Source organism: Bidens hawaiensis, unplaced genomic scaffold, assembly GCF_021521415.1.
Source record: "Bidens hawaiensis isolate Kalapana, Puna unplaced genomic scaffold, B.hawaiensis_p1.1 tig00007413_1, whole genome shotgun sequence".
NCBI lineage: Eukaryota > Viridiplantae > Streptophyta > Magnoliopsida > Asterales > Asteraceae > Bidens > Bidens hawaiensis.
In genome coordinates, this window is record NW_027491517.1 from 264432 (window position 1) to 335833 (window position 71402).

At 37.1% G+C, this 71402-nt stretch overlaps 5 protein-coding genes and 1 pseudogene across 7 annotated transcripts; 1 reads left to right on the forward strand and 5 right to left on the reverse strand.

Annotated features, from left to right (window-relative positions):
• The first annotated feature begins 9321 nt into the window (after positions 1–9321).
• On the forward strand, positions 9322–16961 carry LOC143635188 (protein BREVIS RADIX-like). The gene is made up of 6 exons (XM_077103073.1): positions 9322–9638; positions 12480–12680; positions 15205–15554; positions 15866–15995; positions 16078–16403; positions 16478–16961. The coding sequence occupies exons 2-6, from the start codon at positions 12570–12572 to the stop codon at positions 16554–16556; spliced, it is 996 nt and encodes a 331-aa protein (XP_076959188.1). The 5' UTR covers positions 9322–9638; positions 12480–12569; the 3' UTR covers positions 16557–16961.
• Positions 16962–17738: 777 nt separating this feature from the next.
• LOC143635228 (cyclin-dependent kinase F-4-like) lies at positions 17739–20982 on the reverse strand. 2 transcript variants are annotated; one of them, XM_077103105.1, is made up of 14 exons: positions 20918–20982; positions 20764–20832; positions 20461–20689; positions 20269–20371; positions 20117–20169; positions 19958–20024; positions 19369–19477; positions 19206–19271; positions 19052–19120; positions 18870–18936; positions 18672–18794; positions 18433–18464; positions 18253–18328; positions 17739–18179 (listed from the first exon to the last, which is right to left on the reverse strand). In XM_077103105.1, the coding sequence occupies exons 2-14, from the start codon at positions 20815–20817 to the stop codon at positions 17980–17982; spliced, it is 1248 nt and encodes a 415-aa protein (XP_076959220.1). In that variant the 5' UTR covers positions 20818–20832; positions 20918–20982; the 3' UTR covers positions 17739–17979. The 2 variants fall into 2 exon arrangements, with proteins under 2 accessions (XP_076959220.1, XP_076959219.1); XM_077103104.1 differs by having other exon boundaries at positions 18672–18797.
• LOC143635207 (cyclin-dependent kinase F-4-like) lies at positions 20970–23337 on the reverse strand. Its single transcript, XM_077103090.1, has 6 exons — positions 23218–23337; positions 21950–22193; positions 21457–21860; positions 21300–21378; positions 21146–21214; positions 20970–21071 (listed from the first exon to the last, which is right to left on the reverse strand). Exons 3-6 carry the CDS (start codon positions 21462–21464, stop codon positions 20970–20972), a joined length of 258 nt encoding a protein of 85 aa, XP_076959205.1. The 5' UTR covers positions 21465–21860; positions 21950–22193; positions 23218–23337.
• Positions 23338–26458: 3121 nt separating this feature from the next.
• On the reverse strand, positions 26459–29891 carry LOC143635229 (protein GAMETE CELL DEFECTIVE 1, mitochondrial-like). Its single transcript, XM_077103106.1, has 4 exons — positions 29830–29891; positions 28341–29021; positions 27136–27325; positions 26459–27049 (listed from the first exon to the last, which is right to left on the reverse strand). Exons 2-4 carry the CDS (start codon positions 28961–28963, stop codon positions 26825–26827), a joined length of 1038 nt encoding a protein of 345 aa, XP_076959221.1. The 5' UTR covers positions 28964–29021; positions 29830–29891; the 3' UTR covers positions 26459–26824.
• A 6270-nt stretch (positions 29892–36161) lies between these two features.
• On the reverse strand, positions 36162–41011 carry LOC143635231 (putative methyltransferase PMT21; annotated as a pseudogene). Its single transcript, XR_013154014.1, has 8 exons — positions 40878–41011; positions 39058–39351; positions 38347–38496; positions 38062–38257; positions 37609–37819; positions 36847–37522; positions 36685–36762; positions 36162–36584 (listed from the first exon to the last, which is right to left on the reverse strand). The product of XR_013154014.1 is annotated as a putative methyltransferase PMT21 (transcript).
• Positions 41012–56034: 15023 nt separating this feature from the next.
• On the reverse strand, positions 56035–63562 carry LOC143635208 (putative methyltransferase PMT21). The gene is made up of 10 exons (XM_077103091.1): positions 63530–63562; positions 62555–62613; positions 61389–61629; positions 60928–61076; positions 60635–60830; positions 60241–60451; positions 59900–60156; positions 57575–58014; positions 56888–56965; positions 56035–56655 (listed from the first exon to the last, which is right to left on the reverse strand). The coding sequence occupies exons 1-10, from the start codon at positions 63560–63562 to the stop codon at positions 56439–56441; spliced, it is 1881 nt and encodes a 626-aa protein (XP_076959206.1). The 3' UTR covers positions 56035–56438.
• Between the last annotated feature and the right edge of the window lie 7840 nt (positions 63563–71402).

The following is a 71402-nucleotide window of genomic DNA, read 5'->3' on the forward strand; positions in this document are numbered from 1 at the left end:
GGTTCATCCAGTGCATAGAATGGACACATGGAGACAGGTTTATTCTTTTAAGATCAATCCAATCAATGGCAGACACATATGGCCAAAGTCTCAAGTTCCTACAGCTCTTACTCCTCCCAAACATAACAAACAAGTTGGTAGACCAAATAGGAAGAGATCAGCATTTGAGTTAGAGGACACGACTCAAGGTGGTAAGTTGTCAAAGAAAGAAATCAAAGGAGCTTGTTCAAAGTGTGGCTCCACAGGACACAACATAAGGACATGCAAGCAGGCAAGATGATTGGTCTACTGGAGATTGGGCAGGATGTCAGAATGAATTGTCTTTTGGAATGTGTTTAGTTTATGTATGTTTGGATGTTGGTAATATGGTGTTTTGAACTTGGTTTAATGACTTTAGGATGCTATTTTGGTGTTGGTGTTTTACGAATTTGGTTATGTAATGACTGTGGTTGAATGGTTGATGTAATGACTTTGGTTGATGTTTTTGACTTCGTGTTAGTGAATATTTTGACTAATGCAGTCAACATATGCCAGTGCAGTCGCATTTTGGTTATTGCAGTCAACATATGCCTAGTGCAGTCGCATTTTGGTTATTGCAGTCAACATATGTCTAGTGCAGTCACAAATTGATTATTGCAGTCAACATATGTCCAGTGCAGTCACAAATTAGTAATTGCAGTCAACATATGCCTAGTGCAGTCACATTTGGTTTCTGCATACACAAACTGGTTGTCAAATGCAAATGTATAGTCAAAATGAACAATTGGTTTCTTTGCATTGTCTAATGCACATTAGTGCAATCAAATGAACCGTGAAAACATCCAATATACATCTTTTCACTACCAATAAGGGCAATCAAAATACACAAACTAACATGCATAATGGATTTGAAACATGATTTGAAAACATATTACATCAACATTGAAAACTTACATTAGGAATGTGTCATAAGTCAACAACTACAACAATCAACACTATAAGACAACATAAACACCTTATTAACCTAAACAAAAGCTACATTCATCTAAAAAAAATACATAGATTATGAAACATATCCAATTAGGAATCAACATCCTTTTCATTTTGCTTGCTTTATATCCAAGATTCTTGTTTGTTTTCTGAAGCTTGTTCTTAGTTTCTTCAAGACTATTATTAGCTTCATCAAGACCGTTCTTAGCTCTGAGCAGACCAGGTATGATGTCCATGCACCTTTTACACTTTTTATGATCAAACCATCCAATAAATTTGCAATTTGAACCCTAATTTCAAGCAAAAACATATAGTTACTTGTGTTAAGCACATTCACAGAACCCTAATTTAAAAAGAGAAGTCGAAATTTGTACATGGACAGGGCATGAATAGAACCGACGACCTGGGTTTTTATCCGTCCAAGAGGTTTTAATCACGGCTTCTTTACCACATTCACAGAACACCATCCTTCCCAAATTGATTATGGCTTCCCAATTTCCCCAATTTGATAACGACTCGTAACCCTAATTTCTAATTGAAGGAGGGAAATGACGGGGAGGGTTATAATAGGGGGGAAATGAGCTGGACAATGAAGTCACGGATTTACCCTCACGTGCAGGTCATGTGATCAGAGTTAACGAAAAAATTTAACTGATTTAGTGTAAAAGGACGTAACGTGATACATTTTGGAAACACAGAATATGAGTTCAGTCATTAAGTTTGTCAAAGGACGTCCGTTGAAATACCGTGCAAACATAAAGGATGTCTTTTGCCATTTTGTCTTTTTTAATTTAAATTTGTTAAATATAATTCTTTAAAGTTATTACAACTAAAGTGAGTTTTCAAAGTATCTAACCCATATACATATATATGGGTAGGCTAAAGTATAAATACATAGTTTTCTAGGGAAAGTAAAAAAATAGATCTAGACCTAGAGCTGACACTTTTATCTAAAACCTAATCTGAAAATATCTGTACCCGAACCCGAACTAACCCGAACCCGAGAAAAGACTAACCTAAACCCGAACTAAAGTAATTCGGGTTGGTTTTTGGGTTTGATTTATAAACTTCGGGTAGACCCGAATAAACTTTCAGTTTTGAAATTAGATATATTTTTAGGTATAATAGGCTTAGTCTTAGCCACTAAAGTTATCAGTTGTTGACCCTAATCAGTTGTTGTCATTCCAACTATTATGAATCGATTGTTTATTGTTAATTTATGTTTTCCGTTTATTACTAATAGAGACCGTAATTTGACAACCAAATCACGTCCGATTGAAGAAGATTACGGTTCGATTTAGTTACTTAGTTTTATTCTCTTTTGAATTGTTTTATTAAGTTATGTTGGTTTATTATTTGATTATTTGCGTTACGAGTAAAAAAGTATATGTTGATTTAATTTTAGCATTGAAGTTTTTTATTTTATTTTATTTTTTTGTTTTATAGGATACTCGAAACCCGATTAACCCAACCCGAAAAAACCAAAACCCGAACAACCCATGAAAGATTTGGGTTGGGTTTCGGGTTAAGATTTAAAACTTTGAAACCCGAAAAATCCGACCTGAAAAACCCGAAACCCGAAGAACACCATATCTAGACCCTTGGATTTTGGATCTAGTGGTTAAGTGTGACAAAACAACGAAGAAAGGTAAAAACAGTGACAACAAGAGGCATTAGATTGAGGCTATGGTGATAGGAGGTACGGCTACAATGACAAGAGCAATAAGAGCATTCCCAGACCGTCTCTCGTCCATATCTCTATAATTACACTAAAAAACACTAAATTTCTCTATCCTTTTCAATTAGATAATATTTTTTTTATCTTTATCATTACATTTTTCTCTTTCTTTTACACACAACCAATTCAACAAATATTAAAAAATAAATAGGGCAAACAAAGTTTCCCCAAATTTACAAAACTATCACTACATTTCTCTCCATCTTATAATTTACACTCACAACCTCACTTTATAATTTGCAAATTTCCCCTCACATAATTATAGGGGACGAATGCTTAACTGTGGCATGGTGACATGAGCCACAAGTGTAGAGGCAAGAGCTATGACTCTCACGATATATCGGCATCATGAGTAACATAAATAAAACTTAAATATGTGCGCAGACCCCTGAGGTAGGATGAGAGGCAGAAGAATAAAAGAGATTTAAAGAGAACAGAGAATAAAAGACTATGAAATATAAATCTATAAACAAATCGAACCGAGCTGGATGGGACATTGTTTGTGTTTGTCCGTTAAGTTTTTGTCGAACATATAGACGGTTCGCGAACACTCCATCAAACGAAAATTCGTGTCCGTGTTCGCTCATTAAGTTTTTGTTTGACAAACGTATGGATCACAGACACTAATAGACAAAGAAAACCACGGACCTTAATAGACATTAATGGACAAACAAACAATAACAAACTTTAATGAACAAATGAACATATCCAACCCCAACGGTCAAACTAAGAGAAATGACTCCAATGGGCATATTAGATTACATATTATCATAAATCCAGACAAGTACACCATAAGTCCTAAAAACTTAACATAGTAATCAAAACATAATTATATGAAAACAACGTCTTGGTCCACAAATCTTATAGTGTTTAACGGACGTACCAAGGCGATAGTTAACAAACGAAATCGGACGAACGTAAACGAACACAATACTGAATGTTTACGAACACGGCTTCTGTCCGTGCTCGTTTGTTAAGCTTGCCGAATAAGATTTTTTTGTTCATGTCCATTTCGTTTATTAAACTGATGGACATAAATGAAATTCTCACCGAACGGTCTGCCAAACGTTCAGCTTATTTACAGCCCTTAAAACCATATATAATAATAAAAAAGTTAATGGAAAAAGACTTAAGATTATGAGAGAAAATATATGATAATGAAAATTATTATTATTATTATTATTATTATTATTATTATTAAATATTTAACTTCTGAGAACTTTTGGTGCGCAAAGCCCCCAATGGACCGCTTTGTGGCACCTTAGTGGTGCAATATATTTTGTTTTTGTTCAAGTCCGTAACGAATGTAACGAAAATAAACCAAATGTCAATGACTGCCTAAACGACCGAGACCGACAACGTTCGGGGTTTTATCAACAATCGAGTTTCATTGAACGACGACATCCCATTGGTCCACCTGATCCATTTTTATAACTCTTTGGTTTTAGTTCCGATACCATAACACACGTAACAATAACCGACAGAATTTGCATCGACATATCGTATCAACGCTTAGGACCGACAACGCTTGGATTTTACCAACCCCGATTACCAATCTGTCATGGCGCAACGTGCCGGGTAAAACACCGGTTGAATATATTATTGGTAACTTTTTTATAATAATAAAACACAATTAAATGAATAACTACAAGAAAATATAATTAAATCATATTTTCTATTTATGGTTATAACATCAAACCATTAAACACGCATGAGAAAATTACTATTTTTATGATTTTCTTTAAACTCGTTTACATATGTTGGTCATAATTATATTCGATACCCTTTATGTAATATAGGGAGGGGTTATCGTAGAAAGATGAGTTTGTCTAAAAAGTGTAAGAAGTGATCTGATGCGTTAAATTGTGTGATCTAATGGTTAAGATTCGTTGTAGTGTTTTTTCGGGGTGTGTTTTATTTTTATACTTATTTTATAACACTCTAAAGGGCATTATCGTCTACTGTGTTATATTAAATTTTAGAAACTATCAATCTACAATTAATAATTGAAATAGGATAGATAAATCAACAATTCAAAAAATCTAAAATTTTTTCTAGTTCGTTGTGTTATTTTATACAGGTTGGCCCAAAACATCAACATTTTTCTTGATCATTCATTGAGGTTCACCATGTGGTATTAGAATTCTAATAATTATTGATGAACTAAAACACACTACTTATATAAAACACAACAATGTTGGTTTAACATGAACTATAACACGATTTCTTTTTAATCAAGAATGAAATAAACTCTACTTTTTAACATAACCGAAACAGAAAACCAAAGGTTTAGTTTTGTGTTTTAACATTCACAATATTCAAGAACTAAAACACACTACAATTACCAACCGTTTTCTAGATGGAAATATATACAAACTAAGAATTGAAAGACCATAACTAATATTTATATAAAAAAACACACCATGCCCATGAACAAAACCACAAACATGAATTACATTAAAAAAAATAACACTATAAATCTCTAGCACACTTGTTGTCAAATGTACAAAATTACTTGGGTTTTCACTGTACGCAATACATATCAAATGAGTAACATGGAAACTAATAATGTAAATAAAACAATGATACAATCATTAAAAGCGAGATTGATAATTAGAAACGTAAAAAAGATATTACAGTTCAAAAAAGAAAAGGCAACATAGATAATTAAAAACCTCAGAAAACAAGGATGATTAAAAATGGTCTCATAATCTCATATACCAACCCTTGGAACAAAATCCCAAGTCCTTACAATCGGTCCCAATCATTCCACCAACTGTGGCTGCTACAGATAAAATCATAAAACAACAAACAATAATCAAACGGTAACCGCTGGATCGGTTTGCGGTGGTGGCTCCGCCAACGGCTGAGTCAATTGAGAAGCGTGTGGTGGTTGATTGGTAGCACCACTAACCATGGTTGGGGTTCGAAGATGAAACCTGCAAGTACTTAGGTAATGTGGATTGTTGGATCTAGCCAATTGAGACGGCTTGTTGAAGATTCACATAATATGAAACATGAATGTATTTTAATAATAAGACAGAATTACAAATTTTGTCCTTTAAAAAAAGCCAAATTACGGTTCGTGTCATTTGTTAAGTTTCCTTGCAGGCGGTGTACTTTAAACTTTTTTTTCCTACAAGTTTTGTCCTTTACGCTAACTGGGTTAGAAAAAGTCAGTTAAGTATGACATGTGCCAGACATGTGATGGGCATAATTGTAATTTTAGTGTATCTTTAAATTAAAAAAAAAAAAGAAAATGTATATAATCCCCTCCTTTCTCTCTTCTTTCTCTCTAAGCCACCACCATCACCATGAACTCCGGCCACCATAAACTCCGGCCACCGCAAACGATCTCTATCACCCGAACCCGACCCATCCTTTTCCAAAACCCGTATCCCTATCACCCGAACCCGACCCATCCTTTTCCAAAACTCCGGCCACCATGAAGCCCAAACCCACAGCTACCGCCACACACCAACCTTTCTTAAATCGGCCACCGCCAGCCACCGTCACAAATTCCGGCCACCAGAAACAACCACACCACCATACCGCAACCACCACTACACAAAAGCCAACACCTGCAACTGCCACCACGAAGCCCAAACTTTTTAAATCGACCACGAAACCCTAAAATATTAACCCGGATCTCAGATTTGTTAGGTTACGTGGGCTCGCCGAACTCTCTCTCACTCTCTCTAGAGCAAACCTCCACCGCCGTCCACTCCACCTGCCGCCACCATACCAGCACCATCCAACTATAACCACCTTCATTATCTTATTCTTATTCACCTTCATCAAATCCCCTTAATCCTATTCACCTTAATCAATTGCTTCATTTCAATTTCAACCTCTGTTACAAAAAAGGTGGGTTTGGGTTTCCCAACATATCCACAAATAGTTCACTACAAGTACAAACAAAAGCATATCTTCTCACATTGAAATCCCTCTTAGATCTTAAATCGCAAGGCTCAATCTGATGGAGACGTTGGTCAAGCTAACACCAATTTTGTTGATTCTTCTTCCTTGCCGGTCGGAAAAATGACCAACCCATTCATTTTCTTTCATCTAAAATCAACCAAACCTGTCAATCCTCTTATCCTGTCGTTTCTTCAGTCTCTCTAAACTCTGCTTCAATGGCATCATCTTCCACACTCTCTACGGTGACTCTACGCGCCTTCTCTTATCCTCCACGCGCCACCACCACCACTCAATGTCTTCCCCCCAAACAAACCCTAGAATTCGGCCCCAAACTCACCCACCGGTCCACATTCCTCCGTCCAGTCGCCGCCGTGGCAGAGGAGAAAGTCGTCCAGCTGGGCGATGACATCTCAAACCTAACCCTAGCTCAGGCACAGTCTCTGGTCGAGTACCTTCAGGACAAGCTCGGAGTCACCGCCGCCTCCTTCGCTCCTGTTGTCGTCTTCCTCGCCGGAGCGGAATGGCCTCATCGGCTTGTTTCCGGATTTAAGAAGAAGTGGTGGTGTTGGTGTGGAGAGAGAGAGAGAGAGAGAAGATGGGAAGAGAGAGAGAGAGAATCATTTTAATATATATTAGACAAATTACAGGCGAAAAGACAAAAATGCCCTCACATGCGCCTCACGTGAGGGTATTTAACTGAGTTTTTCTAACCCAGTTAGCGTAAAGGACATAACGTGTAGGAAAAAAAAGTTTAAAATACACCGCCTGCAAGGAAACTTAGAAAAGGACACGAACCGTAATTCGTCTTATTTTAAAGGACAAAATTTGTAATTCTGTCTAATAATAATATGGATTGTGATTCATTATTTAAGTTTTTACTTATTATTTAAAGAAAACGTAGAATTCATATGATGAACATGTCTACTACATAAATTAATTCCAAAATTAAGTTATAAAATATGGAGGTGTTATAGTTAATCTAATGGTCCAGATCTTTTCCTACACTTTTTACAAAACTTCATCTTTTTATTTTAACCTTCCTCATATAATATATACATTTTGAGAAATCTTTAAAATAATCATTTTACAATTAAAAAATTTAGAAGCATATGATACTTTACGTACGCAGTAGCGCACTACATGTTTAGATTTTAGTCGCACATTATCAACCGTCCGCAATTGTATGAAGCAAATGCAATATGTGACTATAAAGCACGTATATTGACTATTTCACGTATTTGTTTCATTACATATTATACTAATTTTGATCTAGTTATTTTATTTATCTTTAAAATCTCAATATCACCTTGTTCGATCATAATGTAATAATTTGCATTATAATCCAAGAACGATATATAGCTACATTGTTTGCTAAAGTAAGTACACATGAAATTGTTTTAAAAAGTTAAAAGGAAGACAAAGTTGTCCATGAATTCATACTCTAGTCATATTGCTCTTACTCTTAACAATTAAGCAAAGATAATGTCAATAAACGCTAAAGGCTATCTTTTTAGAACACATTATTTTTATCTATTTTGATTATTTCGACAAAAATATGTTAAACAAATTAACATGTTGTTGATGCCGAACACCCTAACTCATTAAAATGAAATTAATAATTTAATAACTCAATTTAACACAATAATACATCTCTTGCATCACACACATGGCTTTCTTCTACTATATAATTTTACAAAACTGGGATATCTTGATACCAAAGACTAACACTAAGAAATTAAAAAAAAACAAGCCCAACATAAATTGAGCAGGGTATGTGATTAGTTTAAAAAAAAATAAAATTGTGGATATAAAATTTGGTGATACATCCAATTATCAAAAACCACATACCATTTACCTAAACTATTGTCTAAAACAATCATATACCCGAATCATAAATGCAAAAAAAATCAATTTTTAGTTTTCCTTAACTATGGTCTAACAATGCTTTCCTTTTAGTAGATTCACCATACCAAAAAATTAAAATTTATTTTAAGATAGTATTTAATGATATTATTATTAATACTTTATATGTAACTAAGATAGAACACGTGTAATAAACGGATGGTTAAAAAAATAAAACAAAAAAGTTAAATTTAATGATATATATAATAACATATTTTATGGATTCATAATATATAAATAATTTTCTAAAATATATATATATTAGTAAGAATAATTTGTACTAGTATTTTAAAATAAATCAAAATGAAAGGTTGTGAATATATACAAAATTAGAAAAAGAGAAGGCTAACATCAATTTATCATAGTTAAGTTGGTAAGTCACAAACATTTTAAAATCAATATAGTGAGTTTGATTCTCACACTTGACAATCTATATGGAGGATCTGATTAAATGACATGTGAAATTATCTTACTTGAATAGTATAAGGTAGATGAAGTATGTACATAAAGTTATATAAAAAGTAGAATCATATTATTTTATTTATTATAGTATTTTTATGTATGAAATGTGTCATATTTTAATTAATAATGGTTGATATATATTTTTGGATTATTACTTGATAATTCAAATAAGAACTTTCTTTTAACAAACTAATAGGTATATATACCCAAAATTTACAGGTATACTTGATACATAACATATAATTATCCAATAAATACCCGATAAGTATATTGGGCCAACTATAAGACACGATTTTTAACAGGATTTGGGAACGCCTGGTACAAACGTTATATTTTGGACGCTTTAAACTAGAATTGTTTTTTAATAAACCAGAAAAGTAACTCCTTAATGGTAAAGAGAGGTATCTATTTCTGTCCAAAGAATATAAAAAGAAAAAAAATAAATATTTCCCACCCGTATATATATACCCACTACACACGGATCTCTTTTCTTGTCTCTTGTCACTATTTAGTTTTAACTTAGTCCCTGCATAACATATTCTTAACGTACAACCAACCACTCGCACCAGATCATCCACTCCAAGTCCCCTAGTTTCCGATCACATCACCGGAATATTCCCTGAAGATTCCTCGTTTGGTTTCCAAGGTAATAATAATATTATTTGCATTTTAGTTTTATTTGTTAATCATCATCACCATCATTTGTGATGGTGATGCTGCAGACAAAAGCAAAACCAGGTGATCATCAAATTAAAAAATCTAAAAAAATATTTTATTAATGATGAAAAATCTCAATTCACCAAATCAAATCTTTTTTTTTAAAGATAATTTAGTGTTTTTAAAAAAGATGAATTTTTATTAACCCCGAGTAGCAAGAAACTACTGATAAAACACCTGACACCAAACAAATTAAACAACAAAAAACACATAAAATAGTAAAATAAATAAATAAAAAACTAGTACAATTTTCAACCGACTAACCCCATAAAAAGACACTCTTGAAACACACGAAAGAAAATTAAACCACATGTTGCACTACAATTTCTCTCATTTACAACGGGTCTCATACTTTTTGTTTTTGGAGCTGATGGTCTCTTTGTAATCAACCACTCTATTTTTTGAAATAGATGTACGGTTTACTTGCATCCCACCATACTAATAGTTTTTGTCATTGTCGTATTTTTCCTTGTCACTTGCTCTTCATATTATTAAATAAACACACAACTGTGTGAAAGAAAACGAGCCTTTGTATATAATGCCACCATATATATATTTATTTCTGAATATATTTTTTTTAAGATAATATTGATTCAATATGTAATGCAAAGGAAGGTTGATTTTATTAAAAACTGGTAAAGAAGCAAAGTGATCGATATATATCTGATCCCGGTACTGAGTTACCTCTCTTCCTGCTTGCTTCTGTGCACTTTAATTCTCTTTATTTTCTTCCTTTTCCTTGGTCCCAAGAAATTGTTGTCTTGGAATTTACTTTCTCTTTTCTTTTATCATCACGTAACCGATCTATGGCCATAGTACTACGAGACGTCTTGTTTCCAATGTAATATTATTCTGCTTCCACAATATTATTTTTTGATATTTTCATTAATATGTTTGAAATAATATTACGTGCTGATATTTAATCCATCACAAACAAGATATTTAAATATGTTTTAAATATCCTTCCGTGATATGGTGTGATACACATAATATTTATTGTTGTCATTATTATATCTATGTATTAAACCAATCTCATCCGGCAACGTGTCCGGTTCATTTTCATTAACTTCGTCGGAGTCATAATCGTCATGATATGTTTTTGTAATGTCTTTCATTCCGTTACCGGCCTCTTGATGTCTGTGTTAGGGTGATAGCCATCATAATATTTTTTTGTATTCGTGTTTTGATATTCAAGTCCGAGACTTTTTGTATTTGTTTTTGAGTTTGCAATTTCTTCATGCCTTGGTGCTCTACATGAAGTAATAGTCGTGATGACATGTTTCAGGGCCGGCCCAACCATTTTGATAGCCCAAAGCGAATAAAAAAACCCGAGGCCTTTATAATTTTATTATGAATTCATACTTTTCTATACATTATTCATTTTGGTTTCACTATTATTTAAATGAATAAGTTATATATAAAACTAAATTAGTTCTCTTTCTGTTTAGAGGCTTTACTTTATAACATAATTATTACATGGTAATATTAGATTTATATCAAAAACAAAACCAAGGTTACAAATGTTTAAAAACACGACACGAAATTACTTCATTAGACGTGTTAAAAACATATGTGGACAACATCATACACTCAAAACATATTTTAACATAGATGTTTACAATTATAATGACCGCCCATCATCATAATTTTAAGAAAAGAAAACTGAGCGTAAAGTTTGATTTTAATCTTCTAAACTTTTGCTACAACCAAATACAAATGTATATATCCAAGTTATTAAATTAATATATTAATCATCATTTTAAGATAAATGAAATACACTTGAAATGCTGGAAATTAATATAGAAAAAATACTTTTATCTTGGATAGGATATATATACAAATATAAGATATATATAAAAAACAAAATTTATGGGTGGGATGAGTCTCGATCCCAGGTCAAACAGAATAACCCAGTTGCACTTTACAATCACGATACAGCAGCACCATTTATGAAGTTTATTAACTTAATATTTATATACAAATGACAATTTTTATTTTTATTTATGAAAATTGAGGCCCTTAAGATGTGGAGGCCCAAAGCCCTAGCTTGGGTTGCTTATACATACGGGCCGCCCCTGATATGTTTTTGTATTCGCGTTCTAATATTTAAGCATGTTCGAAAATCCCCGTGCAATGTGCGTGGGTAACATTTCTAGTTTATTATATATATATATATATAATCAAATTGTGTTCATGCGTACTTAAGCATAATCTTTTAAAGTACGGTACTGGAGTTATTCTTTCTTTTCCTTTTATTGATAAAAGTTATCAGTGGTGTTATTCTTAAGCCTTATAAATGTAATATAATTTAATACTGCTCAAATTTGGGGATCATGTGGGGCCCAAAGAATGTTATAAATCCAAATATAAAATAAATACAATGTATAATATACGTAAGAAATAATTATATTCCCAAATGCGTCGATCTCAAGTTTATAAAATCACTAACCAGATTTCTAACCATATAAAATATTATCCTGATGATACTAATTAAAATCTTGATGATCATGATAAATAAATCCATATCCATATATATAATATCATCATCATCTTAATGTTTTAAAGAATCTTGTATTTCTAACCAATCTTGATTGCATAAAATATCAAACATTTAATTTCATTAAGCTTGCAATGAATGATATTTAATTTAACATTATTTAAAGAATACAATCTCACTATATATAATTAATACTTAAAATTTGAATGATGCCTAGTTACCTCCAAAGGTGGTAAAGTTTTATTCTTTATGTTACTTTCTGGGTATGTGCAGAGGGAATAATATAAAAAGAAATTTTGTATTTTGCTCAAAACAAAACATATAAAGAGGCTAGGGATCGAAGGTGTAAAAAGTGCAAAGAAGATGCTGACGTGTATAACATGTTCCAAGCAGCAAATAGAAGATGGAGGTGAGGAAGTGGCGGCGCGTGGGACTCCAAACACTAAAGAAACCATCAAAAGCCTGACGGCGCAGGTTAGCTTTACCACCCCAGTTTTTTCTATCATGCGCACACACATATGTACATATACATATTGTCCTATCCTATGTGGCTTTATTTAGCATTATTTATTGTATCCTTTCCATGCATCTTTAAACATAGCAAAATCTTGCTCAGACCATGCTTATGACACTTATTACTGTTCGGTACCACCTAAAGTGGTTATTTATATGTGACATTAATAGCAGTTGTCTAGTTGGGTCCTTTTAAAAGTGTCTTTTAGAGTTTCGAATCAAATAAAGACAACGTTTAGTCTCAAATATCGTTAACGTTAAGTTTAGAGTAAACCACGTAATGTTGGTTAATACATAGAAGGTTTATAGTAGAACACATAATTATTAGCGGGTAAATATTTTGTATTATTTTGTATTCAGTTATTTACCTGTTGTGAAACTGTGTATATATTGGAGATAGAGTAATCAAAGAATTGAATACAAAATATTTTGGAAATATTTTCCCGCTAATAATAATACCATCAACGTCAAAATTTTAAGGTAAAACGAATAATGTTGGTTGGTTGGTATATAGAGAATAGAAGTTATTGCTTTGGATTATTGTGGACTTGTGGTAGCATTTGAACTAAATTGTTGTTTGCTAATAGAAAGGTATTGTCACGTCTAGTTTGGAATTAAAAGTAGGCCCACATACTTTTTGTATTCTCAATGTGGAAGATGGTGTGAAATATGGGGATCTGTTCAGAATGTGTTGTTCAAAAAAATTGAAATGAAACTGCCAAGGCTTTCCACATTTGGTTTAAAATAACTTCTTTTTAAGTGCAATTATTAATTTGAACACCTAAAAGTGTCATAATTAATGTTTGAACTGCCCAAGAAAGTTGGCTAGGTTCTGTTCTTAGCTGGTTTTTCTAAAAATAGATTTGTGTAATTTTGAGTATAAAATTTAGTCCAGGTGTTTGTATACTTGTAACTTGTTCATCCTTTCAAATTTTTGTACAAATCAAGCTCTAAAAACGCGTATTCTCTCTCCTCTTGTCCTGTATGGTTTGTTTATGGACGGTTTTACACCAAATGTTCTTCTTTCGTCTGTTCTCAACATTACTCATCGATTCTCAAAAAAGTCCGAAACTGGCTAAGTAAGATTTTTTGAACATAATTTTATTCGGAATTAAATTATATTCTCAAAAACGTCGATTTTCTTTTCCCAACTGTTAGTGTCTTATAAAATATGCCGTTCAGACTAAATGCAGTCATTTAACGCCACATACCACATGTAAAATTTGGATTGGTTGTTACATTAATTCACACGCATACCAAATTAGTGCCCGTTGGTACACTCACACCTCCGCCCTTAATGCCCCACAACGCCCTATCAAGGCGGTGTGTAGCATCGGGCGACGAGTACCACTCTACTATATACATAGCCTAAGACACAATACTACATAAATTTACGTAGAGTGCTATGAGTAAATGTTAGTTGAAACAAGTATTAACTACAGGCGGCTACATTAAATGTTATGCACCACAGGCTACTAGACAATGCAACATTCAAGGTTTTTAAATTTTACTTCTGAGCTACCGACATGCACTCTAGAGAATATATACATGTTTTTTGACTCTTGAAAGTGACAACTAAATTATTTAACTGTACAACAATCTAGAAGAATATCATGCTGAAAAAGTTCTAAAAAATCTTGTAACATGCTTCCCATTATCATGTGTTTACTTTAGTAAAACAACAAAATCTTTAGTTAGTACTTAGTAGTTGGGACAATATATGTACTATGTTTATAGTTTTGAGATTCCTTTGCTTTCAATAATAACAAAATATTAAGAAAAGAATCTAGAGTATTAAAGTAAAAAGCGTAATCTTCAAATCACCATTGACTGAGGGAAGATTCAAATTGACTTGAAATAGGCTATAGATTATGGGGGGTATATTTGGAAACTGCACAATGTGTGACAGATATTCCTTAAGGAAAAGACAACACACCCATGTTGGGAAAAGAGACACACGAGTGTCCTATATTGGTCCCACCATTGATTTTGTGTCTCATTGTACCAATGCTATAAAAATTGCTACTCGAACGGCGGGGTGAGGACTAGCGGCTAATCTGTATTAATTGAGATTAATCAGATCAGAATTTAATGTATAATTTTCAGTTTTATATACACACACCCATTTTTATAAGTAATTTTCAGTTTTATACATTCACAAACATATTTTGACCGAAATCTCGCCGAAAACCGCTGATTTTGGTCAAAATCTCATCGAAAACCGCTGATTTTGGTCGGAATCTCATCGAAATCCACTGACTTTGGCCGGAATCTCACTGGTAACCGTCATTTGGCCGGATTTGACCATTGATCGATTAATTGACCGACTAGCCCAAAATTAATCAGTAAAGTGGGGACTAGCGATTAATCGGGGATTAATTGGTGTCTAGTCGGGATATTTGCAACACTACTTGTACCCCAATTATGATAAAATTATTATTCACCCTAAGCTCTAAACCGTAGACCCGTTTAATGTTGTATGCAGATCAAAGATGTATTGAAAGTTTCGGGTCCTTCGAAGGGTAAACCTCCGATAGCACCTAGTAGTTACAAGAAAGGGCAAAGAGGTTACCCGGATTTTGAAACTGTAACTGACGGGGCTCGCTTTCCTTATATGCAACCGGGAAGCTCGGGTACTATTCCTGCTTGGGACTTTACTAGCAATGATCCTAATCATGCGAATGGCGGTTATGAAGCACCTAGACAATCTGGTCATTTGGTCTTGGAGGATGAAGATGAACCTAAAGAGTGGATGGCTCAGGTCGAGCCAGGTGTTCAAATCACTTTTGTTTCGTTACCTAATGGCGGAAATGACCTTAAACGGATTCGATTCAAGTAAGACTTTATTACATACTAGCAAGATACAAAAGTTATGAAACTAGTCTATAAAGTAATAACTATAAAGAGCTATATTTATCTAGTCAAGACGTCAAATCAGATAGGCTAAAAACACGACCAAAGTCACCTAAAGTGTATTCTCATGTAATAAGCGTCTTCTAATGATAATTACAACTAAAAGAGTATGTTTGTACACTTAAAACCAATCACATACCATATAGAAGCAATTACTCTATAATTTTATTTCACTAGTTATTATTCATTCAATACAAATGCTTATATTTCTTGGATCATTTCATATACAAAAGCCGGGAAATGTTCAACAAATGGCAAGCTCAGAGGTGGTGGGGCGAAAACTACGACCGAATAATGGAGCTTTACAATGTTCAAAGATTCAACTGCCAAGCTTTAAACACGCCTGCACACTCTGAAGACGGGGTAACGACTAACAGCTAATCTTTCTTACATTTTTTAAAAACAGTTATTTAGAAAGCACGCATAACGTTTACAAATTATGCAGAGGGACTCAACATACTCGAGGCTCGGATCATCAAGGGAAAGCCCAATGATGACTCCATCAATTAACAGAGAGTGGAACAAGAACTATGCGGGCAATCAGCATTACAATGTGGGACCCAATGTTTACGCGCCTGGTGGGCCCAAGGGTGATGTGTCATCCATGGAGGCATCAAGGACGACAACTTCTTCTAGAGATGAAGCTTCGATGTCGGTTAGTAATGCTAGTGATATAGAGTCTGAGTGGGTAGAGCAAGATGAACCGGGTGTTTATATTACCATCAGACAGTTGACCGATGGCACTAGAGAGCTTAGACGTGTTAGATTCAGGTAAAATATATATATTTTAAAAATTATATAACTTTTTATAAAATCTCTGTATGATTTTTTTCGTGTTAATGCAGTCGTGAGAAGTTCGGGGAAGTGCATGCAAAACTTTGGTGGGAACAAAACCGGGAGAGAATACAAACTCAATATCTTTAGTTATACGGCAACCAACTGCTCTTCACCTTTTTAACAGTTCAAGATCAGCTCTTATGAATATGATATACAGTCATTGTTTGTTCACTAATCATATTGTTATCAGGGTTGTAGTTTTTTATGGTAAGGTGCGGGTTTGGGGATATGAAACTTTTATGTTATATGTAACGGTTAACTCTTGGAAGATAAGTTATGAGGGGGAAGGTTTTATTGTTTCTTTTTAGGGAATTTGAATTGTGTTTGTAAGTTGAAATTTGCAGTGTTGTATTTATTTGTTTGTTTGTTGTTTTGATGAAGAGAGACTAGTGTCACGAGTCGTCCTCATGCGTGAATCACCTTTTGATTTAGTGATTGGAACATACAAATTATAACACTGAATTATAAACTTTAATGCAAAATTGGATAAGGGATTACAAACCCAAAGGCCAAAGCAGTATCTTCGCTTTATCAAACCAAACGATTGTCGGATTGGGTTTACAGCTCTACTTTCTGTATGACGATCTGGTTTTCTCCGAACCGTATGGGATGGTTTTGTTTAAACACCGGATTGAAACGTTTACTTATTCATTATATCATCTACTCTCGTGTATCTTTGAATAAGTGTAAATTAATATGTTATTATGTTGCCCGGTAGAAATTTTGACAACCAGCGGCAAGAAGTTGCATGTTAGATCTATTTCACGCACGGAAGGTTATCGTTCTGAACCTCTAGTTATATTTTCCGGCCTAACAATTGGTAACAATTTCATTCAAGCAAAACGTATTTGGGCAAACAGAATGGAAATTAGATATTCACAATAACTTACGAATCTTAGCTCAGCCGCTCCCTTGAAATCGCTCAGTCCCTCACTGCTCAAATCTGAACCTCACTTTTGTCTCGCTAGTCGCTCCCTTGAAATCGCTTACTCCCTCACCGCTCAAATATGAACCCACACTTTCAGGATGAATGGATAGTGTAGCACTGTAGCATGCATGATGTTATTCGTGATCAGCTTGAAGCATTTGTTTAATTACTGTTTTTTTCCCACAGTTCAAGTGACTTAAATAAACCCGAATTCAAACTTTCAAACCAAAAAACGGAACACCTCTACTTTATGCATCACGTCTAGCGATTTTATAGAAAAGTATAAAGATTCAAAAAAACCAACAATGTGTATCAAAGAAATGTATTAATGAAGACAAAGGGGCCAATAACATCTGCTAGTTATATAAAACACCCTTCAACTCCATGAGACAGAAACACGACCAACCAGACCTAAGAAACTTTTGTTATAAAGCAGACCATAACACTTATTTCACTCCCAACACAGACAGACAAGTTACGACTGACTTGATCACACCAGTACAAGAGGTTTTCTCGCAAGCAGAAATGCAAAATGAACTAAAATAAAACACACTTTGCCAAAGACCCAAAGAAAGTGTGACGTCATCCTGCCACTTTACTGCTATAAACTTGAGACCTTACAGTAAACAAGTCTGATGATCTACCATTGGCCACCACTCCCGCTTTCATTGATGGATGCCTGGTTCCACCGCCTCTCCCAGCCCCGATTGTCATATTTCCCAACTTATCAGCTGTATCCCCGACAATGCCATTCCCTCTTCCCTTCCCCATATTCATTCCTCCTGTCACATTAAATGTTTCTCATCATCAATGTATATTTATTTATCAGTGAAAATCTAATGAACAAACTCGTACTCTGATTGTTCTTGATGGGTGGTTGGTATTTTGGTAGCCTCGAATAGTTGGTATTTGTCTTTTCATTCAGTCCATCCTGAAACGGTAAAGAAATAATATGCTAAAAACCACAAAATACCAACATAAAATAGATACAAGTTTAAGTAACATATTCCACTAATAATTGTTGATCTCACACACCTGTCGATTCATATCCAGTTTACGCTGCACGCCTGTAACAAATTTAAGCACAACATGAGTATAGAGGCAAGACCAACTATTTATAAAAAAATCTGGGGATGGATCAACTTCTAGAAATAACCACCAAATGGCAGATTGGCAATTTAAGATCGGGTTCAGGGGCTAGGCCAGAAACACCTTTTGTACAGAAAGTTTACATTTTATAAACAATTAGTGTGTTGACTGTTGAAATTTATTACCTGTATTTAGAGATGCGTTCACTTTTGCGGATGAAGTAATATAACCAGCAGGCTTTGAGTTGGGCAAAGACGCGGGATATTTCTTGGTCAATTTCTGGTCCACAATCCTCCTACCGGTCAATCCTGCTGAAAAACCTCAAACCAATTACAATCTTATATTCAACAAAGTAAAATGAACGGCCAATAGAATCAACAAACCAGATGGAGGTGTCCTAGCAATTGTAGTTGATTTAGGGCGAAGTGAAGGTGGAATAAAGTAACAGCTCTGCACATTTATAGAAAAACTATTTAGATTATCTTCAATTACACCTTAAACCATATTAAAAATAGCAATTACAGAACACTATTTACTAATTTGGATCATTGGGTGTTTTAAGTACCTGAAAGAAAGGATGCTGAAGAACTTCTGAGGCTGTAGGCCGCTTACATGGATCCCAAGAGCAAAGTGACTACATTGCAAAAAACAATAAGCAAACATATATATCATTTTAAGTTTAAAATTTGTATGCGGTAAGTGTAGTAACCCATGCTTACTGCAATCAGATTGACTGCATCCTTGCTTGCAGATGGTATCAAGGCAGAAAGATTCACGCCACAAAGCTGCATTATTTCATTTTTATATACATGAGGAAACAGACATATATTCAACAAGGTTAATAAACTTAAAGAATCAAAAAAAAAATTTAAATAAACTAACCTCTGGAAACAGATAGTTGATACTACTCGCTAGTCCAAGTCCCTCAGCCCATGAACTTTTTGTTGGGCTGCCTATCACACTGCATATTTTATATATTTCATCTGCTTCACTGCAAACATGAAAGGAGAAGCAAGGTTCAGTTCCAATATATAAGTCAAAAACAGTCCCCTAATCCACATCACTAGTCAGTTACAACTTATAAAGCACAATAAGACAATCCCATTAAGAAACCACAATCCTGCTGGAGGTGGCATCATATTATACTATATTAGCATACAATGCAACAAATACATGTGACCAAGTTATTTAACAATATGGTTCTATTGTGCTAGTGGACATTTAGGTAGATAGTAGTGATCCAGAACACATTAGTAGCTATACAAATGAAAAGTCGTTCTTTTTAGTTAACCCTAAACATGATTAACAGCTCAAGACAGCATTCATGATTAATTATTTAACAGCATGCATCAAATTGACCATTTCTGAGACATTTGATCATATTCAAGATGTTAATCAAGATGACACTGATGCTGCTGTTACAATGGAGGAAATAACAGTGCCGAGTTTATTTGTATAACTTATCACACGCCTTGAACCTGGAAAAAGTGGTCGATGCGTAAACAACTTAGCCATGATTGCTCCCATTGCCCACATATCTGTTTATTTGAAGAAATATAACAAAATTAAATTCCACACGAAGTTCTAAAAATACGAAGAGATTAGCATCATGCAAAGTTTATACACTCACCAACAGCAGAACCATATGTCTGTGCCTGGAGAAGAACCTCAGGAGCACGGTACCTGCAAACAATCCATTTCAGTAACTAACCAGCAGGAAGACAATATTCGCAACAAGCAGTTTTCAAGTAAGATTTAAGATAGGGATGATTGACCACTCACCAACGTGTTGAAACATACTCGGTGTAAGGTGGTTGTGAAACGATTTCACGTGCAAGTCCAAAATCAGCTATTTTTATTACATCCTTGGAAACAAGAAAGTTTTCTGCCACATAATATAGAAACACATTAGAAACATGCTACTGAACGTTAACAGTTTATCCAATTTGTTAGTTAAAAAGTCATAATAATCACCTGGTTTAAGGTCACGATGAAAGTAACCACGCTGATGCATATATGCAAGACCTTGAAACACTTGAAAGCACCAGTTCTTAATTTCAGTTTCAAAGAAAAGCTTCAGTCTATCTTTCATAAGTTGGTATAAACTGCATTCCATGTACTCAAACACAAAGTATAAGATGTCATTTTCTCTGACAACCTCCTTAAGCTTCACAATATTGGGATGATTCATCTTACGCAGTGACTGCCAATTAAAGAAGGTTCGTTTATTAGTTTGCATGCAAGAAAGTGTTGAAAGTATTTAAAAAGTGATGTTACCTTGACTTCTCTTAAATTTATGCACTCTTCCCATGAATAATACTTCCTCTTCATTTTCTTAATTGCAACCTGTAAAATAAATAACCCAACTTTAATAACAACTTTTAACTCTCTTAAGATTAGTTCCAAAAGATTTAGGAATTTGGTAATTTACCACTTCACCATTCTGCTTATTTAATGCTCGCCATACAACCCCAAAGCTACCATTACCAACTTCCTTGATTACCAAACACAAAGTATAAGATGTCATTTTCTCTGACAACCTCCTTAAGCTTCACAATATTGGGATGATTCATCTTACGCAGTGACTGCCAATTAAAGAAGGTTCGTTTATTAGTTTGCATGCAAGAAAGTGTTGAAAGTATTTAAAAAGTGATGTTACCTTGACTTCTCTTAAATTTATGCACTCTTCCCATGAATAATACTTCCTCTTCATTTTCTTAATTGCAACCTGTAAAATAAATAACCCAACTTTAATAACAACTTTTAACTCTCTTAAGATTAGTTCCAAAAGATTTAGGAATTTGGTAATTTACCACTTCACCATTCTGCTTATTTAATGCTCGCCATACAACCCCAAAGCTACCATTACCAACTTCCTTGATTATCTTGTACCTGCAAAAGACCAAACCTAGAACTTTAGTCATGACTTTGCTTCATTATAGCCTAAATCACAAATAAGAATCAGCTCACCTTTCCATTTTTTTTTGTATGCAACTGCTTGTAGCAACTTATTTACGCAAACGAAACAATAAAGGAAGAAACAACGAACTTAAATCTTTAAGACGACTATAAAACTAGATAATATAGTATATATCCACCCTCAGCTTTCCATATGTTTCTGATGGACAGGCTTCATAGCCTTATTCATAAAGAAAACCAAATCAATGGCACCGAGACATTGAATAGGTTTGTAATGAAAAAAGAACTCAGAACTGCAGGTCATCATTATGCTTATAAAAGCAGAAAACTTGTAGCAAAAAAGAAAGCCTCCAGTAAATAAGGTATCAGTTGCAGAAGCTTCAGCCGATATTTGTTTTGTGAATCTGACTTGTATCCATCAGAAAGAACAAGTGTTGCAAAGAACCTAATCTCATCTAGTAAGAAAAAAAAATGAAAACTATGTCATTTACAGAACTAAACTGCAGATTATAACTTGCTTAATAAGTTATAAAGAAACGCTTACTTTTTAATGTTGACTAAAAGATCCAACTCCTGAATCATAAAAAAAAACTTTCATTACGCCTGCTTAATTGTTTGTACACAAGAAGCTCACTAGGTGCAGTTAACTAAAGAAAAATAAGGGAAACTCCTGGGATTGAGAGAACAACAATCAAGAACTTTCTGGAATGAGAAAATCTGATTCTGGAAATACTCTGACAGGGGGTGTGCATGTTCCATGTCTCAAGGGGAATTAAAACCTTTACAAACTGAAAAAATACATTAGTTTAATTATAATATTATAATCATACAATGTCATATTCATGTTTCATGTTAAAACCTATCAGTTTTACAAGAACAGTAGATTTTCATTTAAATATATGAAAGACTTGCAACTCCAAGAAGTAACATAACCCAACACATATCCCTTATTATAACTTTATAGGAGAGGTAGATTGATTTTAACAGACTAGAAACATCTAAACTGAACAAAGCTATGAACAAAATTATAGAAACCTAAACCAAGGCATGTTAACGCCGATATCACACCTAGGCATGTTAACGCCACAAACACCAGGCCGCTCAAAGCAAAATGGGGCATTAAAGGGAACGGGGAGGGGAGTTTTTTTCCCAAATTCGTTGGCACGTTAACACCCTAAATCACAAGCCAAGTGGGGTCCACGGTCCACTTTCAAATGCACCAATCAAACCTCTTTCTTTTATCTATTCTCTAGTTATCCCACAACACATATAATAAAGGGTGGTTGGTTAGTTAACGGCTTCCTGCCTACGTGGCGTTTTAACTAAAGGCCTCTAGTTAGCACTCAACACATAGCCTAAATATATATTTCCATAACTGTTCTAGCAATATATATAAATCATAGCACATAATTTCCATATTTGAAATACCAAAAACTTGCATAAAGCAAACAATAAAAGTAAGAAGGTAAATTAAACCTAATAAAGTAAAACTTATAATCAAGCACCCAATCATAAGCATGTCTGCGATGACAAAATCACTTTATATATCCATCAATTCACATACCTCTTAATATAAATATATCTATCAGATTCTAAACCTACAACAGCAGGTTACTTGTTAACCTAAAATAATAATAAGATTCCTAAAAGCACAATTCAATTCAATTCAATAATCGAAACCCTAGAAACCAGATCTAATCAATCCTAATCAATTCAATTCAAACAAAAGCAATCGAGATCTGTATACAACAAACAAATTAAAACGAAACGATGGCGTATGGTTGAAAACAAAGAATGAATTGAATTGAATACCTCCTGTAGGGTACACGGCATAACCTTAGGTTAACTCCAGAGCTACCGATTGATGATTAAGCTGTTTTTGGTGTGAGAATGAATGAGGCGAAAGATAACCTAATAATAATAATAATAATAATAATAATGAGTGACGGCGTTTATATTGGATGAACACACGTGGATGTGGGGAACAGATGATTGGGACACGCCTACCTAATTATGACAAACAAACAAGCCCATTTTACCCGATCCAATACCATTATCATTCACATTTGGGTAGCGTTAAAGCCAGCAACGGGTCGGGTTCAGGTATTCTTAAATTCATTCTTGTGTTTAAAGCATGTTTCAAACTTGTCGGGTTTTTACATAATACCTGTTAGGTATACCTAGCTCAAAATATGCCCGGTTTCTATTAAATTTTGACAAAATAAAAAGTCTTAAATAATTGTCATGAACAAGTTTGACAAATAATATATTTAAATATACTATATATACAATATAATAGAAAGGTATGTCGAGTACATCGGATATATAATCAGGTAAATGTGTCAATGTTATCGGGTAATATGGTATATTATAAATCTCAAACCCGTCCCAAACCCACAAAAAATTTTAAAATTAATCTCAAACCCGTTCGACCCTAATAGGTTGGATATATTCGTCCCAATTATGTAGGGTGATGATCCAGAAACTTTTCTCACATAAATCTTTTAACGCATATACGCTATTAAAAATATATTTTCACATGAGACACTGCACATAAGGTAGGTCCACCAATGCTACTAGCATCAAGTTAATTTAGAATGAATCTTACGAGTTCTTGGTTACAAATTTACGTTGTGGTGTGGTATTAGTAGTGAATAAACACTTAAACCAAATCATATCGAAATAAAAAACCATATAATTGGGTATTGGTACTGATGTTTTTCGGGTTGGCTTGGCATGTGTGGATAAAAATTTGTGTGTATTGCAAGTTATAAAAGTTTGTTTAGAACTATTGTATATGTGATTGATTTCAGTTGTAATGTTACTTTAAACAAGGTTGAAAGAAAATGAATTGTGGCATGTAGGAGAAAATTGGGTAAGGAAAGTATGATTGCGTGTCTTAATATTTATGGACGATTTGTGATGTCTAGATTAATTACTCAATGAGTTGACATATGTCTTCCTTTGTGGACTATCAGTATGTCGAAAGACATGTATACATTTATTCATGATTATTACGCAACTTTATACGTGTGATATTAGTTTAACTTACATTGTTAGATATATTCTCCCATTTTTTGTCTGATATGGTGTAAGATATAATATGTTAGTGTGTTGGTAAAAATGGACTCTCCATGCATCTTGGATGCACACTCATAAGTCATAACTACGGTGAAGCAGAGAACGGAAGGCATGCCTTATTTAGTGTTATAGGACTCGTATTATGTAGGGCATGTCATTAAATCCTCGAACATTACTCAACAATTGTACCATGTTCATTTGGCAGCATCCTTGACTTACCACATGAAGAGAGCACAACTAGCAAGTTGCTTATGCAAACTCTACCTAGACGACACAATTGTACATAAAATCTTCAACTCCAACTAACATACATAAATCTTCACGGTAAGAAACACTAATATGCTAACTTTGATGGTGTATTGGCATCATCAGTCCATCGTTATAGATAGATTCTCACACCATTATGTTTTAACTCACACACTCCCTTCATGTGGTACGTCTAGAATGCCTACACCTTGTTCGGAAGGCGGAATTTTGCGAGTCCATGTTTGATGGTACCATGTGTTTTCCTGGTCATTAAGCTATGAATGACATGAAATTTAACAGGATATATCATAATAATTGAAATGCCCATGCACACATACACCATAAACCTGTCATAATAATTTTGTTAAAGCAAACCCAATAAATGCTAATTAATTATTTATGTGACTCTCTTTTATGAATGTTGACATTAGTTTTTGGAACAAAATAATTCTCTCTTTTATGTTTTTCTTCATAAACAAAATTAATAATGTTGGGTTGTAATTAGGTAATGTGGGGTTTTGGATTTGGACTTAATTAAATCATAAGGGGGCACCCCATTATTAGATATTTTTATCTGTCATTTATTTATATTCGGGTTTGAGGATAAAGATAATTGACCCAAGAATCAACCCAAGTTTGGGTTGTGATTTGGGTTGCGTTACTTTTTTTGAATATAAAAATGAGCTTAGATAAATTGAGTGAATGACATTAAACATTAAGAATACATAATTTTTTTAAATATAATTTTTGATTATTATATTATGTAAGATGATGCAATTATACATAATCAGTGACGAATTTAAAATTTTTTTTCAGGTGGTGCACTACTTATAGATGCTTCAATTTTATAGAATCGGTTATAAATATTTTGGCTCGGTTCATTAAATAATAAAAATACGATAAAATAATAAAAAAAAGAACCATCATTCGAAATTCAAAAACACATAATACAAATACAATGGTCTATACGAATTAAAAAAATACATATAGTAGTTCCCTACGAGTCGTCACCTTTTGAAATCGTTACATAATATGAACACAACAGTTCGATCGGATGCCCGAACTACTAGAGGAAGGAAGTGGGGCGTCTGTGTAATCACGGTGGAGAGGGGAGAGGGCAGAGAGCGGCGTTTGCAATTGCATCTTTGTTTAAAATTTTTGGTTTATACACCCTAAAAAGCTGCATAGAAAAAAATATAAAAAAGTAGTAAAATGGATTTGAACTCTAAAAGACTTTATAGAAAAAATATAAAAAAAGTAATGTAGAACATATTTGAACCTATGACATTCAATTAACAAATCAAAGAGTTATCCACTAGACCAAAAGCTATTATTATAATCAGGATGGTTCCTTTCTAATTTATAACGTGGTTCACGCTATTATTTTCTATATATCAATACACTATTATTACGAAACTCCAGAAACCACCCAGTTACTAGTTGGATCCGCCAATGTACATAATTTACCTAATCAGTTCTTGTGAAGTAAATGCATCGGTGGAGCAAGTATGCTTCATCGCTTCTTTAGTAAACCGAATGCAGTTGAGCAAGTATGCTCCTGCCTACATAGCACGGATAGTGCCCATGTAACCAAGCACAACACATAGCCTAACTTTTCATGATTCAAATCTAATCAAGTTCCAAACTTATATCTAAATAAGTGTTTACTTCAAAATTGGGAAGATGAACAAGACAGATTCATGAATCATAGATCTTAAAGCTTACTATAAATAGAAACTGTGTCCTTGAAATCAAGGACAGATCTAACTAGTGGTGTACTAATAGACAGCAAAGTATCTGATGGATTCACCTAACTCTCCCACACTCTATTTCATGTCACTCTTTATTCCATCCATATACAAAACACAAAAACAAACAAGGTTTGAAATCCATTTCAATTTTCATCATACTAACCACAAAAAATAGTTTTGCTCCAGTTTTTCAGCCTTGCTACATGTGACTTTTGCAAAAACAGAAAACATTAATGACGGTGTGTCCCACTACATGTGACAATTAAAAAAGAGACCATATTATTGATCAAGAATCCAAACTGTCTAACAACAAAAGCAACACCTCTCAGTCTCATCAGTGTCTATTTCGGGTGTAGAATCTTGCGGCGCCTGCGAGGCGTCTCTCGTTTTACAAACATCTTCTCATGGTCATTAAGCGGTTGGGTGGACCCATTTGCTAAACTCTTAAACTTCCAACCACCACCGTCCCCACGCTTCCCACGAGGCCCCATTTTCTCAACCGTGATTTCCCACCCCTCTGATGGGCGTCTTCTGCTGTATTTGTGAACCTTCACTTCGTGATTCATCTGTTTAGGAAACAACAAAACAACATTAACATCTCCAAAAAGACAGCTGCTGTCTGAGAGTAAAAAACTTGTTTTTTTAAGGTTACCTTCGCCTTGTTGAAGGTGAACCTCTCAAGGAACTCCTGATATATAATCTCAGATTCTTTCATTGATATCTCGTATAGCACCTCATCCGGATCCTTGATGGTCCCGTCCCAACCCTCGGGCATCACTTTAAAGTCTGGTTTGTATGGTAAAGTCGCGACATGAAATTCTCTATCGTGCCACTCGAAAAATCTGCAAATAACAGCAATAGTAATAGCAATGATGATGATAATAATAATAATACCATTAAAATCAAGAAAATAGATATTATAGACGCCTAATTATTCTTGTATAAATATGTAGCAGAAGTTAGGATTGTTCTACACCTAGGCCTGTAAACGAACCGATCGTTCATTGAACCATCTGTGAATTGTTCGGCAGAGAGTCCATTTATGTTCGTTTAAACAAACAAACATGAACACTTGTTTCGCTCGTATATTAATGTTTGTGAATGTTCGTTCATTCGCGCTTAATTTAAGTTTGTTCTTTTATGTTCATTTACGTGTGTTCATTAATGTATGTTTAAGTTTGTTTATATAATTCAGTTATTTATTTTAAACCCACTACAACAGTACAACTTAGTCTACTTCTGTTAATTTTTTAGGCCCGGCAGATTGATGTTCATGTTTAACTTTAACTGGTATTATCTTGGTTATGTTTTTTCATCTATGTTCAGTTATGTTCATTCGTTTATGTTTGTGAATCGTTCATTTATACTATTAAGAAGCAAACATGAACAAACAGAACACGCTCATATTCTTAAAAAACGAACATGAAAAAGAAAACACTCATAGTTTAATTGTTCGCTTTTCTTCGTTCATTTACAGGCCTATACAGATCTTACCTCCTTAATTGTATATAAAATGCAAAATGATTTTTTGTATCTGGTCATTTTAAAAATCCCACATTGGTTTACGAAACATAAAAATATCAAAGTTCAAAATTTCTTTTTCTATATTTTTATTGTACAGCATCGACATACTTTCATAACCACTCCCAATTCTCTATTTCTAATATCTTCCGATTTCGTATTTTCTACCATGGATAATCCGTATCCAAAACTTCATTGATATATTTAAATAAATAACTTATTTGTTTTCGAATAATCTTAGTACTTTTAAAACTACTTATAATAGAACAAAAATAATCATAAATTATACTTAATAAAAAACTGATTTTGGCAATCACAATCAATAAATTAACTTACTCGGGGAAATTGTCAAGCAACTGCTCAATAGAATCATCTAACGAGTGTCCAAGTTTTTTCTCCATTTTCTCTTCATCTTCTTTCAACCATAAAATAGCATGCACCCGCTGTCTCATAATCCTATAATCTTTAGCCAACTTCTCAACCGTATAAACTGCCGGATTCTCCTTATGCAGCCGATACATTTCCGCCTTTTCTGAATCTTTCAAATACGCGCCTCTCGCCCCTGGCTCGATCACCTGCTTCATCAACATGGTAGTTTCACGCAACCTATCTTTCCACTTACTAGCAAATTCCCCATCTCTACGTGAAGCTGCAGCCGCCTGTTTCCTTATCTTTTCTAAATCATCCTCGTGTGACAGATCTAATGGCTTCCGTCTTACACCACCACCAGGAACACCGCCAGCAGTGTCGGTGACCTTTTCGCCTACAACCTCGCCATCAAAATGGTCTTTGGTAAGGCCACTTGACCATATGGATTCAGATCCCCAATCAACTTCACCTTTGTTTCCTCCGCCTGTAGTTGACAGAAACCTAGCGCTTGTATAAGATACTGTGTTTGTCACGGGTGTGGATCTTGCATTTAGAGATAGCTGGGATAACACACGTGAGAGTGATTGCATGTTTACCGAGTATGCGTTAAGTCTACACTTTGCAGTTTATATTATCAAAAACTCATTCCTGACAAAAAAAAATACAGATACAAAACCAGTAAATACTGACGTGTATATCATTTCCAGTTCCACAACATCACTGATCTCAAATTACGCGCTATAAACAAAACTTGAGCAAAAAGTTTATAAACACTCCTTGTGAACGCAAACAACTAGGACAGTAAACGAGTCAAGTCGAGCCAAGTCAAGGCAGCGTGAGTTCGAGCTCATCAAACAAGACACCTAGGCTCAGCTCGAGCTCGAAGATTAACGATCCCAAGAGCACTGTTGTAAAAATCGTCAGTCGCTAGTCGGGCGTTGGGGAAGGGACTAGCGATTAATCGAGATTAATCGGATTGGAAATTATATGTAAATTTTCAAATATACATATATATTCCAAATTTTACGTATAAAATTCTCGATTTTGACCCATTTTGGACAAATGGGAACTAAACGCGACAAGTCGGTAAAGTGGCAACTAGCGATTAATTGGGGATCCCGATTAATCGACGCCTAGTAAGGATTGTTACAAGCTCAGGTCATTTCAAATAAATTTTTTGTAGCTAGCTTCATTCAAGCTTTTATCGAGCCAAGCTTTTTGAACAGCCCTACGTATAACAATACAGTGGCATCTTGAGCCTAAAACTAATATTAGTTTGATCGGAAGTAAAGATGTATTTCCAAATCCAAATTATTATTCAAATAATAATAACCCTGATTGGTAGACATAGATCCATTTTGCCCCAACTGAATCAATAGAAAGCATTGTGACGCCGGATAAGATGAGTTTCAGTTGATTAAATGTAAGTAAAACATGAGTAGTAATAATAGGTTACCTGCCGCCGATGACTGAATGAACGGTGAGTCGTGAGTGATAGCCAAGTCGGAAAGAAAGAAAATGTCGATGAATTAGGTTTTGCTACGTATATAAACGTCACATATCAGCCGTTCGTTCAAAACTCTTAGCGTTAATTAGATGGTTTAATGACAACCGAACGGTTCGGTATAAGGTAATGAAATGAATGAAGATCGAATGGATAATATCATTTTACTGTTATGTTTGGATGTTTGGTTAACCTATGATAATGTAATGAATCGTTAATTTGTATTGTTTGATAGACATGTAGGGCTGTAATGGATCGAATCAGACGAGACCATGTTTGTATTCGCTCGTTAAACTTTTTTCGGGCAAAAGGACGGTTCACGAATACTAAACTGAACAGAATTGGTGTTTATGTTCGTTCATTAAGGAATTGAATTTGTCTGTTTGTTAATATTGTAAACATGCACTAATGGACAAAAGAACACTAACAGACCCTAATGGACAAATGAACACACAACGACACTAATGAACATTAATGGACAAACATACATAAACGACTCTAATGAACAAACGAACCTAAACGATTACAAATTAATTTTAAAAAAGTATAATCATTACCGGACGTTCACGAACAATATTGAACGAATGCGGCCTCTATGTGTGTTCGTCCGTTAAGTTTACTGAACGAAAACTTTATGTTCATGTCCGGTTCGTTTATTAAACTGACAAACATAAATGAACTTCTCACTGAATGGACATTTGAATCGTTTACAGCCCTATAGACAGGAAACAAATGAATGAAATATAAATCACAAAATGCCAAAATTACCTCTACTTCGATATATTTTATTTTATCAAAAATAAAACTGTTGGTAACGATGGTGGTGGTGGTTTTGATAAGGTGGTATACTTATATTTCTTTATATAAAGTTGTCGAATTTTCGCATTCACGGTTCACCGTATGTAATGTCTTCTTCTAGGTCTCCATTTAATAACGTAATTTTGACATATAGTTGCTATAGATGCAAATCATGTGCGCTCAGACTCATATTAATATGATAGTGTTAATATCCCACTAGTATAAATTTGTGAATTCAACTTATACCAACAATCTACCTACTTTAATAAAAAAAAAGAAAATCTCTGGTGCCACGTGTCAATTGGAAAATGAATATTGAGGGTGTTTTCCCGCTAAACATCTCTATACCTTTTATTGTTTTCCAAACTACCACTTATTGTTTTCCTAACCCTAATAAATAATAATCCTTTACGGCTGCTTCTTACTATGAAACTACTCCTGTCTCTATCTCACAAATCGATCTGTAATATCCAATCCAATTAGAACCCTTGAGGGTGAAATCCTTTTTTTAACAGCTATAATTGTGTGCGTATGTGTTGGATATTTTGGTCTATTCATCCTTGGACTTAGGTTCTGGAGGGTGGAGGGCATCAAGAGAAGCCGATGCCAGTAGTACGCCGGTTGCCATTGATAGGTCTGTAAATTAATTACTAACATAGCAAGGTTGAAACATCTTCGTTTTAGAACCGACGTTAAATGGACTAGGTTTATCGTATTTAGTAAAAGTTTGTGTAGATAAGAGTCTATGTTGACTAAGCCTTTCCTATTTTAGGCATGAGGCATGGCGATGAGTCATGTTGACAGTAGCAATGTTTGAGTATCGATAGCATAATAGTGTATAAAAATTGTAGAAGAATGAGAAAACATTTTGAAAAATTCTCTTTTATGTTTGTGATTACATCCTATTGATCAGCTAACTCATACAATATATACCTTTTCCCGTTACACGACTTGAATTGTAGGAGGACGAAATAATAGCGTTGTTGGATTGGATTGCTAGAGTATAGAAAACATAATAGTGCATGAGAACTGCAGGAAGATGAAATAACATTTTTAGTTCTTGAAACATTTTTGTTATAGAATCGGAGACTAAGTGTTGAGAACTTTTAGTACATAAGAGTTTAAGCTGACTAACCTTTGCAGTTACTTTGTAGGCATGAGATCTGGTGGGATTGTTTAACAATAGCAAGCTTTAATATCAAAAGTATAATAGTGTCTGAAAATTGTGAGAGGGTGAATGACAAAAAATGAGTATGATAAAATATATTTACTTTCAAACGACAATAAACCTCTCGATAAAGCTTATGACGAAATATGTACATAATTGATTATCCGATTGCGTTTGATTTTGTGTTCTCTCTTGTGTGTTGGATTGATTTGGTTTTTCGTATGTTTTTTTTTTTATTTTTTCTTTTTTGGTTTCTGCTTATAGTTAATTATTTTAGAGCTTATAGATGAAGTGTTTATAGTTGTTATGTTAGAGCTTGTAGATGAAGTGCTTTATTTACTTTGTTGCGGTTTGCTATAAAGTTGATACCCCCTGCTATTAGTTTTAGTTTGAAGCCAACAATTATTCTGTTTGATTTATTATTTATGTCACCATAATACTGTAACTTTTTTCTTTTTTTGCTCTCCAAGGTACTAGATGTTATCATCTGAGAAGCATATAAAAGAGCATTGCTGACACAAGCACACAATTCTATTGAAAAGGGATTTATATGATCAAAAATTTAGTTCCAATTTTTCCCATGTATCTGAAAAACAATTGAAAAAGGTCTTATACATTTCTGTTTAGAATGATAAAATCAGTTGTAATAATATGATATGAGTAGTATAGGGTTCGGATAAATGAAACATAACACCCATGTTTCATGAATGACTTATGGCACTGGTTGAATAAGCAATTGAATTGTTTATAACAAACCATCGAGATTAACTTTGTATTCAATGAATCATGAGGACTAAGCGTGCAAGAGTAGAAAGCAGATGTAGAATAGAATTCTTAATATTGGATAAAGAGAGAAAATTGCGAAGAAATATTAAAATGTTGTATATAAAGAGTTTTTTTTTTTTTTTTTAATTTTTAAATGCTAAATTTATTTTATTGATACAATCTGCTTAAACTGTGAAGTATAGATTTTAATATATTTTTCACATACATTATATATACATTGTTTAAACTAATACTTATTTTTATTATTTGGATCAACACGGTCTCTAAAGCTAGTCTATACTATATAATAAACAAAACTTTCTTATTGTCACATGTCATCATCATATTAATTCTTACAAAATTTTCCCTCCTCTCTCTCATATTAAATACATTTATCTTTATTATTAATAATTTTGTATTTTAAATTTTCCTTCATTTCTCTCATATTAAATAATTTTTTTTTCTTTTTAATATTTCAAACTCTTAAAAGACAAATTAACTATTGAATCGGTGTTTATGTTAATTCAAACGACTGGTTTTTTAACCGGTTAAAGTATCAAACATGGTTCAAGTCAAAACAGTTTATTATTAGAATGAGTTTCGATCCACGGGTTGGTTTAAAAAAAGTAGTCATTTACAACATTTTTTTAATTTGCTATTTAATCAACCCATCATTTATGTTAAGTTCATCATCTTAAAAATTCACAAAAATATTAACACTATACTACATGTTTTGGTTGTTCATGCGATAAAGACAACTTCTTAACTTTGGAATACAAATGCTAAATATTAGCACACTGTTGATCAGACGATGAATTGACTTTGTATATCCTTATATTCTTCATATGGTATCTATCAGACATAAAATGATACGTTAAAAGAAAGTATTAGTTTCTTGACTTTTTAAATGACCTCGAAATATAAGGTTGTTAAGTCATAGGCTAGTTCTAAAAGCTGATGTTGAATTGATGCTGATTAAAATATTAACTAGAAAATTGGTCTATGCAATGAAATTAAGCTACATGTGAAAATACAATATGATAACCGTGCTATAGAAGCCGAAATCATATCCGAAAATAATATTGGAACTCACAATTATATTTATTTATTTTTTAAATCTTACACCTTTAGATAAAAGTACTAGTTTTAAAGAATGAAATTTTTACTTAATTTTTGTTTGGAATGAAAATTAACAAAAACGAAGGTCAATCATTGTAAATTGTTGGTTTGTTTTTTAGACAATTTGTTTTTAACTCATGACCAGTTATTTGTTGCATTATCTAGAGTTAAAATCAGAAACAATGTGAAACTACTAAGTTTTGAAAAAAACAAGTAAATTTACAAATAAAACTACACATATTGTGTATCAAGAAATATTTAGAGATTTATAAATATTTAGATATATTATACCATATAATATATCTTTATATTTGTTGAACGTATTTTTTCGAATGTGACATTATGTTATTGTTTAAATAAATTTATTTATTTTAACCCGTGTACTACACGGGTAGCTAACCTAGTGAACAATATACAAATCAATATCCCAAAGATTAAAGTTGTGTCAAGTGGAATCTTGCCATCAAAAAGTTAATTTCCCTAGCAAAGTTTTATTCTATTAAGCTGCATATCCTATAGAAACATAAAACTCACTAGAAGGTGAGATGTTCATTGTCTAGGTTTTTCAATTTAATCTTCTTTTAAATAAACCAAAAGCCGGACCAAGTCCAAAATGGTTAAAGTCCAACTGAAAATCAATTTTAATTTTGTTCAATGTTAATTTTAAATTGAAAAGGCCAAACTTTTTAGATAATAGCATTTACAATAAGCCCTATGACAACTTTGATCCACCATGTGTGTGACAAAACCATATGTTGCTTGTAGGAGTATTATACTTGATTCGTTTCCATTCGCATCTTAGCCTTCCTCTAGAGTGACCCTCGGCAATCACACAAGGTATGTTAATTGGCCATCCAACATGTTCAATCATGATAATATGATTGGGTGAGGGGCAAGTTAGAATGTGTAAAATGAGTACCAAGGCCGGCCAGCTCTGAGGGTAGTCGGGCACTCGGGCCTCAGCCACCACTGAGGGCCTGCCATCGACTCGTCGAGAGAGGTCGGTCTCATAACATATTACATTTAGAGAAGACTAATAGCCCATTTTAATTGTATGTAGGCCATTTTTTATAACTATAAAACCCACTTTTCATAATACATCATTTTTAGTTCATAATAGTAATCAGGCCCATAACATATTTGGGTAAGCACCACAATCCTAAACAATAAGGCCACATAGTACACAAGTGGTAGAAGTTAGAACATCTAGCAACGACGATTTTGAATTGATGATCGACGGATCATTGAACTGTTTGATTTTTAAAATATATATGGGTCTTTTTCGAGTATTCATATGGGGCACCTAAAATCTTGAAGACAGCCTTGCTGATATACTTATCTTCATCCCCTCTGTTACTTTTAACTTTTAGTTGGTTCTTGCACACATACACTCACCCATCATATACATATATGCACACACACATCTATATACAATATATTGACTCGACTAAAACTATGTGTAGCAGTGTAGTCAAAACTCTTCACCCTTGAACGTTTTACGTCACGTGACGTTCAGTTAGCTTTGTGGAGTTTTGCATAAAGATAGCGTAGTCAAAACTCTGTAGCAATCATTACACAATTATTATTATTTTAGTTTTTTAATATAAATAAAAAAAATTGATTGGCTAAACTCTCCGCCCTCCAACAATATCTACACAACCTTCACAACCAAAATCTAGGCAAAACGTCGGGGTGGGGGGGTGGGGGGTGGGGGTAATACCCGACAACGCCTCAAAACTCTACCGAGTACGCATGGTCTAATGACAGGTGGTCTAGGACTCTAGGTGCTTCTCACATTGAATTTTTAGTTATATAATAATATGCTCATGAAGATTTTCAATATTTTAGTATCATACATGAACTAAGATTTTTAAAGTGTTACCATCACTATTATATTCTCACTAGGACCTCCCCTAGAATGATGTCAAACATCCAAAGCTAATAATCATCTACTAGTTCGGACCACCTTGCCATAGGATTAAGACCCATTGGTTGGTTTGAGCCGACCTATCACATGAAAATTAATTATTGCAATTTCATACATTTAATGTTACTAGATGCCGTGTACTCGTGTCCTATTCTAACATGTATAACATGCCATGAAAGTTGTATATTGCCTAACATTGTCAACCCAACCTCATAACAATAAAGGGTGTGTAACCGAAAACCGAACAACTAAACCTATTAACCAAAAGATGATTGGTTAATAAAATAGATTAGCCGATGACTTCAGTTACTGTTTTGATTTGGCTAATAATCAAACTGAATCGAATTGTGCAAGCACGTAATAAGTAATAACAATAACGTTACAACTTGTATAATTTGCAATGTAACGTTGTACTTCATGCAATAAGAGTTGTAAAAAAACTTCATATATAATTTATGGCGTGTACTTGATGCTTTGAAAGTTGTACAATACTTGATACAAGTGTGTAAACGAAAGGAACATTTCCTTTAACAAGTTCTTACACAACCTTACAAAAATAATAAAATTAAATAACTTTAGAACTATTGTTACAACAAAACTATAATGCAACTATTCTTTTTTTTTTCTCATGATGTTCATCAATGATTATAAGTATCGAATAAAAATCAAATGATTTGTGAATCAGTTTGTATCTTTTGACTTTTTGAAGTCAACTACGAGCTCTGTTTCGAGTACCAAAGTTTCTTCTGGCAAATCAGAACCTTTTCGGTCTCGATATCATACTCGGTTGATTCCTTGTGACAACCCCATTTCATCCCTTTAGCTAGTGTCGCGATCGCGTCTACAAAGTAGCTAGATTCCCTAATGATCACGTACCCGTTCGGTCTCAAAATCCGGTCCATTTCCAATAACACATATTTCATCTCACACCTACTCCAAAAAGTAAGATATTAAAGTAAATGTCGGAACCTGATGTGACAGATTACTAGACATGTTAACTTAAATTATAAATAAAATTGTGATAGCTTACCTATGGCTTTCGGTTGTGAACAAGCCGTCGACATGAAGGAGATCATATGTTCGAGGATATGTCGAGAATGCCTCGCACCTAACGAAAGATTAAACAAGGGAGTTCATACACAAAACAAACATACAAAATTAACAATGTATTTTGACAAGACATTAAAGTTACCAATCGTGGAAAGTGCCGATAAGACCCCTATCGAAAACCACGGGAAGCGTGTTCGGAGCATACGAAGAAACAACATTCATGACCCAGAGCGGGTCCTCGATTAAAGCTGCAGCGAAACCACCATAAACCGTATTCATATCCATCACATTTCTGATTTTGTTGGTACCGAGAGCCGGGAGCAGCTTCTTGTAGTGCTTCACTCGGCTCTTCCACTTGCTATCGTCATGCTTAAACGCACCATCACTCCCACCACGAACATCAGCAACCCGTTCCGGGGCCACGTGCAATCTTTCGGGCCATTTTGCAACCGCTTTCAAGCTAGATTTCTTGTTTTTCGGGTCGGGGACAACCACACACGGTCTTAACGGGGTGTACCATCCTGAATCGGCCTCGGTCCCGTCATCACATTTTGGTGGGTAGTTGTCGGGTGTATCGAGTTGTTTGTAGCAGTTGTTGTCTGTGGACTTCTGCCACACTGCAATATCATCTTTCTTGTTGTATAGTTTAAAGCACATTGAAGTTAGAAGCTCTTGTAGTTTCTCGTAATCCGATTTTTGTTCCTCGACTGTCGTGTTCCAACCTCTCCAACGGTTCTCGTAGTTCACGGGTGGGCCCGACAGGACCCAAAAGCCCCCGGGACGGAGGATTCGGTGTACTTCAAGAAGGTAAATTCCACCTGAACGTCATTGAGGCATTTTATCAAACACCGAAATGCATCATATAAACATTAAACTAAACCGCAACAAAAGTTTAATTAAGTACCAAATTCTGTCCATGGGATCAGGCATCTAGAGCAATGAGCCATATCGAACGAGTTCGAAGGGAAAGGAAGACGCTGCGTTGATATGATTCCAAGAATGGCGGGAATCCCACGTTCTAGAGCAAACTGAACTTGGGCTTCATGATTATCTCTTGGAGCAAGAGAAACCGTAAGAATCCCACGATCGAGCAAGTCACCTCCCCAACTAGCAACCTGTAGAATTAGGGATGAGATCAGTACCGTACCGTAAAATAAACCATATCAAATTCCATACCAGTTATTTACTGATCGGTAGCCGTACCATTGAAAATACCAAAAATCCCATAACCAAATGGTACCGATACTGAAAACATGAATAAAACAAATACTGGTACCGGTGCCGACCGTGGTCAGTCGGTACCAGTATGGTATCGGTATTTGGTAAAAAATGTTTATCCCTATCTGCGAAAACTTACCCCGCAACCAGTATCAATGGCGGTACGGACAGTGCCGTCTTTCATTCCGGGAATTAAGTTTTGCATTAAATCAACATAAGCACTAACACCATTAGGGAACATAGTACCGCCACCGGGGAAGTAAAACTTCTCCCCTTCTTTCCTTAACCAATGCTGGTTTGATTTCTGTTTGTTGATCCAGTCATATGGGACATTCCTGAAGTACAATTTGATTACATTTTAATAAAAGTTTATTAACAAGATTGTAGTTTGAGTAAACTGTAATAAAAAAGATTGAATCTTTACCTGTACCAGCATTCATTTTTGCTCTTTGGCCATCTGATTGGCTCCTTGTAGCCATCGGGTGGCGGTACTAGACACTCTTTCCTGTCGAAAGCGGGTGGGACAATGTCGTTCCATGAATGTAAGCCTGTGACGTCCGTATTTCATCCATCTCTGTGTACAAAAAACCATAGAGCACATGCGACTAAGCATACGCGAATTCTGATATTTATAAAAAGATTACAATTTTAACCTGTTTAGCTATAACAGTTAAATGGGTTGATCTGTATTGCGGTAGATAATAAAATTTTGTTAAGAACAAATGGTGTCATACTGTCATATCCAATTATGCTAATCATGAAAGATTACCATTTCGACCCGTTTAGCTATAACAGCTAAAAGGGTTGATTATTGGGTTATATTAAAAAGTTTAGTTTAAAACAATGGTGTTAATACAAATTAATCATGAAAGATTAGAATATCGACCCGTTTAGTTATAACAACTAAACGGGTTGATCTATATTTTTTTAGGTAAAAAGTTAGTTAAAAACAACTGGTGTCAAATACAAGTTTAACACAAACTGTTTTTTTAACCATTTCAGTTATTTGTATTGTAATTTGTAGTTTACCATATTAATTGTTATAAAATCAATAACTAACAAATAAATATTTTCAAGTCAATCTATCCCGTTTGACCCGCACTAAAAATGGCCCGTTGCCACCCGACAAAAGTACCTTAGGATCGGTGCAGGGCGTGTAGTCTTGAAAATCAGCACTGCATTGAGGGAAAGAGACCGACTTCACTTGAACCGGAGTAGAAACCGACTTTTTAGGAGACTCAACCGATTTCACAACTTCCTCTGTGCCAATGAACCCGTTCTTCTCAGAACAAAAGATCCCACCAAGATAAAACGAAAACCCGCACAAAACAACAAACATTATCCCCATGGGGACCTTTGAGCTTTTATCACTTGGCTTGAGAGGCTTATCATGCTTGTTATCATCTTTTTGCTTCATTTTTCCTCAACTCTGCTCACAAAATAAAGTCAAAAATGTGTGAATCACAACATTTAAAGTGTACTGAAAACAAATCTAAAATAGTAACTGTGGGGCCCACTTAATTAAAGTCTTTAGAATTTAGATCTCCTTCTAACCGACAAAACAAATGAGATATTAACTTGGATCTAATCAAAAGATCCAAACTTTAATCTAAATACTAATGTTTCATGACTCAAATCTAATCAAGATCCAATCTTTTATCTAAATAAATGTTTATATAAATATGGAAAAATAAACAAGACAGTTTCTTGAAAACAGACATAGATCTTAAAGCTTACTATAAATAGAAACTGTGTTCTTGATGTCAAGGACAGATCTATGTCATTGGTGTACTAAACTATTAATAGACAGCAAAGTGTATATCTGATGGTAAAAAATTTTAATAATTAATAATGGGAAAATTTCAAGATCTGGTGACTAGTGGCAATTACTACAATACTACATAGTATAATATGTCAATGTCATATTTAACTTTATGAAACAAATCACATGAAATTTGGGGCCAAATTACAGGACAAAAGTCTTGTAGGGTCCTAACTGTTTGTGCCCACTGAGGTTGATTGAAGATTGGAGTATCAATCAAGAAACAGATCTCAGGTTCTCAACAACTATTGAATGGAGTGTTTGATTGATCAATCAAGTAATAAAAAAGTGGATCTTGATTCTTGAAGACCAATCAAGTTAGTTTCAGATCAAATACATTAAAATGTTGTCAAAGTTCAGCTGAAAGTCAAGAATTTAAGTAAAAAATTGTTTTTTTTTTCAAGATTCATAAAATTTTTAATCAAATGAAGTGAACCCATATCTGCAAATCAGATCTGAATCAAGAAAACATAATTGACAGTAATAAAAAAGGATTTGTGTCATATCCAATCCATTAAAATGCTGTCAAACTTCAGCTGAAAATCAAGAATTCAAGTAAAAATTTGATTTTTTTTCAAGATTCACAAGAAATTTAACCATATTAAGTGAACCCATATCAAATCCATTAAAATGCTGTCAAACTTCAGCTGAAAATCAAGAATTCAAATTTTTTTTTTCAAGATTCACAAGAAATTTAACCAAATGAAGTGAACCCATATCTTCAAATTAGATCTGAATCAAGAAACTATAAACCAAACATAATTCACAATAAAAAAGATATGGGTTGTATCAAATTCTTTAAAAAACACTGCTTGAGTAAAGATCCAGCAAGAATAATAATATACATAAAAACAGAACAAGAAACAGAGGTTGAGTAAGTACCTAGCAATATGTTAATAAATATTCCAAGATTTGTGGGACAGTTTAGTGAAGCATACACAAGCACAAAGATTCAGTGTTATCAGACACAAAATCTAAGAATAATGGGTTATTAAGAGGACCAACCACAGTCAAGGAAAGAGAAAGAAGATAGGGGTGAGGAGAGAGGAGTGTGTGTATATATCTCTGGACTCACACACATACCATGGATCCCTACATGTATGTATATATATATACATATTTGAGATGATTACCTTAAAAAGTTACTGGTTTTACACCTTCTGCTTGGCTGTCTTTTATTTTCATCGATTTCCCATTTATGTCTTGTTTTTTTTTTTTTTTAATAATAAAAGAAAAACAGTAATAGAAAGTTTAATGTTCTTTGCTTGTGTGAGGGTCTTTGAGTTGTGTCTTTAATCGTTTTTATCTCTGTTTTTTTTCTACATGGGGTTAAACTGCCAAGTACATATATAAAGATTCTGACAGTAGATAAGGTTGTAACTTTGTTTCTATGTTTAGCATGAAATAAAAACATAAAGTTTTTACCCTTTTCAAGTTTTTTAGATAAATGAATCTTGTTAAATTATTTATTTTTTTATTTTCATAAGCTAAATTTGGCATTTTTACATTTTTTTTTCTAGCAATGCATATTTGAAACTTGAATCCAAAATCTTTAAAACATTTCTATTCCAAGGTGTTTTTATCCAGACTTTTAAATTTGTGATATTTTCTTAAAGTTTAATGCATAGTGTTGTAAAAATCTCGACTATATGTCGATTAATCGCTAGTTCCCACCACATCGATTAAATTTGGGCTAATCGGTCATGGTCATATCCGGCTAAAATCAAGATTAATCGGACTTAGTCGGCTTTTTCTGACGAGGTAATCGGCAGCTTCCGGCGAGATTTCAGCCAAAATCAACGGTTTCCAGCGATATTCCAGCAATTTCCGGTCAAAATGTGTTTGTTATATATAAAATAGAAAATTACATATAAAATTTGTATGTGTATATATAATACTGAAAATTATACATTAAAGTCTGATTCGATTCATCCCGACTAATCTTGATTAATAGATAGTCCTCACCTCACTACCCGACTACCGACTAACGATTTCTACAACAATGCAGAAATTATACAAATATGGGTTAATCTATACATAAACAACACAATAAAGCGATTTTTTTTGTATAAAGCATAGGGACTTGGGGATACGCATGCACGTATGCACATAGAGCATGAATTTTAGGAAAATGTACTGGCTTGAGTTTAACTAAATACATTTTATTGAGTAATCGAACTCATTGCAACGGCATCAAGCGTAGGAAGTTGGACGAATTGTCAATTTGACATTTTAGTGAGACGAACGGTAGTAATTGGTGGAAACAGCATCGTAATTTCAATATGAAAGTGACTTCGACACGATTCAAAGACACACCCAGGGCGTCATACGCATTCTCAAACCTACACTAATTTGTATTCAACATTAGCAAATCGTTTCACTCTCCATTTGACCTAAATGGTTTTCACTTTCCATACGATTAGCTGAAACTTGATCGGGCAATTGTCACTCAAGCCTCGAATAGGTATTAGTCGAGCACGAGAGCGAATCAGATAATCAAAGTCTCGTTGTTCCCTTCTTTGTTTTCAAATTTCTTTCTTGCAATGTGTTCCATAAGTTTTATTGTTATTATTATTATTATTATTATTATTATTTACCCGTTTCAACTAACCTGTTTTTTGCCCCACTTACTAAAATTCTAGATCTACAACTGAAACTAGGGAAAATATTGTTTAAATTAAATTCATAAAAGGGACCACAAACCACACTACGTTCACTTTCTTGTTTTTGTGTTAATATAGTTTTACACTAACCTTTTTCCCCCCACACATTGTTATTCTAATCTAATCAAACTTCAAAAAACAACATTACATGTTCGTAATTACTACAAGGCAACAGCCGGCAGCATTTGCACATAATAATGTGCTGTGCTATCGCTTTCGATTTCATGTTACATATGTCATATGTGGTCACACTCGTACTTGCGTAAAATAATTCAATGATATTGCAAGAACATGAATTATGTATAATCAAGAGACCTAGTTATAATTCTAAGAGTAAATTCTAGTTAAATTAATTACAAAATAAAAGGAAATAAAAATTCAAAAGTGTTTATCAGTCGTTGGTGTAAGGTACATCTGATATTTGGTTTCAAGGTTAGAGATATTTTGGACCTGCGTGTTTCGATAGGGCTAGGGGTTTGGGAGAAAGAGGTTTTCAAGGGATTGTGATTATAACGTGCTGGAGAATCTGGAAATCGAGAAACGAAATAATTTCTGGAGGTAAAGAGGCGAAGATAGAAATAATTAGTAGGGATGAACAATTTGTCCCAAATACCCGTACTCGTACCGTACTCGTACACGTACTTGTACCCGTACCGATTTAGCTTATTCGGTACGCGTATTGGTACTCATTTTTGTTGAATTTTGGTACATGTACAATCGGGTACAAATACGGGTACATTTGGTATTTTGTACATGTTTAGAGTATATAAATGTTTAATTGGAATTCTTTATATTTAATATATAAAATAAATTATCCAACTATGTTATTATTGAAAAAAATACCAAACGTTTCTTCAAAATTAAATAATATAACATCCAAGACTCGAACCAACAAACAAATCACTTAAATTCGGCGACCGTATTAAGGTTGTTCAATACTATCTTATCATTAAATCGACGACCAATTTGGTACCTGCACTAATTTGGTACCCGTCACGTACCTGTGAAATTACCGATACCCGGACTAATTCAGGTTGTTTGTTACTCGTACAGATACCGGTTTCAAGATTGTCGAAGATTTGGAAATAAAAAACAATGTGGTACAAAAACGAGTACCAATATCCGTGCTCATACCCGTACCATACCGAAAAGTTTGGTACGAGTATTGGTACGTGTTTTTATTGATTTTTGGTACGAGTACAATCGGGTACATGTACGAGTACGGATACGGATACTGTCCAACGCTCATCCCTAATAATTAGGGACTTTAAGTCGTTAAGTTTTCTTTGATAAAAACACATATTTATAAGACACTTGGTTGAGTGGTCAAATTAGTCTAAATTTAGTTTCATGTAGTTTGTTGTCGTGTTTGGTGGCAGCTCTTCTCCGTGTAGTGGAGAGGGGAGTTTGAACCCTTTTTTCAACCGGTTGTTTATAAAATTTTACAGTTTAAAAAAAAATGTTTCTAGTTAAAGTTAAAGCAAAAACTATATAATGTATTGCACATTTTGCACCTTTGACAGCCTAATTTATGAAATTATTTTGTGGTTTCAGTACTTTCACGATGCCAATGTTAGATTTTATTTTTGATTCAATTATGACAACAAATTGGCTTTTGGTTACACATGCATGGTCATGCAATATATGGTGCAAAAGTAGATGCCATATCATGACTTAGAAAAAGTAAACGAAGTGACAACCAAAAGCAAAGCAATGGTGTATATATGTGTTTGTAAATATTACATTATAGTTATAGTTATTATTGTAACTTTTGTGTATCTTTTGAATTATAACTTTTATGATATTTTTATATGTTTCTTTGGTAATTTTGTGTTTCATAAACATAACGCTATGACCTAGTTATGCTTTATAAGAAACTTGTTAAACCAGTAAAGTAACATGCTTAATTTAAAAAGTATTTTAGTTCAAAATCATTTGTGGACTTTGAAAAATAACTAATAGTCTAATACCATGTAATGGTATTATGGCAGCTAACAATTTTGATTAAAAAAACCAGCTAGTTAAAACTTTAAACCATCAAAATCCATACTTTTGACCCGTTGGCTAGTCTAGCCAATCCAACCATCTCGACTAGCTTTGGTTTGTCGTATTCAATAATCGTAGATACTGGTTCAACCAATTTTTTTCTTTTGGTTTGTCGTATTCAATAATCGTAGATACTGGTTCAACCAATTTTTTTCCATCTCTTGTAAAATTTGTGGACTGTGATCACAATTCTTTTATTTTGTGTAAATTATAAAATTTCAAATGATTAAACTATACTATAGATAATATTTAAGCCTTGTCGTATCGAAGAAAAAAGAGAAAGCTACGTCAAGGTTAAATCATGTTTAATTGAATTTTATGTCTATAACCAACTCTTACGCTTTCATCATAATGATTGATAGTGAATTTCTTTTTTAAATAAACAAAAAAATTTATTATTGCTTTATTATAATCCTAATAAAAATATTATTTCAAGATGTATGTAAATAAATTCTACACAAGTGAGTCGCTTTTAATTGTAAATATTACATATGAGGCATTTTAAAGTTTAAATAACTTTTTTTTCAGTATTAGTGCAGCCTCTTAATTATGTGAAGAAACACCAGTCGAACCCCGACCGATTACTGGTAACCTAGGGGTTGGAGAGCTGTTTCCCACGAGGGGTTAGACCCTTGGAAGATGGTTCTTCTGATAACCTGCAAAACAGACACCGTGAGCTCGTCACTGAGAAGGGGGGGGTTCCTCCTTGTGACCACCCTCCGGCGTGAGAATCAGACTAGATTGCTCTTTAAATATAAAAGTATATTAAGAGATTGCTAGAGCAGATATCAGGTATATATGATGATAATATGATAAGATGAGATGGTCATACCATTTGGGGTATTTATAGCCGAAGGTAGGTTTCCAAGGGGTTTAGCCGGCCCAACACGCTACCAACTGTAACCTATGCACGTGCCCTGCCTGTGAGTGGTGGATAGGTAGCGGCTGACACAGAGCAGGCGTGTCGTGCACTCTTCCTCTTCTGCCAACAACAGGCTAGGCACGTGGTATGGCAGGAGTTGGTGGGTAGGCGGCGGCTATTGGTCACAGTGCTGTGGCGTGCTGTCTGCCATGCTGCTGTCAGTGAGCTGTCGCATTCTTGGTCAGATCTTTTGTCTGTACCTCGTCAGGTATCACACAAAAGATCCTCCATCATACGGACTGGCTCATTTAGGCGGGAGTTTTCCCCCTCCCGCCTTTGCTCATTCCTTCAGGTGACACTGGGGAGAGTTAAGTGCCTAGTGCGTGTAGCCATGCTGCGCGGGTGGCCTTCACTCATGGCTTGTATCCGAGGCTGCGGGAACAGGCGGAGTCCTTCACCATGGGAGGCATTTCCTGCGGGACCAGCTTGCATACTGCGCGTAAGGACGTCACTTCTCTGAGCATGGTTGGTCCTGCGGATCCAGTTGGTCTCTGCGCAGACGTCCCTGTTTAAGGTGAGTCTTGCGGGTCCAACTGGGCTCTGCTGGGACCTACCTCTTCAAGTCCCCCCAGTCCAATGTTCTTCTCATGCGTGTTTAATAAAGTGAGGTGAACTTTTGGACTTAAAAGGGGTTTTTGAAAAGGGTTTTGTAAGGTTTTCCATGGGAAGTCCTTGTCACTTGCAGAAATGCCCGAGTTTCCTGCTTGGTCTTTGGGTATGATGCGGGTAGGTCTGTAACCTCCTCGCAAGTCAGGAGCATTGAGTCCCAGTTGTGTGGATTCTCCATGAGGTTTTGGTAGTTTTGAACATAGTGATCAATTATGTTAAAACCACCAATTCCATCCTGGAGCTTTAAACAACGTAGTTCTCGACGTTCCCGCTATGCGGGGATGTTATTTCCTTTTCCGCAAGCATTGCCCAGAAGATCCTTCTTGGTTTCAATTCCCAGCGGAGCGCTAGGTATGTGAAGGGTTTTGCCTTAACACTGTACCTGCGCTCGTCTTACGGTTACTTTACTTCCAAGGTATTCCTGGCGTCAATTCCCTGCGGGTGCTAGGTATGTGAAGGGTTTTGCCTTTACACTGTACCCGCACCTGTCTTATAGTTACTTGGTTGCCGAGGTACTTGGCTTCAATTCCCTGCGGGTGCTAGGTATGTGAAGGGTTTTGCCTTAACACTGTACCCGCATCCGTCTTATGGTTACTTGTTCGCCAAGGTTTTCTTGGCTTCAATTCCCTGCGGGTGCTAGGTATGTGAAGGGTTTTGCCTTTACACTGTACCCGCATCCGTCTTATGGTTACTTGTTCGCCAAGGTTTTCTTGGCTTCAATTCCCTGCGGGTGCTAGGTATGTGAAGGGTTTTGCCTTAACACTGTACCCGCATCCGTCTTATGGTTACTTGTTTGCCAAGGTAAGGGGGTATTTTCCCGCTTCTTTTTAAATTTTGAATTTTGAAATTCGAAAGGTTGGTGGAAAGATAGGAACAGTCCAAACCTCTGAAACGTCGCGCGACGGTTTCTTATGACTGTCAGGACGTGCAGGAAGTTATGGTGACGTGACATTATATGGTCATTCCAGACGCTTTTTCAGGCGCGTGGGCGCGATTTTTCGGGCGCGTGGCCGCGAAATTACTGGCACACGTCCTGTCAACAGCTGTTGCCAGTCTGCTTTTTGCCACGTGTCATAGTTTCATTGCACCTTCGATTTCTCTCTCCTTCGCATTAAATTCACCGCATTAATTGCGATTAGTATATAAAGGGGGAGAGGGTTATTTGCAATTCACACTTTTCACTTTCATCTCTTCTTCTCAAGTAATTTCCGGTGAATTTTTCTGTTCAGTAAAGCATTACCCTGAAATCTCTTTTCATCTTTCTTCCACTATGCCTTCTCATGATGCTGATGACCAGAAGACTGCTGGCGAATGCCAGTGCTCTCTTCCTGTCGATCTGTACCAGTATATCGTCAGGAAGTTCATGCTCGAGTCTCTCGAGCCTGAGTTTCCTGAACCCCACCATACTGTGTACGATGCCCCTAGTGGCAAGATCGGGGTTTATGCCGCATTCTTTGTCTACGGAAACCTTAGGTTTCCGTTGACAAAGTTTGTGTACCGTGTTCTGGAGAGGCACGGTGTGCACCTGACAGAGGTGCACCCCATGGCCATTGCCAAGGTCCGGCACTTTGAGTGGGTGTGCCGGATACTGGGCCTTGAGCCCCTCGTAGACCGTCTGATGACCTTCTACACTTGGAGGTGCATCCAGGGGTGGTACACTCTTACAACCCGTATCAAGGGTTTAAAGATTTGTACCACCGAGCGGAGTCTTCGCTCGTGGAGAAGAGAGTTCTTCTTCATATCCGCTCGCGCCATCCCCATCGCCATGAAGTTCAAGAATGGCCAGGCGCTTCCGAACCTTCCCGCCCTCAACTACGAGGAGGCGGAATGGTTCTCGAAGATATCCCGGGTCCATTCCCCGGTTTTCCGTTTTCCGGAGTCGGCGATGGTGATGCTGGGGATGAGCCGGGTGTGGAAGGCGGCGAATGCGGATAAGGTTCCGATCGTCCTTGAATATGGTTCGAACTCTGTCCCTTATGGTACGTCTTGTTTCATTTTGCTGACTTCGATTTTTTCTAACTTTCTTGTTGATTTCAGAGGGGAACGATCTTCAGTCGCTCCTGAACCCGCGGGAGGAAGATGGTCCCGCGCGGATGGGTACTCGTGCTCTGGACGAGAACGAGTTGCCCATCTTAGAGCAGACCGCGGGTCGGTTCGTGGAGGTTTACCCGCCAGGCCAAGAGATCCTGAGCCACCGACGGCCAGGTAAGCCTATCTTCTACCCTGAACCTCTCAATGCTGTGCCTGCTGCTGGAGTTGACATTTCTTCTTCTGAGGAATCCGCAGAAGGTCCTCCACTGGTGCGGAAGAAAAAGGCTGCCGTCGGGAAAGGCAAGGAGAAGGTGGCCTCTACGGCCGACCCGGTAGTCCTATCTGACTCGGAGTCAGATAGTGCAGAGGTGGCGGGGGAGCCCGGTGGTGAGGAGACCACCGCTCCGTAGGCTGTAGCGACGACGACGGTTACCGGTGTCAAGAGGCCGGCTCCATCGGGTTCGCCCCCGCTCGTCCGTACGTTCAAGCTCAAGAAACCCCGTAAGTGCCCCCATAATTTTTGTCTAGATTTGTTGTTTCAAATAAATTTTTCTAACACTTTTGCTTGTGCAGGTGTGGATGTTGACGCATTCCAGGGTGGAGTTGGAGCAAGTATTCCTCCGCCAATGAGGGAAGGCTCGGTCAGCCTTCCCGAGGCGTCGACCCAGGCGTCTGCGCCTGCTTCCGTTGGTTCCAGCCTTCCTAAGGCTGTTCCAGCTGAGAAGGTGTCTCCGCCGGCCGTGAGTGCAATTTTTACAGCATCTTTCACGGAGCCGGCGGTTACTGTTGCTGAGGAGGCGACGCCAACAATGGCTACCACAGCGGCTGCCACTATACCTGCGCCACCGGCACCGACGGCCGGACCATCAGGTACGCGCCGGGCTTCCCGCCGATCTATGCCACCTTCCCGTCTGCCTGACCTGTTGGATGGATTTCCTTTAGGTTCAGGTGATGGGTTTGGCGGCTATCGGCCTGTTATTGACCCTACAGGTACGTAGGGTTCTTTTTCCTTTGTATATTTTTGTCATCTTTTCCTAACTGCCTTTGTTTCTTTTGCAGTGTCGGATTCCAATGAAGTGTATGTTCCAAGATGGAACATACGCCGAGGAACAACCCTTCGCACCCCTGTGGAGTGCGTGGATTGGGCTCGCCACGCTGCTCCTCATGGTGCGTTGGGGAAGCCATGGCTAGCTACCAGGAGGGTAGGCTAACCAATGAGCTTCGGGTTCTCCAGGCCCGGACGCAGCCCCGCGTCGAGCTGCTTTGTCGTGAAAACGACAAGTTAAAAGCAGCTCGCGCCAAAGATGTATCTGAAGCGCGGGCTCTTCGGGAGGAGAACCGGCAGTTGGCCGCTGCCGCAGCCGAGAAGGAGAAGGCATTCAAGGCCCTCGAGGTTGAAGTCCAGGCGCGACTCGAGGCCCGCTCCAAGGCTGCCCAAGCTGTGAATGAACAGCTTCGGCTGGCCAAGGAGACTGCGCGAAACTCAACTGAGAGGGCTGCCAAGGCTGAAGCTGTTGCTGAGCCGCTTCGCGAAGAGAATGAGCAGCTTCAATGCAAATTAAAGGCTCTTCAGCATGCTCATGACGCCTTGGCAATGGAAGATGCCAAGAAGCTGCAGGAGATCCTTGACCAGAGGGGGGTGCTTGACCGCACTGAAAGGAAACTCAAAAGCGTCGAAGAGGCTGCCGCCAAGGAAGTTCAACTTGCCAACCTTGATAAGAGCGGAGCCGAACGTGCTTACAAAGAAAGTCAAGCTACCCTCCAATGGCTGCTTCGAGAAGCGTTGCCTCAGGTATCTTTAACTTTTTCTTTACGCTTTCTGCTCGTAATTAGAAAATGTTCTAACTTGTATTCTCTTGTAGGTTGTGCGTCGGGTCCTTTCGGAGACCTCTTATGACGATGCGATGAGCACAGCCCTCAACGCTTCTCATGAGGATGGGGAGAAGACTGGCTTCCTGCTTGGTCTAGGGTTTGCTGAGAGAGGCTTTCCGCCCTCCAACTTCCCTTTATTCAATGTTAATACTGAAGCTGCTTATGACCAAGCTGTGAACCAGTACGCTGCCTTCCCGCATCCAGTGGTGGAGAAGGTGAACGAAGCTGCTGCTGCTGATGATGGGCTAAACATCCTTAAGGCTTTCCTTGGGCAGCCGCGCTCTGACGGTGCTGGTCCAAGCGGAGGTGGCCCTGAAGCCTGATCCTGAAGATCCCTTCCCACTGCTAGGATAGACTTAGCTTTGTATAGGTTTCTTTTAGGCGGGTAGTTACCCGGCCACTGTTGTAATATATCATTGAAATATACGATTGTTATTCCTTTCATTGGATTCTTTGCTTTATAAACTTATGACTTGCATACTTAGTTTAAAATAGCAATTTTCCAAGTGTTTAGAATAAGAACCTTCGAACGTGGTTGATAGTGGGTTAAAGTTTCGCTTCCTCCTTCGTGATTGTGCGGGTAGAACCGTCACTTGCACTTGGTAGGATGGCTAAACTTTTACCCATACCTGACCTGCGTGTAGGTTTTTCTTACCTTTTTAAGAATTTTGTTTTGAACCGTTCGACGCGCGGCTGTCGATAGGTTAGTGTTCATCTTCCTTTCATGATTCGTGCGGATAGACCGGCACTTTCATTTAATGGAATAATTGAACTCCTTCAACTGACCTGCGTGAAGGTTTGCCACGTTATTGGGTTCGTGCGGGTAAGACCGCCTTCCCATGCAACGACTTCACGTAATGTGAATGCCGTCACCAGTGTTGGATAGTTTTAACCGTTCGACGCGCGGTTGTTGATAGGTTAGTGTTCATCTTCCTTTCATGATTCGTGCGGATAGACCGGCACTTTCATTTAATGGAATAATTGAACTCCTTCAACTGACCTGCGTGAAGGTTTGCCTGTTGAGGATAAGTTAACCTTTGAACGTGGCTGATAATAGATGTGAAGTTTTGCTTCCTCTTTCGTGATTGTGCGGGTAGACCCGTCACTTGCACTTAGTAGGATGGCATAACTTTACCCATATCTGACCTGCGTATAGGTTTACCTTTTCCTCTTAAGAATTTTGAACTGTCCCACGCGCGGTTGTTGATAGGTTGGTGCAGTTCCCTCGAATGATTCATGCGGATAGGCCAGCACTTTCATATGGTAACTTTTTTCTCCTTCAACTGACCTGCGTGAAGGTTTATCATGCTTTTTGGGTTCGTGCGGGTAGGACCGCCTTCCCATGCAATGACGTTTTTTGTAATTATGCGGTGAAAACCGGCATATTAGTGTGTACAAAAGTATAAATGTAAATCATCAGCTTCGACGTTTGAAAGAGAATCATTTCCATTAGAAGTGGCTCTTGGCCTTTTCTGTACAAATTGGAATTGATTACATGCAAACTGTGTAATTGAACTCCCTTCCATGTTGGGACAGGAGTGCCATCGAGCCGACACGCACCTGTTTCGGGATCTCGTTCTTTATGCAGCATGTAGTCTCCATATTGAAGCTGATTTTTTATTCATGTTTACCCCAGCCATGGTTCCACACGCACCTGCCTGCTTAGCTTTTATTTCGCCACGAGGTGTGCGAGCGTCCCATCTCTGACGAATGTTTCGACCATGTCTTTTACGTCTATGCATTCTTCAGTGTTGTGGCCTTTTGTTCTGTGATAGTCACAGTACTTGCTCCGATCAGCATCGTGACGATGTCGGATTACTGGAGGCTTTGGCCATGGGAGCTCTTCAGTAGCAAATATGTCAGTGACGCTTTTGGTAAGTGGCGTCCATCTGGAGTTCCGGTGCAGCTTTACATTATCCCTTTCACCCAATCGATGCTGTAAGCCGGATGAGGTGTCAAAGTTTACCCTTGACTGCCAAATGCCTTGCTTCCGTTTTTTGTTCAATCGGGCGGTGAGGATGTTGTCCTCTCTCGTCCTCTGGGTGTACAGGTTTGTGCTCTGCGGAAGGTCTCTACCCAGTTGCTTCTCCGTTTCCGCATAGCGTTTAGCTGCTGTCATGATGCCATCCCATGTGGATGGCATTCCATCTTTACCCGTTAGGGTGCGGATAAGCTCTGGGTCCTGCGCGCCCTGGATGAAGGCTGCGCGAACAAGATCCTCGCTGATATTGCCCAAACTTAACTTCTTTGAGTTGAAGCGAGTGATGAAGTTTGGTAGAGATTCATCTTCTTCCCGTATGCATTTGAGGATTGTCCATTGCTCCTCGGTATACTTTCGCTGCTGGCTGAAGTGTTGGCTAAACTTCTGCTGGAAGTCTGCCCAGTCGTAAATGTGGTTAACCGGTAAACGATCAAACCAAACCCTAGCAGCCCCCACCAGCGTCATTTGAAACATGTAACACCACGTGGGTTCCGTCCAGTTGCTGACGGTTGCCCCTGCTATGAACCTGTTCAAATGGTCGTCTGGGTCGGACATACCATCATAAGTGCCTATGTTGGGCATTTGTTTGGCACTTTTTGGGGCAATTGCTTCCGCAATGTCCCTTGCAAATTTGGACGTTCCCGCATTTGCAACGTTCGGTCTGTACGTGTTGGAGAAGTCTCGTGGACTTCCACCTGTGCTTTTTGGTTTGAAGGCTTGTCCAAAATGCCTTCTCGGTTGGGAATCCGTTTCCTTACGCTTCCCTTTTGCCCTATGGCGAGGGTTCGCGTCGGAGTCGGATTCCTCCGAGTCATTGTCCAAGTATTCTTCGAATTCGTCGGCCTGTTGGACGGAACGCAAGCGTTCGTCCAACTCAGCTTGGAATTCCTTTTGTCGTGCCTCCGCCCATGCCTTAACTTCCTCGAGAGTTTGGCGGGGGAGTCTTGTTCGTTTTTTAAACTGGGTATCGGTGAATCCCAGTGGGCGATTATTTACTGCACTTGCCCCAGCTTGGGTAACTGGGGTAGTGTTCGTAAAATTTACTTCACTTGCCCCGGCTTGGGTAACCGGGGTAGTGTTTGTAAAAACTGTGTTGCCGGTATTCCCTCCAGTAGCTGGGGTTGTGGTTACCGGAGTCTCTTTAACCATCTTTCTAGAAGTTTGAAAAAACTGGAGAAAAATGAAGTTCTAGCTTTATGCACGGATGGCGCCAATGAAGAAACACCAGTCGAACCCCGACCGATTACTGGTAACCTAGGGGTTGGAGAGCTGTTTCCCACGAGGGGTTAGACCCTTGGAAGATGGTTCTTCTGATAACCTGCAAAACAGACACCGTGAGCTCGTCACTGAGAAGGGGGGGGTTCCTCCTTGTGACCACCCTCCGGCGTGAGAATCAGACTAGATTGCTCTTTAAATATAAAAGTATATTAAGAGATTGCTAGAGCAGATATCAGGTATATATGATGATAATATGATAAGATGAGATGGTCATACCATTTGGGGTATTTATAGCCGAAGGTAGGTTTCCAAGGGGTTTAGCCGGCCCAACACGCTACCAACTGTAACCTATGCACGTGCCCTGCCTGTGAGTGGTGGATAGGTAGCGGCTGACACAGAGCAGGCGTGTCGTGCACTCTTCCTCTTCTGCCAACAACAGGCTAGGCACGTGGTATGGCAGGAGTTGGTGGGTAGGCGGCGGCTATTGGTCACAGTGCTGTGGCGTGCTGTCTGCCATGCTGCTGTCAGTGAGCTGTCGCATTCTTGGTCAGATCTTTTGTCTGTACCTCGTCAGGTATCACACAAAAGATCCTCCATCATACGGACTGGCTCATTTAGGCGGGAGTTTTCCCCCTCCCGCCTTTGCTCATTCCTTCAGGTGACACTGGGGAGAGTTAAGTGCCTAGTGCGTGTAGCCATGCTACGCGGGTGGCCTTCACTCATGGCTTGTATCCGAGGCTGCGGGAACAGGCGGAGTCCTTCACCATGGGAGGCATTTCCTGCGGGACCAGCTTGCATACTGCGCGTAAGGACGTCACTTCTCTGAGCATGGTTGGTCCTGCGGATCCAGTTGGTCTCTGCGCAGACGTCCCTGTTTAAGGTGAGTCTTGCGGGTCCAACTGGGCTCTGCTGGGACCTACCTCTTCATTATGGATACCTATTTAAAAAAGAAAATGTTTTTTTATTAGTTTTTTAAAACAACGATAAAGGATTTATCCAAAATAATAGAATTTATGTAGTTAAGTACATATCAACGAAACTAAGGATATTTTGGTAATGTTGATGAATTTTATGAAGTCCGGTAATGTCTAGACGTCTAGTTGTCGGTAGTAGTAGTAATTGGTGAAGGATGAATTAAAATTAATAAAAAGAAAGAGACATGTAGCTTTTCACGTAACTATACTACATTGATTTCGTGTATTAATTACGCAACTCCCACTCTTTTATGTTTACTTGCTAATAAACATTATTATCTTTTTTTAGCCCGCCACCCGGATACAACTAATGACAAAAGGATCACTCACGTCGGTCATCGCAGATAACAATGGTGACATGGCTTGCCACCAAAAAGCCCACTGTGATAAAACCATTGGTTCAGGGCCTCAAGCACGACATTTTGTCACGAACAAGACTCGAATCAATAACATCTCCGAAGTATCTCGAGAGTTGTTAGATAAAACCTTGTTTCAAATCAATTAAGCTGTAAATGAGATGGCTCGGGTCCGGTCAGTTTTATTTGCAAACAATCATAATTCAAACCTGACCATGGCTTAACTTGTTTAGATTGTTAACTCAAATTTTATTATTGTACTGATTTGATAACACGGTGAATTAGGGTTATTCAAATAGCTCAAAGCTTTATTTTATATTATGTTAAAACTTTATTTTATTTTAGTAACGAATTTGGTGAGTTAGGGTTATTCAAATAGCTCAAAGCTTACTTGAAATCAACTCAATTGTAAATGAGTTGAGTCAACTCGACTCGGTTTGTTACAGTTTGAGCCCAAAAAATAACATAAGAAGGAGATTCAGTGCCTCAAGCACACCAACGCCGATCCGAAGTATCTCAAATTGAGTGTTTTACTAAGGCTTTCTACTATTTGGAGAATTCATCGTGCTTTCATACACTAAATCCCATCATTTTTATAACAATAATGCATAGCTAAACAACACATCACCACAACCTGGTGTAGGGTTTGTTTTAAGTATTTGTGTGCAACTTTGTCGCATGAACTTTTTTAAGCGAGACATGTTTCGTTTAACCTTTTGGTTTTGTATTATTTTATTTTCACTTTCCTTAATATTGTTTCGTTTTTGTATATTTTAAGCTGATCATAGATGTTAGTATAAAATAGTTATATGATCGCTAGTAACTATATGATACTCGTAGACACAAGACTTTACTTATTCTGTATATGAAGATTTTTTTTTACACTGATCTACGACAATCTTCAATTGTGATGAGTGTGGAAAATGTATCACATAAATATAAAGATAAAAAAAAATTATAAATATAAAATTGAGTATGCACAAATCTACATCACAAAGGTACGAAGCTAAAGAAAAATATAAAAATAGAATAACATCTCACTTGTACAATATTCATATGATAGTTGACACTAAACGAAAAATAAATAAACGTCAAGCTTTATGAACTTCATGTTTAAAAGTTTTCAACAAAGCAACTTTAGCCCTGTAAATTATCTTTTAGAAAGAAACATGGCAAAAAGCGATATCAAATAAAATAAAAAAAATGCATGATATTTTGTATGATATTCTAGTGAAAAAGTTACATATATATATTAATATTATTGAATTAAATTATTTAAATGTAAAATAAAACTTATAATATAAAAAAAAAAGAAAATTAATAGATGATGAAGCATGGATTCTTCAATGGAGACGAGACCTAGGTTCGATCTCCACATACAATACTTTGAGAGGGTATGCGAGACTTAATGAAGGAAGACCGAGAAATTTGTGATCTTCGGCTCGATCCTGAAGACGTCTAGGTTTTACTAACAGTGGGCTTTCAAACGGATGAATTTTCTTTGAAACTGGAGAAAACTTGTACGGCTGAGTTAGGCCAGCTGACAATAGCATTTTTGCCATTTGGTCACCTCGTATAAAATACCTAGACAATTCTGGGTATTTTTTTGTTGATTAAAAAGAAAAATAGATGATGAAGCATGAAGGAACACATGCATGAGTGTCTCTTGTTAACCTTTTCTTTATTTATTTACTCAAACCCACCTTCTATTATACCCCACGCTGCACTCTTATATCCTATGCAATACAACAATTACGAATCTATTTTCAATGAATGAAATCAGAAAATTCCCCATGTTTATCTCATTTTACATGCACTCATGCATTTAGAGTTAAGAGACATATATACATCACAATTCACAAGAATAAAACCATCATAACTTTTATGATTGTATCTCATGCTATAAAGGTGCACAATGTGTAGTTATAACTTCTACCACATGATATAGAAGTCGTACACTAATTGATATAAAATAAAGTGACCTTACGCCTGGTACAAAAATAATGTATTCGGTCAGGTCTGTTACGAGCTTTGCTTCGAGTACCAGAGTTTCTTCTGGCAAATTAGAACATTCTCAGTTTCAGTATTATATTCGGTGGCTTCTTTAAAACAATCCCATTTCATTCCTTTCGCTATTGTAACGACGGCTTCTACAAAATTGCTCGATTCCCTAATGATCGCATACCCGTTTGGTCTTAATATCCGATCCATTTCCAATAACACGTATTTCATATCACATCTAGACAAAATAGTCATTGTCAAAGCATCAAGCCAGTTAGTATAAGAGTGACGGTTAAAAGGAAAAATAAAATAAAATAGAATAACCCATGCATAGACCATAGTTAAGAAGAAGAGGGCCGGCTGCCGACAAAGATCCAATAAGTCAATAACAACATTTGTCATAAAAAGTCAACTAAATATGTTTGACCTAAAGCAGCCTTGATAAAGAACAAAGTAATATAATTGCTTACCTATGACTTTCACTTGTGAAGAGTCCGTCTGCATGAAGGAGATCATACGTTCGAGGATAAGTTGAAAATGCTTCACACCTAAAAAAAAAAAGAAAAGATAAAAACAGGTAGTTTAGTCAAATTTAGTTGGGGTTTGTTAGATTTCTAATTGTTTTACAAGTGAACACAAATTTATTTTAGACTACGCTTAAAATTAGCATGAAATTTATTTACTCGGTGTTTGCTTATAACAATTATGTATTTATAATTTACCATGTTGATCAGTTGTTCACGTTAGTAATCGAAAACATGAATGATATGATAAACCTATAACTATATGTGTACCCGTTACAACATATGAGTATGATCCAGACGACATGATTAATTGTCAGCTTAGTCGACTTTCCCTTTAAGATGTATGCTAATGATGAGGATTATGGTTTTGTAAAAAACGAATTAGGAGAGAGAGGGAGGCACACGAATTTTATGATGTGTGCTTTGGTTATCTTGTGATGTTAATTATTCTCTCCATATATATACGTCCAATGAGAAACCCTTTATTAGCAAGTAAGGGTAATATGATCCATCAACAATTATCAAGATAATATATTATAAGATATATAATTTAATTATTTTGATCTTATGATAATATAAATGATAATGATGATCATATAAATAAATATATAAAATACATTTATTCTTGCATACCAATCAAGGAAAGTGCCGATGAGACCCCTATCGAAGATCACTGGAAGTGTATTGGGAGCATATGAAGAGACAACGTTCATGACCCAAAGTGGATCCTCGATTAAAGCTGTAGCAAAACCACCATAAATCGTATTCATATCCATCACATTTCTGATTTTATCGGTTCCCAGAATCGGAAGCAACTTCTTGTAATGTTTCACTCTGCGTTTCCACTTGTGATCCTCGTGCTTGAATGCACCTTTACCGTTTCCACAAATATCGTTAACCCGTTCTGGAGCTACTTGCAATCTTTCGGGCCATTTTGCAATTGATTCCAAGCTCGATCTCTTGTATTTTGGGTCGGGAACATGTACACAAGGCCTCAAGGGGGTGTACCATCCTGAATCGGGCTCGATACTATCATCACATATTGGCGGGTAGTTGTCAGGAGGGGTTAGACCCTGAGAAGATGGTTCTTCTGAGGTGTTGGCTAAACTTTCTTTGCTGGCTGAAGTGTTAGCTAAACTTCTGAAGTGTTGGCTAAACTTCTGTTGGAAGTCAGCCCAGTCGTAGATGTGGTTGACCGGTAGACGATCGAACCACGCTCTAGCAGCCCCGACCAGTGTCATTTGGAACATGTAACACCATGTAGGTTCCGTCCAACTACTGACGGTTGCCCCCGCTATGAATCTGTTCAAATGATCATCTGGGTCGGATATACCATCATATGTGCCTATGCTGGACATTTGTTTGGCACTTTTTGGGGCGATTGCTTCTGCAATGTCCCTTGCAAATTTGGACGTTCCCGCATTTGCAACGTTTGGTCTGAATGTTTTGGAGAAGTCTCGTGGACTTCCACTTGTGCTTTTTGGTTTGAAGGCTTGTCCAAAATGCCTTCTCAGTTGGGAATCCGTTTCCTTACGCTTCCCTTTTGCCCTATGGCGAGGGTTCGCGTCGGAGTCGGATTCCTCCGAGTCATCCAAGTATTCAAATTCGTCAGCCTGTTGGACGGAGCGCAAGCGTTCGTCCAACTCGGCTTGGAATTCCCTCTGACGTTCCTCCGCCCATGCCTTAACTTCATCGAGTGTTTGGCGGGGGATCTTGTTCGTTTTTCAAACTGGGTATCGGTGAATCCCAGTGGGCGATCATTTACTGCACTTGCCCCAGCTTGGGTAGCTGGGGTAGTGTTCGTAAAGTTTACTTCACTTGCCCCGGCTTGGGTAGCCGGGGTAGTGTTTGTAAAAACTGTGTTGCCAGTATTCCCCCCAGTAGCTGGGGTTGTGGTTACCGGAGTTTCTTTAACCATTTTGGAAGTTTGAAAAAACTGGAGAAGAATAAAGTTCTAGCTTTATGCACGGATGGCGCCAATGAAGAAACACTAACCGGACCCCGGGCAGATTACAGGTAACCTGGGGGTTAGATAGATGTTTCCCACGAGGGGTTAGACCCTGAGAAGATGGTTCTTCTGATAACCTGCAAAACAGACACCGTGAGCTTGTCACTGAGAAGGGGGGGTTCCTCCTTGTGACCACCCTCCGGCGTGAGAATTAGACTAGATTGCTCTTTAAATATAAATGTATATTAAGAGATTGCTAGAGCAGATATCAGGTATAATATGATGATATGAGATAAGATATGATAAGATGAGATGATCATACCATTTGTGGTATTTATAGCCGAAGGTAGGTTTTCAAGGAGGTGTGGCCGGCTGCAACAGTGTTCCTGTTCAACCAACAGTAGCCTACGCACGTGCCCTGCTGGTAGTTGGTGGGTAGGCAGCGGCTGATAATGACCAGGCCTGCTGTATACCATTCCTTTTCCACCAACTGCCGGCTACGCACGTGGTATGACAGGAGTTGGTGAGTAGGCAGCGGCTAATAGTGACACAGGTGAGGAGCATGCTGCTCGCCATATTGTTGTCAATAAGCTGTCGTATCTTTAGTCAGATCTTTTTCCCATACCTCGTCAGGTACAGTACAGAAGATCTTCCCGTATCGTACGGACTGGCTTATTTGGGCGGGAGTATTCCCCCTCCCGCCCTTGTGCGGGATTGTTCCCGGCTTCGCTCATTCCTTCAGGTGACACTGAGTGATTGAGAGCTAAGTGCCTTGTGCGTGTAGCCTTGCTGCGCGGGTGGCCTTCCCTGATGGCTTGTATCCGAGGCTGCGGGGACAGGCGGAGTCCTTCACCATCGGGAGGCATTTCCTGCGGGACCATCTTGCGTACTGCGCGTAAGGACGTCACGTCTCTGAGCATGGTTGGTCCTGCGGATCCAGTTGGTTTCTGCGCAGACGTCCCTCTTCAAGGTGAGTCTTGCGGGTTCAACTGGGCTCTGCTGGGACCTACCTCTTCAGGAGTATTGAGTTGTTTGTAGCAGTTGTTGTTTGTGGATTTTTGCCACACTGCAATATCGTCTTTCTTGTTGTATAACTTAAAGCACATTGAAGATAGAAGCTCTTGTAATTTTTGGTGCTCGGTTTTTTGTTCTTCGACTGTTGTGTTCCAACCTCTCCAATGTTTCTCGTAATTTATAGGCGGGTCTGATAAGACCCAAAAGCCTCCAGGACGGAGGATTTTGTGAACTTCAAGAAGATAAATTCCACCTGAATGTCACTGGCGTATTTTATAAAACAATTGGAGTGCATCATATAAAACAACATCGATGTGTCAAAAGTTTAAAAAAGTACCGAACTCTGTCCATGGGATCAAGCATCTGGAGCAATGGGCCATGTCAAATGAACTAGAAGGGAATGGGAGACGATGAGTTGATAGGATTCCAAGAATGGCAGGAATCCCGCGTTCTAAGGCAAACTGGACCTGTGCCTCGTGGTTATCTCTAGGAGCTAGAGAAACTGTAAGAATCTCACGATCAAGCAAGTCACCTCCCCAGCTAGCAACCTGGAGATAAAGTGTTGTTCATTGTAACTCTTTGTTTTGCCGGTTTCAACTATAAATATGTGACTCGACCGAATTAAAATTTGAACATCAAATTAAGAAGTGCTCGAAAATTTTAAAAAGGAAAAAAAAAATCATGGACCTGCCATGATTTTGAAGTAAAGGAAGCAAATACACAAAACTCACCCCACAACCGGTATCAATGGCGGTACAAACAGTCCCATCTTTCATTCCAGGAATCAAGTTTTGCATTAGATCAACATAAGCACCAACACCGTCAGGAAACATAGTACCGCCACCGGGGAAATAAAACTTTTCCCCTTCTTTCCTTAACCAATGCTGGTTAGATTTTTGTTTGTTAATCCAATCATATGGGACATTCCTAAAGTTTATTTAAACAAAAGTTTATGAAGATGAATAAATTGTGATCAAAGTTTAATCTAAATGACTATAAACATTAACAAAGATGGAATCTTTACCTATACCAACATTCATTTTTGCTTGTTGGCCATTTGATGGACTCCTTGTAGCCATCGGGTGGAGGTACTAGACACTCTTTCCTGTCAAAAGGCGGTGGACAATGGCGCTCCATATATGTAAGTCTTTGTTTTCCGTATTTCTTCCATCTCTACTTACCCAAATCATAAATCAAATGTGGTTAAGCAAACAAGTATTTTCATAAAGCATATAAATTTAATTCATATAGAGATATGATGGACAATTTGGATAGTGATTTCAAATAAATCTAACCCTATCAAATATAAAAGTTCAGCATAAAATGCAATATGTAACATAAGTCAAATAAATAGTAATTAAAAGGGTAAACATGTAAGTAAACAAATATTGGCTAAAAAGTAATCAAATGGATTAAAATTCTATAAGCAAACTAGCTTTAACATGTTATCAATCCATTTATCTTGTCACCCTACACACACAATACCTTAGGATCTGTGCAAGGTGTGTAGTCTTGTAAATCAGCACTGCATTGTAGGAATGAAATATATTTCACTTGGACCGAAGTAGAAATGGTTCTTTTTAGAGATTCAGTTGATTTCACATATTCCATAATGACAAATCTATTCTTTTCAGAACAAAAAATGCTACCAAGATAGAATGAAAGCCCGCACAACACAATAAGTGTTATTCCCACTTGCACCATCTTTGAATTTTTATCACTTAATCTTTACGAACTCATTATTTTTCAACATCATTTTCTCTTCCTGTTTACAAAATCTGTAAAAAGTAAAGTGAAAAATCAAATGACTTTTGGTATTGAAATTTGATAATAAATTTGAGTCAAAAGTGACGGTGACAAAATACAAATATACTTATTACACTAATGGGTGTTATTGGTCTTATAATTTACAATAATTCAAATATTTAATAAAATGCAATATAATCTGTATTGATAACATATTTAACCTTCTATAGAAATAATATGTACACTAATGATTGAGTTCTATTTTTAATTAGTATTCTACCTATTTTGTTTTATTGCTCTTTTATTATATCTTTAATATAGTAATAAGTTTATTAACTATTAATAAGTTTTTAAAATAAGTTAATATCATTAATAAGTTTTTAAAATAAGATAATGTGCCATATAAAATATTTAGCTCATTTTAAACATCTTGACAAGATCTTTAGGTTAAAATCAATTTGAGTTTGGTAATAACTACAAATCCTAAGTTATTTGTAGAGAGTGTATAGTTTATGTGTCCATGTTTCATTTTATTAAAAGTTAAAAAAAAATCGAGCCCAACTTTCAGGAATAAAGTCATCTTAGTATTAACAAATGTTGAGTGGGACTGAGTTTGTTGTAGCTCAATTTCCTGCCCCCCTAAGCGCCAAGCGTCAATGTTGTGTTCAAGTGCGAAAGTTGAATATCGGGGTGTTGCCAAAGCCAGTTGGCTCCACAATTTATTGCTCGAATTACATTTGCCCAATTGGCGTGCCACAATTGTATATTGCGACAACATCTCTGTTGTTTATCTTTTCAACAACCCAATTCAACACCAAGTCACCAACGCACCAAACATGTGGAAATTGTATTCATTTTATTCTTGAAACATTCCAGTATGCTAATATTTTTACCAAGGGACTTACAAGACAATTATTTGAAGAGTTTCGTACAAATTTGACTGTCCGCAAAACTCCCTATTTAACTGCAACGGCAAAGCAATATTTGATGTATATTGTATCTAGGGAAAGTCCAATATTCTCCATAGTTATAGGATTGAGGTTGTTCTATATATTGAGATGCATGTTGTAAGTTTGTAACTATCATTCATTCAACATGATTCTATGCCCACTAAACCATCTCAGTTTTTGCTATGATTCTTTAATTATAAAAAAGAACCAACACTAAGTTGGAAATTGATATTTTTTTAACTCAAAAGCTAAATGCTTTTTTCAATATTCATAACTGCTAACAACAGAAAAAACAGAGGTGGAGTAAGTACCTGGCAAATTGAATACAAATCCAAAGAAAATGGGTGTCAGATCAGTGAACCGTACGCAAACACAAGCATTCAGTGATTTTAGGAACATAATCCAAGAAAATTGATGATTATGGTGGTCTGGTATACGTAGATACATCCATAATATATATTTTTTTATTGATTTCCCATTTGTGTTATATTTTACTTATGGACCATATGTGAAGATTCTATAGAAGATAAGGGTGTAAGGATGCTTACAAGTTTATTAAGAGAAAACAATACAAAGTTGAATAAATTTAGATTTGTTGTATTATTCATGTATTTATTATTTATTTGAAGTTATGTCATTTAAATCAATTTTGGATTTTTTTTGCTTGATGTGTATATCTTGTTTTTTTATGCATAATTGACATTTGGTATAAAGCACACAATATAGATGCTAAAAATATCTCAAGTTAATGTCACAAAGTAACAACTTTGTTTGTATGTCTTGTCACATGGACTCATACTTTTTTTTTAATTCATAAAATGATACTTCGTAGTTATTATAAACCGGCTACCTGTCAAATTACAGAAAACGTTAAATTCAAGGAATATCTCCATTTCATAAACATTTTAAGCATTAAAATTTTCTTAATACTGAAATGATAAATTCTAATTCCTCTGCAATCATGTTATTATCTTTCACAGCGTCTAATCATATTCTCAGCTTGTAGCTCTAAAACTTGAAATCAAATTAATTTTGAGCATTGAACGAATTTCTAAATCAAACGATTCTTTACGAACAAAACTTTAAATCGGATATCTAAAAAAAAGAGTGATTATAACTAGGTATATCACAAAATCCTCCATATTAAGAACAAATTTTTAATTTAAATTCTACATGTTTTACCAAGGATAAGTGATATGAATACGCTAGTACGATACATTCAATTCGATTCTTGTGTTTTGAACCAGTAATATATAGTTAGTATTGTTGCTACAACAAAGATAAGACCAATGATAGTGAATGGACTGGTTAGGCCAACAAGCTTCAAGGGTTCAGGTTAACCTAACGCAGGTCGTGGTGTCCCTCTACGGTTGCAAAACGTAGAAGGAGGTTCACTAGTTAGTTGTTTGTTGTTATAGCTCACCGAAGATCAAGAACCGTAATGTTTGGAATCGGTTTCAGGATGATGTTCTTGGTGAAGCTATGAAGTTATTGAAGTAAGAAAGAAATAAGCTAAAAGCATATTTCTCAAGGAAGAAGAGAAGATTAGGGAGATGGTGTTAACTGTCCAAATCTGTTGTTTCTTGTTTGTGACTAAGCATCTCTTATATAGGTGAAGAGATGTAAGCCTTTTAGTCCAGTTAACTAAACTAGTTAGCTTCTTGTTTGCATAGAGAGTTGACCTTTATGGGCGGGAAGGTTTGGACCGTTGGTCCATAGTTAAAATAATAATACTTTATCTGAGCATGTCCTTTGGTCAGAGGGGACAAGGATGTGAACAGTGATTTGACATCGTACTGTAGCACGTGGGTACTTGTTTACATAAGTTTGGGCGGGAAATGAAGCTTTTAACCTTTTAACCCTTTTAGCGTTAATGTGTTTCAGTCATTTTATTATTTCCTTAGGCTACCCCCGTCATCAACCCCCCAAGTCAGAGGTGTTTGAGGAGTAGGCTCAAGGGCTTCTGAATTTTGCACACATTTTGTTTATTGCTTAAAGGCTTCAAGGCTTGTAGGCTACGATGCTTTGTTCAGTTTTGGTTATTTTTTGAATTATTGATGTGACAGTTGATGTGATTGTAACTGTCAAATTGCGGTTTCCAATAACTGCTTTTTCATTAATAGTTATAAATGGATAATTATTCACTTTCTACCATATTTCTTTAACAATTTTCACCATAAACACCTTCAAGTTTCATTCAATTCATTACCAGGTTAGTTTCGATCCTTCCTTCTTCTTCAAAATTATGGTTGCCAAAAAGGATCTTTCGATCAGTTTTTCCCGATTAACCCAGGAAGATGTTGAATCGTTTTGTATTAAGTGGGGAACAGGGTTAAAGTATAAACCGATTGCTCCGCCGGTCGATTCTTCCATCGATCGTTGTCCGGCGGGTTTTATCGCTCTATATTGCCGTCATTTTGAATTTTCTAACCTCCGACACCGTTTTTCGGTTTTTGTTCTTAATGTTTTGGAGTATTATCGTATATCATTCGGCCAAATCCATCCTCTAAGGCTTGCTAGGGTGTTGCATTTTGAGGTTTTGTGTAGAGCCCTAGGTTATGACCCTTCTTTGTTGAATTTTCGCTGTTTCTTTCGCTTAGCAAAAAATGGTGATTGGTACACATTCGAGCACACTAAGGTCGATACATGTTTGGTTTCCTCGGCGGTTACAACCCTTGGTTCTTGGAAGGACCGTTTTTTCTTTGTTTCTGATTTTATCTTTCCGTTCAAGCCTGTTTGGAGACAACCCGAGGCTGTTCTCAATGAACCAGAACCAGCCGAGTCGGAGTTGAATGAGGCGTTTTTGAAATCGATTAGGGAATGTCCGTCACGTCTTCGTCCTTTCCCCGAACACCTTCTTGTGTTGTTAGGAATTAGCAAATTTTGGGATAAGCCTAATCGGGATCCTGTGCTTATGAGAGATAATAAGGGTATGCATTTGTTTGTCCCGTATTTGCTTTGTTTCGTTGGTACGTTTGCTAATTATTTTTCTTTGTGTTTTGTAGTTATGTCTGCCTTAGACTTTTTGAAAAGCGATGACACTTTGGATGTTGGGTTTACTGATGCTGCTGCTGTTATTGGGGAGGATTCGGTTGTTCGAGGGAAAGAGGGTCGATTTGAGGATGCTGAGTATGCTGGGTAGGGCCGTCCAAACCGCTCGTCGCTCGAACTCGCTCGGCGCTCGCTCGAAAATTGCTCGTCATTTCTTCGCACGATTTTAAACAAGCCGCTCTGCTCGGTTCGGTTTGCAAACGAGCCAAGCAACGAGCAAAGGTTCGCTCTGTTCGGTTCGGCTCGAATATTTTTAATTTATTATATATATATATATAATTATATATATTATATATAATTAATTTTATAATTATCTTCTATTTAGATCAAATGAATAATATGTACCTTACATATTTAGTCCCTTGGTTTTAAAAAGTTTTTATTTTGGTCCCTGAATAGGTAAAATTTGTTTTGATCTGTGCATATATTGTATAGGTTTTCCCAACTACTCACTCACCCACATTTAACATCTCCCAGACTCCCACTCTCCATAAACCCTATAACAGCTCCCACCCACCATCTGAAATGTGTGAAAGCCTATGGGTCTTCTTGTTTTAAATTCATTTCAAGTTCGAGTAATCCTCTCAAATCGTCATGGGTTAATGTCAATTGTTGTTACAGCAACGGTGGCACTAATTCTGGTCATGACATGTGTTCAGATTGGGTATGGAATCGGTGGAGGAAGGGAGTCAATATTTTTATGAAATCATGAATGAGCAAAACTGAGCAGAACCGAGCCGCTCGCTTGTAAACTAAGCGAGTTTGAGCAAGACTTTTCTGCTCGTTTCCATATATTCGAACCGAACCGAGCTGCTCGGTTTCAATACGAGCCGAGTTCGAGCAGATGCTCGCTCGGTTCGGCTCGGTTCGTGAACAACCCTAATGCTGGGGTTGCAAATGTTAAAGGGTTCACCAAGACCGCTGTTCCAAAATCTTCCACTCGTCGTTCCACACGTCGTTTGTTAAATTTTGTTGCCACCTCATCCTCTCATGAGCCAGTTGAGGTTAGTGATGACATTCAAGTTTCTGAAGATCAAGGTCCAACTGTGGAGGTTGAGAAGGAACAGGGGTTGGTGGTTTCTAAGAAGGGGAAATTTATTGGGAAGAAAGCTGCTATGTCTGTGGTTCAAGGGTTGGATGGCGATGATGTTTATGTGCCAGGGTGGAGTGTCAAGGTCGGGGATAGTTTCAAGGATCCCGAAGTTTGTGCTGATGCTTTAGCCCATTTTGCTCCTCCGGGGGTTCATGATACTATCTCCAAGATGGAAGGTGATTTCTTGCTGTCCAGGTTGATCTTGAACTCTTGCAACGTTTCTGCCCTTTTGGCAGAAGGTGTTACTCGGTTTCGAAAATGGATGGAGGAGTATGAGGAGTTCATGAAGACGAAGGAGAAGATGAAGGCCTCTATGGCGGCCATGAAGAAAGAAGTTGAAGGTTATTCAGAGAAGGAGAAAGTGCATGTGAAAAAGATTGAAGAGTTGTCTCGTGGCCATGCGATTGAGATGGCAGGGTTGAAGAAAGCTATGGAAGCTGACAGGGCTAGGTTGGATGCTGACCGTGAAGCCTTTGAGGTGCAGAGGAGAGCCTTCGAGATAGAGAAGTAAGGCTTGAAGGCTTCAGTTACCCAAACTTCTGATGACAACAAGTGGTTGATTGAGCATGGGCTTCAGCAGGTTGTATCTTACTTGCTTCATTCTAAAGAGTTTAACTCGGTGTTGGGCGATGTTTACACGAAGCTGCTAAGCCATAGGAAGCATTGGAGTTTTATTGCAGGCTTCCATCATCACGAAACCGGTCAGCCTATGGAGCAGTCCCCCTTGTTTAACCCTGAAGCCTACAAGCTTTTCACTGGTTCAGTTCATGCGATGGAAAGGCTCACTTACCCTTATGTGGGTGCCGTTTCGTCATGCTATGGTAAGCCTCTTTCAGTTTTGCAGGGCTTGAAACCAGCCGGCCTTGATGAGAAGGTTGCCAAAGAGGTGATTGAGACTTTGTCAAAAAAACGTTTCCGCTCCGGTGATAGTGAGGAGACTTTATCTGGGGGAAGCGACGGATCTCATGTGGCAAGCCTTGAAGGCTCGGCTGTTGCTGATGTTGTCCCACAAGTCAAGAAATCCAAGAAAGCTAAGGGTGGTAAGGCTAGCACATCTAAGCCTGTTTCTGATGTTTAAGTACTTGATTCGTAGCTTTCTTAGCACTTTTAAAACAATGTTATGTAATCTTAAACAATGTAGGTTTGGCATGGAACTCTTAAAGTTTCTGCCTTGTGGTTGTGTTTGGCCTTTTCCGGCCCTTTGAACATTTTCTTGGAAATCCTTGTGATTTCCTTGTTTTAGCCTTAATTGGCTTATTATGTATGGATGCTATTTAGTTATGGCCTTGTTTATGGACTTATGATGTTCTATGTATTTGTGTGTTGATTGCCTGTCTTGTTAGTTTGATGTGATTTTAGCTAATTTTCCTTAAAAAGTTTTAGTGTTGCAGTCACTCTAGCTTCAAGGCTTCATTAGGTAAAAAGCACATGTCGGCTATCCTTTATATCACTACTTAGTGTATGTTTTTTGTTTTCGCAAACTTTTGTAAGCTTAAGGAACGAATTTGTGTAGGCTGTTCAGACCTGTCTATGAGACAAGTTTTAGTTGAAAAAATTTTCTAAGTCTCATGGAGTAGGATTGACATAGGAACTCACCCCTTATATATGTCCATTCAACCCTTGAACCTACTGAGCGATGTGGCCTGGGAGCTCATCCCCTTACATGGCCATTGCCATGGAGTTTCTTGCTAGGTTCTCAACCTGATTATAGGATAGTAAAGACAAGTTATAACAAAAAGTTTATCATTCATTCAAGAGGTTGTTGTTTCACAAAAAGGAGAATTGTACATCTCTTGAAATACAATGGTTTTGTTTGTTCTTTCAACTTGGCCGTTGGATTGTGGGTATGCGACTGAGCTGAACACTTGAGTGACCCTGAATTCTTTGCACCATGTGCTAAAAGGCTTCTCAGCAAATTGTTTCCCATTATTCGTGACCAACACTCCTGGCAGCCCATAACGGCAAATGATGGTTTCTCATACGAAGTCGATGACTTGTTTGCCCGTTATTTTTGCAAGTGGTTTGACTTCAGGCTACTTGGTAAAGTAGTCAACAGCTACTAGCAAGAATTTTACCCCACCCTTGGCTGGTGGGAATGGACCAACAATATCCATCCCCCACTTGTGGAAGGACCAAGCCGATGAGATGGGGACTAGATCGTGTTTAGGGCTTTTGGGAACCGGTGCATGAATTTGACAAGCTTCACACTTTTTGAGTTGTTCCATTGCATCTCGGTGCATGGTAGGCCAGAAGTATCCGAGGTTCATCAATTTTGCAACCACCGTTCTCGGCCCAAAATGAGCTCCACATATCCCCTCGTGAACCTCTTTGATCAGATATTGACTTTGTTCAGCGCCTACACATCTAATAGTGGTGCAAGGTAGGCCTTTTTATAAAGGATTTCTCCCTGCAACACATACTGTCCAAGGTAACTTACCACTTTTGAGGAACTTTTCTATGGGAGTCATCCAATAGGGACCTTCTTCAGTGATTACATCTTGAACCTCCAATTCTTGAATTGAAGGAGTTTTCAGCACTTCCACCAGTACTTTCTTTGTGATGTGTGCAAAGGTGAGGGATGCTAGTTTGCTTAGGGCATCGGCTCTCTTGCTTTGTGATCTTGGGACTTGTTTAATGGTGCATTCTTGAAACGTGGTCATCAACCCTTTTGCCTTTTCACGGTATTTCTTCATGTTGGGCTCTTTGGCTACATAGCTGTCATTGACCTGACTTGAAACAAGGAACGAGTATGTGAAGACTTGTAGCTTGTGGATCTTCATCTCTTTGGCAATCTTCAGACCAACAATCAATGCTTCGTATTCAGCCTCGTTGGTGGTGGTCTGAAATTCAAGTCGAAGAGCATATGTAAATTCTAACCCTTCGGGGTTGATTAAGACGAGCCTAGCTCCTGACCCTTCGATGCTGGAAGCTCCGTCGGTAAAAAGCTTCCAGGCTTCAGGGTCAGAAGGTTCAGTGGCAGTTGTATGTATTTCAGGAATGACTTGCTTTGGAATTTCTACAATAAAGTCCACCAAGACTTGGGCTTTGATAGCTTTTCTTGGGACATAGGTGATGTTATGCTCACCTAGTTCCAAAGCCCATTTGGCCAATCGGCCTGAGTTCTCTGATTTTTCAAGCACACTTTTGATGGGTTGGTCAGTGACCACTTGTATAGGGTGTGCTTGAAAGTACCTTCGAAGCCTTCTGGTCGTTTGAATTAAGGCCAAGGCAAGTTTTTCCAAAGGAGGTTATTTGACCTCGGCCAGTTTTAGTGTTTTACTAAAGAAATAAACGGGTACCTGAACTTTGTCTCGTTCGATGGTTATAACCGCGCTTAATGCTTCTTCAGCAACTGAGAGATAGACAGAGATCAATTCTCCCGTTTCAGAGGCTACAATAGCTGGAAGTGAAGCCAAGTGTTGCTTCATCTGGTTGAATGCTTCTTCCGCTTCTTCTGTCCACCTGAAATCTTTCTTATTGGTGCAACCCTTTAGTGTTTTGAAAAAGGGTAAGGACTTCTGAGCAAGCTTGGAGGTAAAACACTTCAAGGCTGCAAGCCTTCCATTCAGGCTTTCCTCTTCATTTTTGCTTTGTGGGGATTTGGTCTCGAGAACAGCCCTGACCTTGTTGGGATTAGCTTTTATGCTTTGTTTCCCCACGATGTGCCCCAAAAACTTGCCTTCTTCGAACCCGAATGAGCATTTTCCCGGGTTAAGCTTCATGTTGATCTTTCTCAAGTTTTGGAAGGTTTCTTGTATGTCTTCAAGCATTTGATGCTCGGTTTTGCTCTTGATTACCAAATCATCGACATAAGCTTCCAAGTTTCTGCTAATTTGGCTAGCAAATGATTTGTCGATCAAACGTTGGTAGGTTGCACCGTCGTTTCGTAGGCCAAAGGGCTTCTTTTGGTAACAGAAAATACCATTGTCCGTGTGGAAAACGGTTTTTTCTTCATCTTCCACTTTCATGAGAATCTGATGGTAACCTTTGTAAGCGTCGAGAAAACACTTAAAGGGATGGCCGGTTAAAGAGTCAACCTTGAGGTCCATCTCGGGTAAGGGATAGAAATCCTTTGGACATGCTTTGTTCAAGCGTTTGAAGTCGATGCACATCCTCCAAGACTTGTCAGGTTTTCGAACCATGACTGGATTAGCCACCCAAGATTGATACTTGATCTCACGTAGGATCCCGGCTTGTACAATCTTTTCAACCTCTTGGCATGCCGCCAAGATTCTTGCAGGAGCCATGCTTCATTTCTTTTGGACAACAGGCTTAACATCGGGGGGTATTTTTAGCTTATGTTCTGCAATGCTTCGAAGGATGCCTGTCATGTCTTCCGGGCACCAAGCAAAAACATCTTTGTAGTTCATTAATAGCTTTTCAATGTGCGAAAGTGTTTATTTGGAGAGGCTTGTGTTTACCCGTACCTTTTGTTCAAGGTACTTGGGGTTTATGATTAAGCCTTGTTCTTCGTCTTTGCTTTTTGAGCTTTCCCCTTCAACCGTGTAAACCCCTTGAGTAGGTTGAAGGGTTGCAATTCCCAAGTCGGTGGGAAACTTCACAGCACCTTGACTAAAGGAGACAGCCATGTTGAACACACATTGCCCTGGCCTTCCTATGATCACATCATAGTTGGAAGGTGTGTTGATAACCACAAAA

Excerpts from the sequence above, each read along its gene's own strand:
- LOC143635188 (XM_077103073.1), top strand. The coding sequence starts at position 12,570 with ATGCTGACGTGTATAACATGTTCCAAGCAGCAAATAGAAGATGGAGGT. Across the intron at positions 15,555-15,865 it reads CTTAAACGGATTCGATTCAA|CCGGGAAATGTTCAACAAAT; the intron begins GTAAGACTTTAT and ends CATATACAAAAG. Across the intron at positions 15,996-16,077 it reads CTGCACACTCTGAAGACGGG|AGGGACTCAACATACTCGAG; the intron begins GTAACGACTAAC and ends CAAATTATGCAG.
- LOC143635228 (XM_077103104.1), bottom strand. The coding sequence starts at position 20,817 with ATGAAGAGGAAGTATTATTCATGGGAAGAGTGCATAAATTTAAGAGAA. Across the intron at positions 19,272-19,368 it reads TCAACTATCTGTTTCCAGAG|CTTTGTGGCGTGAATCTTTC; the intron begins GTTAGTTTATTT and ends GAAATAATGCAG. Across the intron at positions 18,465-18,671 it reads GAACGCATCTCTAAATACAG|GCGTGCAGCGTAAACTGGAT; the intron begins GTAATAAATTTC and ends AATTTGTTACAG.
- LOC143635207 (XM_077103090.1), bottom strand. Across the intron at positions 21,215-21,299 it reads ATAAGCAGAATGGTGAAGTG|GTTGCAATTAAGAAAATGAA; the intron begins GTAAATTACCAA and ends TTTATTTTACAG. Across the intron at positions 21,072-21,145 it reads TAAATTTAAGAGAAGTCAAG|TCACTGCGTAAGATGAATCA; the intron begins GTAACATCACTT and ends TTTAATTGGCAG.
- LOC143635229 (XM_077103106.1), bottom strand. The coding sequence starts at position 28,963 with ATGCAATCACTCTCACGTGTGTTATCCCAGCTATCTCTAAATGCAAGA. Across the intron at positions 27,326-28,340 it reads TTGCTTGACAATTTCCCCGA|ATTTTTCGAGTGGCACGATA; the intron begins GTAAGTTAATTT and ends TGTTATTTGCAG. Across the intron at positions 27,050-27,135 it reads TCACCTTCAACAAGGCGAAG|ATGAATCACGAAGTGAAGGT; the intron begins GTAACCTTAAAA and ends TTTCCTAAACAG.
- LOC143635208 (XM_077103091.1), bottom strand. The coding sequence starts at position 63,562 with ATGATTGCAGAGGAATTAGAATTTATCATTTCA. Across the intron at positions 60,452-60,634 it reads CCATTGATACCGGTTGTGGG|GTTGCTAGCTGGGGAGGTGA; the intron begins GTGAGTTTTGTG and ends CTTTATCTCCAG. Across the intron at positions 56,656-56,887 it reads TTCACAAGTGAAAGTCATAG|ATGTGATATGAAATACGTGT; the intron begins GTAAGCAATTAT and ends TATTTTGTCTAG.